Source organism: Cryptomeria japonica, chromosome 9 (assembly GCF_030272615.1).
Source record: "Cryptomeria japonica chromosome 9, Sugi_1.0, whole genome shotgun sequence".
In the NCBI taxonomy this organism is placed as follows: domain Eukaryota; kingdom Viridiplantae; phylum Streptophyta; class Pinopsida; order Cupressales; family Cupressaceae; genus Cryptomeria; species Cryptomeria japonica.
Window position 1 is genome coordinate 447213286 of NC_081413.1, and position 72089 is coordinate 447285374.

The following is a 72089-nucleotide window of genomic DNA, read 5'->3' on the forward strand; positions in this document are numbered from 1 at the left end:
AAGAAAAGTGAACACATATTCATTCCATCCTACTTAGCAATCATACTAGGTGCCTAATTATGAATCACAAACACAAAGTTCAGTTGGAATACAAGGCAACCTGCAAAATCACTAAGTTAGAAGTTTGATTTGTTTGGTCTTTGACTAGTGAACCTGCATAAGATTCATTAGTAGTTTCATTTTTGTCTTCGCCATGCATAATGCCAAGGTGCTACACAGAGAATCAGTACCAAAGAAAACCAGAATACCAGAACAAAATGCAAAACAAAGGAATTTGCAAGTAAAAACACTGATTTTTACCTCTATTTTTGGCTTTACACAGTCGCAGAATGTATTGACACAAGCGCAAAATGCATTGACATAGGCACAAAATGCATTGACACAGGCACAAATCCCTTTGACACAGGTGCAAAATGCCTTGACATAGGCACAGTTCCCTTGACACAGGCGCAGATCCCTTTGACATAGGCACAGAAGTGCCCAGAAAGCCCTGAGTTGCCCTATTTCTTGGGTTTTTCACCAATGTCTCTTTCAATTGACCTCCATTGTCCTTCTCTAATGCCATTGTACTCTGATGCCATGGTCTCCTAAAAAATGTAACTAGGAAAAATGGAATGCATCAAAGCAATAAATATTAGCTAACCACAAAGCTAAATTGCAATGAAATAAAATCATATTACAATCAATAGAAGAATTGAAAATAAGACCTTCAAAATAAATCAAAAATCATCACCAATGTCTCTTTCAATTGACCTCCATTGTCCTTCTTTCTCCTCCAAATAGCGGATTTGTGTGGATCTCACCTACAAGTGCAAAAACGTGAAGCAAGATTGATTTTGATAGTGCGAGGATACCAGAAGTGTGGTTGATTGATCGGGCGGGGGCCATGATTGAAGAAATTCATCCAATTTATAGACCAATTGGAGAAATGACAAGATTAGCATGAAGAGATTTGAAAGGAAAATTCAAATCAAGAATGACAAATATGACAAATTATGACAAATTGACACTTTCTATGCGAAATTGATTGATTGATAATTATGAAAAATTATGACAAAGTTGCTATGCAAAATTGATTGATTGACAAATTATGACAAATTATGACAAATTTTCTATGTCATTCCCATGAAATTAGGAGAAATAGGAGAAATTGGAAAATTAAGAATTAGGAGAAATTAGGTAAATTGGAAAATTAGGTAAATTAATTAATAATTTTTCATTCATTAATTAATTCACAAAAAGAGGAAAGAATTAATTAGCCAATTAAATAACTATTTAATTGTGACAAGAAGACTTAGGATAAATAAATAAATTATTTAACCTAGAGGGAGAATTAGAAATGCAAGGATGACAATTAGGTCTTGAAAAAAGATAATTGATGTCGATTCGATCATGATTCTGATTACCATCTTGTAAATGTAGTGGGGGGTTGATATTGAATGACTTATTTAGGTTCTTTTTGCAACAAATGTGGTTTGCCATGTGATTTTGGAGATATTGGTAAATTCCCAATGAGGAATGTTTGAGACATTGAATACTCTCCACATCCTTGGTCCTATATCTTCAATTTCCCTTTGATAGCTTCTAACAATTCATTAGGATCCACATAACTATGTGAGTGGGCCTCTCGATTAACTGGGACTTGCTGCTGCGGGGAATCCTTTAGAGTAGCACAAAATTGAAATGGATTAGGATCTCCTAGAATTGTTATCTTAGTTCCATTGTAAGGATATTTCAAACATTGATGATAATTGGATGGAACTACTTTCATTGTGTGGATCCATAGATGGCCAAGAATCATATTGTAAGGGAGATCGAGGTCTAGGACCTGCAGGAAAGTGTTTTCTGTCACTAGACCGACTCTGATAATCAATGTAATTATCCCTTTAGATGGGCGCTCAACATCATCATATGCTTTGATTGTTATTCTTCTAGAAGAATCAATGTCATTTTCTGTATAACCAAGGCCAATGACCACTCTCAGGGTACAATTATTAAGACCTGCTCCGCCATCTATCAAGACTCATCAGATTTTGCAATTATGGACAAAGACTTCAAGATGTAAAGGATCATTATGAGGGAGCTTATCAGGTGAAATATCGTTATCAGAAAATGCAATGTGTTGGGAAATAGCTAGATGTCCAATTCGGGCTTGAAACAGGTCAACATCAATGTCTATCGGTACAGTGGACTCAATTAAAGCTTTATCTAGGACTGCATGATGCATGGGGGACATTTTCAACAATTCAAGGATTGATATTTGAGCAGATGTCTTTCCTAGATGATCTAGGAGATTATACTGACTCGCAGGAGTTGATTTGGGAGGAACTACAGGAGCTCCTTTCAGGACTATTTTAGATCGACAAGTGGTGACCACGCAAGAAGGATCTTGTCCCTTTATTCTTATGGTGGAAACATACTCATCTGATGCTCGAAAATAATTGATGACATTGTTATAACCAGTATTTGCATAATTTTCTATTTGGGTAGAGTTTGAAGAAGATGCTTTACCCTTGTCATGATCAAGCAAAGGATTTTTTAAAATTGTATGATCAGTGTTAGAGGTCGCGTTGGGTGGGTCTACCTCAATTACTCCTTGATCTAACAAATCTTGAATCATATGTTTCAATTGAAAACATGATGCAATTTTATGTCCTTTTGACCGATGGTACTCATAATATGCATTATCATTCCACCAATGCGGCTTTACCAATGGTTCTGCCTTGATATCTGGTAACTTGATAAACTTTCCTTGTATTAATTTTTTTATTACTGACTCAATAGGCTTTCCCAATGGTGTAAACTATCAAGGAGGCCCATCCCTTGATCAAAAAGGTTTGCGTTGCTGGTTTTTTTGCTGACCTTGTTGTTGATTATATTGTTGAGTGTATTGTTGATATGGCGGTTGTTGAGTAACATTGCTTGCTGGTGTTTGATTTTGTTCCATAGTTGACATATTAGGAGCACTCAATTTCTTTATTGTGAACGGGGGTTGATTTGCATTCACCGCTCTTGTGTCAACAACTCCATCATTAGTGATATTCTTATTTTTGTACCAAAATCTATTTTTGTCCCCTGAATTGTTTGTGTTGTCACTATCTTTGTTAAGCTTAATGATTCCCTTAGCTACAAGAGCAGTGTCAATGTTCATCCCTTTCTTAATGAGTTTCTCAATGGTACTGGGACTTTTCAATTTGAGTTCATACATCATTTCTGGGACCATATTTTCAATAAATAAGTTCACTTGTTGTTCTTCAGGTATATCTAGGGAAGAACAACTATACAAGTTTTTCCATCGTTGCAAGAACGTCACTAATGGTTCGCCTTGCTTTTTCTTGGTGTTGCATAAATCTAACATGGTCATGTCACTGTCGATGTTGAATGTGAAGTGAGATATAAACTTTTGAGCCAATTCAGACCAAGTCTTTATATTCCCTGGCAAATGCGAATACCAATCCATGGCTTGTCCTGTGAGACTTCGTGCAAATAAGCATATTAAATATGTTTCCTCATAACTCACTTCAGTACATGCTGCGAAAAATGCTTGAATGTGGTCTTTTGGATTGCCATTCCCTTTATATTTCTCAAAATTAGGTGCCTCAAAATTCTTAGGGAAGGGAGGCATGTATAAGCTCTTGTCAAATGGATTAGAACATAAATCTTGATCTGTGTACAACTTCTTTGTTCCTTTGGTTTCCAATGCGTCGACTTGTCATTGCAACTTCTCAAGCTATTGCACAAATGTGTAAGGTAGTGAAGATTTTGGAAGCTCATCATTTACTCTAGGGTGTATGATTTGTCGATACATCCTGTTTCCCATCAGTTGTTGATGCTCTGAAATTGCCGTCTTTGGTGTCTCCAGCATATAATGTTCTTGGTACACCTCTTGTTGTTGTGGTTGTGTCATGCCTTGATATTGACCTTGTTGTTGTGCTTCTTGTGGTGGAACCATTGTTTGTAACCTAGGTTGATATTGCAATTGAAGGTGTTGTTGATATTGCATAGAGGTCAATTGCGGTTGTGAAGTATGATAACTTGTTTGTCTTGGCACATATTGAGGCATATGTTGTTGTTGATGCTGACTTTGTGCCAATTGTTGTTGTCTCGGCGTAAATCCCATCATTTGCAAAAAACTTTGTTTGGGAGGTTTTTGTTGTTTCTCCTTAAGATGGGGTATGGCCCTTTCATTGACTTGCTGTGTTGTTTGTCCAATCCATTGTGATGGTTGCAAGTTTGCATTAACTTTTAATGGTGCAAAAGGCACTATAACTTGTTGTCAAATGTGATATTGTTGTTGTTGTGCATTGTTTATTTGTGCATTCAATTGTGCCTTTTGTGTATTAGTCAATCGTTGCAACATTTGTTGTTGGTGCAAAACACTATATGTAAGTCTTTGTGTCGCCATTATCAAAGGATCTATCACAATAGTTTTCATAATAGGTACTTGAGTATTTGGCAAATATATTGAACTTAATGGGACATACGAACTTTGTTGCATGGTGGAATTGTTTTGGACATTGGTAAGATCGAGCATTCCAGTCATGAAGCTTTCTTGTATCTTAGACTTTGATCCAATTTTATGCATGGGAGGAACAACTTCCTGTTGAGGGACAGCTGTCAATATTTGTGTGGCCCTCATTTGATCTTGTGTTATAGGTGTTGTATTAAATAATGGATTATTTATTGTTTCAAATGGTGACTTTTGAGGAATAGTCACTGTTAATGCTTTTGAAGCATATTTACTCATCAAGGTATGTTGAGTTTCTTGTTGCACATCTTCTTCATTTGGATGTGGAGAGAAACTTAACAACTCACTGCCTTGTTGTTTTTGCACATTGATTTGCTCACTTGAAGAGGTCACATTACTCATCATGTCAAGATATTTTTGTGGGAACATCTTAAAGACCTTGTTCAAGAATTTATCCATCTTTTTCATCAACTTTGGATCTTTAAGGAACATATCAACATCATCAGAAGCATCAGAATCTGATGAAGAATCTGGTAAAATATTTGGATTTGTTTCTTGTTGAATGCCTTGATCTGAACCAAATCCTTGTGAAAGAGTTTGTTCTTCATATATTGTTTGAGTTTGAATGTCATGTTGCAGGTTCGGTTGATTCCAATCAAAAGGTGCATTTCCCCTTGGTGTTGGTGGAACACTCCCATGTCCTAGTTTCATGGGTACAAACACTGGTTCATATAATGGAGGTGGTCCAAGTTGAACCATTCCATATGGTGGTAATGATGTGCTCGACGAACCTTCAATTTGTACTATTTGACTAGTTTGAAACTGTGAGTTTGATATGTTGTCAATAGGTTGATACATTGGTTCGCCCATCTTCTTAGATTTTGATCTCATTTCAATAGGCATGTCACTTATGCAAATGCAATATTTTTGGAATTTTTCAAGGATAATATATGATAGGCAAATAATGCAAACTAAATAGATGAAAATGCAATCTATGGCAAGAATGCAACCTATTGTTTTTGGTTGTTTTTCAAGATTTTGACAACCTCATGAATGCAATTATAAAAATGAGACCCTTAGGAAATTGAAATGATGTCTAGACCTCAAAGGACAAAAGGACCAAGTGACAAAAGGACAAAATGACAATGTCTCCCCTATATGCTTGGATACTAAGCTAGGTTTGACCAAAATGACAGTGATGACAAAAAGACAAAGGTTTGATAAGGTCTAGACTTCCTAACAATAACTTAGGGTTTTATCAAAGATTTGCATTACTCAAGTATGACAAAACCTAGTTTTGACACCATATGCAAAGGGACAATTACTATGCAAATGACCCTAATATGATATGATAATGACCTAAGCTTAATGAAGAGACCTAGGGTATGCAAATGTGACCTAATGTTATGAGGACAAAGATGCAAATGGATGACCTTTATTGATATGCAAAGGAGTATGACCTAAGTGAAACTTAACCTTGGTAGTTGACAATGAATTTGAAAAATGCAAACCTAGGATGAACCTAAATCTAAGTGACATGAATGTTGAGACAAGATTTTGAAAAATGTTTGACAGCAATGTTTGAAGGTGTTTTTGAACTTTGTTAAATGAAGTTCTCTTGTGTTTAACCTTGTTTTGAATCAATTTGTGTTGTTTTTGAAATGAGACACAACTCAACTTTTGACAAGCAAAGAAGACAAGATATTTTAACTTAGACTCAAGACAATCACGCTCATTCACACATTTCTTATGGTAGGTAAGGACAATAGGTACTTGAGAGGTAGACTCGTTATGAGATTCAAGGAGAATACATAGATGCTTGACCCCACGGGCTCCCCTCCACGACACTCACTTCTCAAGGCAGCCAAGCATCAGTCCCCATGGAAATCTCCCCATGGCAAACTTAGTATCTCTTCCAAGTATCCGAACTCCTCCTTCTCAAGCAACTAGAAGGATTTTGGCCTCTAAATACAAGGTGTTTAATAAGGATTTCTGTTAAGCGTTACTCCTTGCTGTCACGCAAGCGTGTGAGACCCTACTTAGACGCTGATATGAGAAAGAGTCCAAGGGTCATCACTTTCCTAAGTAACTACAATTCCCATGTAACCCTTCCTTCAAAGCTTTCGCCCATCAAGTATTTATTTATAGTGAGTTAGAATGCCAAGGTACTCTGGTTGTGCTCACTTTGGGTTGTTCCCTTCTCACGATTGTCACTTGCTTGCAAAAGAAAGTAAATGGTCAGGAAGACAGGCCCTCTAAAGGAAACAAACAGTCCAAAACATGAGAATGGTATCGAAGATCTGGATTTCTGATCACCCTAAGAAGAATGAGAGCATACTCTCCTACTCCAATGTCAAACTCGACAAGAAAAGTGAACACATATTCATTCCATCCTACTTAGCAATCATACTAGGTGCCTAATTATGAATCACAAACATAAAGTTCGGTTGGAATACAAGGCAACCTACAAAATCACTAAGTTAGAAGTTTGATTTGTTTTGTCTTTGACTAGTGAACCTGCATAAGATTTGTTAGTAGTTTCATTTTTGTCTTCGCCATGCGTAATGCCAAGGTGCTGCAGAGAGAATCAATACCAAAGAAAACCAGAATACTAGAACAGAATGCAAAACAAAGTAATTTGCAAGTAAAACACTGGTTTTTACCCCTATTTCTAGCCTTACACAGGTGCAAGATGTCTTGACACAGGCGCAGAATGCATTGACACAGGCACATAATGCATTGACATAGGCACTGATCCCTTTGATATAGGCGAATAATGCCTTGACACAAGCACAAATCCCTTGACACAGGCGCAGATCCCTTTGACACAGGTGCAGAAGTGCCCAGAAAGCCCTGAGTTACCCTGTTTCTTATGTTTTTCACCTCCAAATTAGCTCAAAAGGCACTCAAAACATGGTTAAATGGTTAGTTCACGCCGGGTTCACCAAGATAATGTAACTAGGAAAAATGGAATGCATCAAAGCAATAAATATTAGCTAACCACAAAGCTAAATTGCAATGAAATAAAATCCTATTACAATCAATAGAAGAATTGAAAATAAGACATTCAAAATAAATGAAAAATCATCACCAATGTCTCTTGCAATTGACCTCCATTGTCCTTCTTTCTCCTCCAAATAGCAGATTTGTGTGGATCTCACCTACAACTGCAAAAACATGAAGCAAGATTGATTTTGATAGTGTGAGGATACTAGAAGCGTGGTTGATTGATCGGGCGAGGGCCATGATTGAAGAAATTCAACCAATTTATAGACCAATTGGAGAAATGACAAGATTAGCATGAAGAGATTTGAAAGGAAAATTCAAATCAAGAATGACAAATATGACAAATTATGACAAATTGACACTTTCTATGCAAGATTGATTGATTGGTAAATTATGACAAAATTGACAAAGTTTCTATGAAAAATTGATTAATTGACAAATTATGACAAATTATGACAAATTTGCTATGTCATTCCCATGAAATTAGGAGAAATATTAGAGAAAATAGAAAATTAGATGAATTAGAAATTAGGAAATTAGAAAATTGATGAAAATTAGAAAATTAGGAATTAGGAGAAATTAGTAAATTGGAAAATTAGGTAAATTAATTAATAATTTTTCATTCATTAATTAATTCACAAAGAGAGGAGGAATTAGTTAGCCAATTAAATAAATATTTAATTGTGACAAGAAGACTTAGGATAAATAAATAAATTATTTAACCTAGAGGGAAAATGACGAACAAGATTGAATGAATAAATCATAAAACCTTAGAAGATGAATTAGAAATGCAAGGATGACAATTAGGTCTTGACAAAAGATAATTGATGTCGATTCGATCATGATTCTGATTAACAAAGGACCAATGCTGACAAATGATTTGATTGATAAATGCGCCAATTGATGAGGAACAATGACTAATTGATCCAAATTGACATGATTGAGAAAGACGACGATTGATGTCAAATTGATCACAAAATGACAAGATTGAAAATGACAACGATCGATGACAAATCGATCGCAAAATGACAAGATTGAAAATGACAACGATCGATGACAAATCGATCGCAAGATGACAAGATTGAAAAGGACAATGATCGATGATAAATCAATCACAAAATGATAAGATTGATAAGAGGACAAAACCCTAATTCCATCATTGATTAGGATTGACAATGTCCAAAATGAAATTGAATTGACGATGTCAAAATATGCCAAATGAGCACGCACATTGATGCGACAGGCTAAGATTGACCAAAATCATGACTGAAGATTATTATCGACAAGACCTAATTCAAAAGTGAGACAAATGAAGAATGTAGAAGAAGGACTCAATGCTCACAAATGATAAAGACCAACTGCGCAACATAGAAGAAATGTTAATGCGACGCAAGAACCCTAAAAATAAGGCAATGCACAAATGTTAAAGTATGACTCCACAAGCGTTGACCATTTTTAGATGTCTATAGTTACTTTTCTCAAAGAAAAATTAGAAGTAGTTGGAAAGTTCAAACTGTTCAAAGCAATGGTTGAAAATGAAACCGGTAAGAAAATCAAATGTTTAAGATCTGATCAAGGAGGAGAATTCACATCTAAGGACTTTAATACATTTTGTGAAGTGAATGGAATCAGAAAACAATTATCAGCACCTCGGACACCATGGCAGAATGGAGTTGTTGAAAGGAAAAAAAGAACTATCTTGGAGGTAGCAAGAAGTATGTTATCTGAAGCAAATTTACCACATGTATATTAGAGAGAAGCAGTTAGCACTGCTATCTATACATTCAACAAAGTTTACATCCAAGGTGAAACTGGTAAGACCTCTCATGAACTATGGTTTGGTAATACTCTTACCCTTAAGTATTTCAGAATTTTTGGAAGTAAATGTTATATTAGAAGAGATGAGTATATTGGCAAATTTGATCCTAGAAGTGATGAAGGAATATTTCTTGGTTATTCATCTAAGAGCAAGGCATATAGATGTTTTAATAAGAGATTGTAGAAAATTGTGAAGATAAATTTTGGATTAAAGCTATGGAAGAAGAATTAGGACAAATTGAGAAAAATAATACTTGGACATTAGTTCCCTGACCTAAAGATAAAAATGTAATTGGAACCAAATGGGTATTTAGAAACAAACTTAATGAAGATGGTAAGGTTGTCAAAAATAAAGCAAGACTAGTGTGTAAGGGATATTCTCAGAAAGAAGGAGTTGATTACAATGAAACCTTTGCACTAGTAGCTAGAATTGAGGCAGTCAGATTATTCTTGGCTTTTGCAGCTCACAAGAACTACAAAGTTTATCAAATGGATATTAAATGTGCATTTTTGAATGGAGATCTTGAAGAGGAAGTATATATTGAACAACCTAATGGATTTTCTTTGACAGATGACAATGATATGGTTTGCAGGTTAAGAAAAGCTCTGTATGGATTGAAACAAGCCCCAAGAGCTTGGTATGCAAGGTTGGATAAGTATGTTTTAAAGATTGGTTTTACTAAAGAAATTGCAGACAATAATTTATATTACAAAATAACTAATGATGACATCTTGATTATAGAAGTATTTGTTGATGATATAATCTTTGGAGGAGAAGATGGATTATGTAAAGAATTTTCTATTAAAATGCAGCAAGAATTTGAAATGTCTATGATTGGAGAAATAAAATTCTTTTTAGGATTGCAAATTTCATAGACTGATAAAGGTATATTTTTGAGTCAATCCAAGTACTTGAAAGAATTGCTATAGAAATTTGGGATGGAGAACTCTAAACCGGTAAGCACACCTATGACTACAAATGGCAAATTATCTCAAAGGGATGAATCTACACCTATTAATCCAACTAGATACAAATCTATGATAGGAGGTTTACTGTATTTGACACAAACCAAGCTTGATATTATGAATGTAGTATGTATTGTTTCTAGATTTCAAAATAATCCTAAGGAAAATCATGAATCAGCAGTAAAAAGGATTTCCGATACTTACAAGGCACTGCAAATCTTGGATTATGGTCTCCTAGAGATGAAAATTTTGATCTATGTGCATACATAGATGCAAATTGGGTAGGAGATGTGGATGATAGAAAAAGCACCACCAGTGGAGCATTCTTTCTTGGAAAGAGATTAGTTTCTTGGTTGAGTAAGAAACAAAGTTGTACATCTTTATCAATAACAAAATTAGAATATGTTGCATCAACAACTAACTGTACACAAGTACTATGGTTTAAGAAAATGTTGAAAGACATAAAGGTAAAATGCAAGGAACCTATTACTATATATTGTGATAACACTGCAGCAATTGATATATCTAAGAATTTGGTATTACATTATAAAACAAAACATGTTTCTATCAAACTGAATTTTCTAAGGGAAAATGTTGAAGAGAAAGAGATAGAACTAGTTTATGTGAATACTAAAGAATAGCTTGTAGATATTTTTGCAAAACCTTTGCCTAAGGAGACTTTTGAATATCTCAGATATTAGCTTGGAATCATACCACCATTGGTAGAGACTTAGACAGTTAATGATTGTCATCAACCGGTAGAATTGAAAGACAAATCTTTTACTCCGGTCTTTGATGAGGAAGCTACTTCTTAGGGGGAGTAGTTGGTATATTGAATTGATTGGTATTTTGTATATGAACTTTCGCATTTGATGTCAAAGGGGGAGAGATATCTATGGAAAAACACATTATGTTTTGAGGAGGGATTGATAGAGAGATTGGTATTGAAAATAAATCTTTGGATAAACACATGTTGCTCCTAGGGGGAGAGATTGCTGTTTAGGAGAGATTGTTTGTTGTTGGTATTTGGTATTTCTGTTTTGGCACTTTGATGGTTTTTCCATCTTGTCTTGCCATCAATGACAAAGGGGGAGATTGTTGGTATTTTGGTATGGTTTTGTCATTGATGTCAACACCTACTGAAACACTAGCACTTTGGAGATCCAGCAACATTCACTGACAAGCAAGTAACTATTGCACAGTTATTGGTATATGGTTCACCGATAGGATATAATGTTCACCGACACTTGGAATGATATGGAAGACACTTGGTAATGTCAAAGATATCATGTGGACACTTTGTTTTGAAGAATTAATAATTGGTATATTCATATTTGCATATTTGCTTTTACCGGCAATAAGGTCCAGGGTTACCTAGGGTTACACCGATAGGTTTATCTTTTCTAGATCAGTATGGCACACTATGGAGATGATTTATTATCATTGTAAATGCATTAAGCTGACATGTTCAATCACTTATTGTATCGGATATTATATTATTTGTAAAATGTTTTTATTGTAATATCTTGTAGAGCCAACCTACTAAAATTGTTCTTAGGTTATTATATAAATGTAAGATCTTATTTGTAAGATTGAATGTGGAATGCAAAGAAGAATTGTGAGAAGGTATATGCGAGATTAAGCAGAGGTATACATGAAGACATCATTTGAAGGTGAAGCTAGGTTTTTGTAAAAGTATATTAGCATTACACCGATACTGACATATGAAGATGCTATTTTGTGTAGTACATTCTTATTGGATTCAACCATCCAACTGTAGTTAGTGTGACTCCCATTTTGTGATTGAGCAGTGAGCTCTAGGCTGTTGGCCTTTCTGCATGTGCAAACCCCATTTATGTACACTTACTATCTGTAGTAGTATCATCTGATTGTGGGTAAGGTTTCCCACCATGGTTTTTCCCCTTACAAGGTTTCCACGTACAAATATTGGTGTTATGTGTTGTGGATGACTTTATGTTTATGGTTCATGCATTAATCTTTACCAGTATAGCAATTTATCGTTAACACTATCTATCAGCATGCTTAACTGGTTTACCAGTATTAAGCATTAAGTTGGTTAAATGGTTTTGGTTTAAATTTATTAGACAACTGATTCACCCCCCCTCTCTCAGTTGTCTCCGGGACCTAATAGTAGATGATTTGCCTAATGAATTGTAAAAAAGGTTAGATGCAAAGAGGATTGTAGTTATGGAGCTAGATAAGAAACTCAAGATTGAAAAACTTCTAGCAGTACATCCAGTTAACTCTGTAGAGGAGATTGATGAACTTATTAGTGAACCTAACATATCAATTTTTGCAAGTGGACACCAACATGTAAGCCTAATGGTTGGTAGAGTCAATAAAATTAAAGAGGAAACAATAGACAAATGGGATACATTTTTTGTAGAGAAGGAAAAATAGGAATAGTTGAATAGACCTAAGAAAACTTTCAAGGTTTATCAAAAGGACAGAGACAAAGGATAAGGTAAAGTTGGTGGATTACCAAACATAAAAGTAACTGACAACCTACCACCACCTTTGGTTACTACACTAGTACATACTAAGTACATACCAACTACTGAAAATGTTGACACAACACATGAGGACACTAACCCTGAGTTAGAAATTTTATTCACCATGAACATTGATACTTAGGAAGTCAACATAGTAGTGGACAAGGATAGCACTAAGGTGAAAAATAATATTGCTAACACTGAAAATATTGAGCAACTGACAGAAAATATTGAGGTTGCAATACAAGAAGAGCAAACAAAGAAAACAATGCATACAGAGAAACCTTTGGACAGTAAAACAAATACTGGTAGTGTAGATGCTGGCACAGTAAAACTGATAGAGACAAAGAAACCGATAGTAGATAACATTGAAAAACCAACAGAGAAACCAGTAGTAGATAACACTAAGAAACCAACAGAGAAACCGACAGATACATAGGTACATGTTGAGATAGCAAAATCGGTAATCACTGAGAAGCCCAAACCATTGCTAGTTGAAATGCAAACTCAGAATGATCCACCAGAGGTTGAGACAAGCAAATTGATTACTTGTACTACAAGTACTGAGATAGTAAAGGTATTTGGTTAGACATCTGGTACTTCACTGAGTGAATTCAGACCTACAAATGTGACATAGGTACTTCTAGACTCAATAAAGAAGATAACGGATTGCAATGCATTGGCCTATAAGGCAATTGATGACACTATTCCTATTCTTAAGATGATTGCACCAAAATACAATTTAGATCAAGTAAAGGATTCTTTAAGTCAATTAGACACATTGTCTAAATTCATTGTTGGAAATATTTTAACAATTGATCAAATAAATGAGGAAACATTCAAAGAAAAAATAGAAAAGGAAAAAGGAAAATTCTTTGAGGAAAAAATAAAGAAGTGCACGGAACACATTAACACACTTTTACCGGCACTGAATAAAACAACTTTGGAGTACAAGGAGCTGTACAGGGACACATGCAAGCCACATTTGTTAACAGAGGATATTGAAAAGAAAATAAGCACAATACAAAAAGAGATAGATGATATAGCTGATAATATCATTGGTTCATCTGAACCTATATCAGTTATTGAGCAAGAGATAGTAGGATTTGAGGAGAAGATGGAGAAATTAGAGAAAGAGAAAGAAAGGATCAAGGTAAATGCTAGAGAGCTTAGGCACAAACTTAGTCCTAAATTAGACAACCTTATCTCTCTGAGGAAAGATATCTCTAAGGCATTAATTCAAGGGAAAAAGTCATCGGAGGAGCATATGCATCATCTCACTAGTACAATCCAAACAATCAAGTCAACCATGAAGAACAACAACAGATTCATTTAGAGTTTAAACTTGGTTCTGGTTGACATATTTCAGATTGTAACCAACCGATTACAAACGTCAAGGTGAAATTATGCACTCATTTGACAATTTTTGATAACCTTTGTCATTGATGTCAAAGGGGCAGTAGTGGACAGAGAAAAATTGGCTAATTAGAGGAGATCATCTGCTTAGGGGGAGCACACATTTTTGGTAACTTTTTGGACTTCATTTTTGGAAACAGATTTTTGGATTTTTCTCATGAGTGTTGCCATCAATGCCAAAGGGGGAGATTGTTGAAATTCTACACTCTAGTGAGAAATGATGGTGTTTTCATTGATGGCAACCTACCGGCAACCTTGTGGCATTCATCTGGTAAACCACCAACAAGCATTGACATCGGCACTAGCAGGCATCAGCACCAGCAGACAATTCATCGATAGCGACAACAATGTATACTGGCACCCCAGCCGACATGAACAATCTTTTGTTTATTGTATTTAATTGTAAATATATTTTTGTAAAGCCAACATGGCATATTGTAATAGACTCATATATGTATCAGATCTTGTAAATCATTTTGTAAGGATGGACATATGATGGATATGGTAGAACTAATGAGTGAATATTAAGGTAGATTTTGTATAGGGTTTATGGTTATAGTATGAGCTTAAACTGATACTGAACCTAGCATAGCAGATGCGGAATTATAGCAGTACATTATATTGGATTTTCATAATCCATTTTGTAAGTCAATGAGACTTCCATCTTGTGATTGAGTAGTGAGCTCTAGGTAGTTGGCCTTCTTGCATGCATAGGTCCCTCATTGTAAGTAATATTTATTCATTGACCAGTGAGTGAATATTGTGGGTCACAAATCCCATCAAGGTTTTTCCCACATCGGGTTTTGTCGTTAAACATCTTGTGTTATGGTGTGTTTTCTATGTTGTCTTTACTATTCCTATTTACTGCATTAATTCTTGTTTACCGGTACATTGTTTTGGAATGCAAAATACTTAATAAGGTCAAATATTATGTTAACCGGTTAGATACTGATTCACCCCCCCTCTCAGTATCTTTTGGACTATCATTAATCCTAACATTATAACGAAAAATTTCTCAACCGCTTTAAATGCTTGCAGATTAAGTGAAATCTTAACATATCTACCGGTAAAGAAGAAATATAATTTCTCACCATCAATCAAGGGTAGAATGCATGATTTTCAATTTTCTACCATACCCTCTAAGGATTATTCTTTAGTTAGATGAAGAATCTCCTACCGATGGAGGGTTACTCTATTCTATTGGTGCAAAGATAGATTCACCAACTTTGTGATCTCTCTTCTTATCCATTGTTTTGAAAATTCTTTCTTTATTTCATTTACTTTTTCCTTTCCTTTCTCATTAGATCTTTTATTATTCTCCGGTATAGTCTTGCTTCTACAAAATTTTGCAATATGTCCAATCTTTTTACATGCACAACAAGTCACAATATTCCTCTAAATAGATTTTCCATATCCTTGACCGATTTGTGTTCTGTATTGATTAGATAAATGTCCAAATCTACCACAAATATAGCATTTCACATTCATTCTACAATTTTATGAGTTATGACCAACTTTATTGCATTTGGAACATTGACCGGTGGGTAAATTTGTATTCTGATTATTTCTAAATCTGCACTGATATTTTGTATGACCAATTTTGTTGCAATTAAAACATCTCCCATTAAATTTATAAGCATTAGGTTGTCTTACCAGTTTACTATGATCTTGATTATTTGCAGTCCCAGAAATTTCCCCATGTTCAAATCCAAGTCCAATTGTATCTCCATCAGGTTTTTGTCTTCTCAACATGTCATCAAGTCTTTCTGAACTTTTCTTTAATTTCTCTTTGTTTTCATTTGCAGTGATCAACTCATTTTCTAGAATGCCAATTTGTCTCCTAAGCTCCTCTTTATCATATTGCATGTGAATCACATATGGCTTTAGCATATCATGTTCATGAAAAAGTCTCATATTTTCATTTGTTCCATCATTAAGTCTCCTAGTCAAGTCTTCTTCATTCTTCTTCCTATCTTCAATATCCTTACATAGTCTCATGGTTAAATCTTGCATTTCATTCCTCATGTTGCTATTCTCTTGTCTCAACTTCTCTACAATATCACTAAGAGTTTCCTTTTCATCATCATGTTTCCGCATTTTCTCATGAAGTTCCTTCCTCTTGTTTTGTGCTATAACTAGGTTCTCCTGAAGTCCTTTAATGAATTCCTGGGTAGTCCTCAGATCATCTTCAAGTTTGATATTCTTCAATTTATTTGCATCAAAATCTTCAAGAGCTCCTTCCAACTATTTTCTCAAACTCTCCATCAGTACCAGTTTCAGAATCTTCCTCAAGCTGTTAGGATTTTGCAAATAGAGGACCAAGCTTTGATACCAATTTTTAGATGCAATGACAGTCCCAAAGACACTAAGAGGGGGGATGAATCAGTGTCTAACTAGTTAACAAAATATTTAAACTTATTTATAAATTTGCAACCCAAATTAAAGTACCGGTAAACAAGTAATAATGCAGCAAAGAGAAATAACAAAGACAACATAAATGCACACCATAACACAAGATATTTTGGTGAGGAAACTCGGTAAGGGAAAAACCTCAGTGGGATTTGTGACCCACAATATTTACTCACTGGCTAATATGAATAAATATTACTTACAATAGGGGTCTGTACATGCAGGAAGGCCAACAACCTAGAGCGCACTGCTCGATGAAAGAGTCTCACTGACTACAAAATGAATAATTAAATCCAAGACAATGTACTGCTCAAAGTAGCATCTGCAATGATTGATTCAGTAGTAGTTTAAGCTCTGTCAGAAACCATAACCAAAAACCTGCTGGTAAATGATATTCACTCACATAACCTATCAACGTTATTACAAAATCTTTTCACTATCTTCTATACCATACCATTCTATGCTATATCAAAAATGACCTATAAGATCTCATACATATATGAGTCTTTACAATATGTCATGTCGTCTTACAAATAATTAATTACATTTACAATACAATTCACATAAAAAAAACTTTGTCTCATGTTGGCATGGGTTTTGGTATGCTTCGTTGCTGGTGTAAACAAGATTTGGATGAATGAACTTTGTTGTCCTTGCTGGTGCCGGTTGATGATGTCTATGTTGCCAATAAACCTGTAGAATCTTGTTATCGATTGGTTGCCATCAATGATAACATCAACCATTCTCATGTGAGTGTAGAATGCCAACAGATTGAACCTACACAACTAGCAACCATTGGAACAGAGGAAATTCAACATATAATACATGTGGCTCAATCCCTATCAACAGAATAATTGAAAGAGTTTACCGATTTCTTCATAAAGAAAAAGATCAACTTTGCATGGACATATTTTGATATGCTAGGTCTGGATCCTGACCTTATAATGCACCATCTTTCTATTTATCCTGGAGTCAAACCTATCAAACAAAAACTCTGAAAAATGCATCCTCATGTTGCATTGCTTGTTAAAGCTAAGCTAGAGAAATTACTCAAAGTGGGATTCATCAAAGCAATTGATTATGATGAGTGGATATCCAACATTGTCCCTATTTTAAAACCTAATAAATCAATCCGCATCTATACAGACTTTAAAGACTTAAACAAGGAATGTCCAAAAGATGATTTTCTACTTCCTAACATTGACATGATAGTGGACATGACTATTGGTTATGAAATGTACTCTCTAATGGATGGATTTTTTGGCTACAACCAAATCAAAATCACACCTAAAGATAAAGAGAAAACAAGATTCACATGTGCCTGGGGAACTTTCTGCTGGAATGTCATGCCCTTTGGCTTAAAGAATGCAGGTGCTACCTATCAAAGAGTTGTAACTACAATGTTTCATGGCATGATGCACAAAAAGATGAAAGATTATGTAGATGATACCCTAGACAAATTTATGAAAATATTGACACATCTCCTAGAATTAGGTCTAATCTTGGATAGATAGAAAAGTTTAAACTCAGACTAAATCCTAAGAAATGTGCATTCAGAGCTACATTTGGAAAACTACTAGAATACATTCTTTCAACAAAAGGGATTGAAGTTGATCTAGAAAAAGTTAAAGCTATAATGGAAATGCCACCTCCAAAGAATGTAAGTCAAATGAGAACTCTATAAGTGTGTCTCCAATCAATGAGACACTTCATTTATCAGCTAGCAAATAAGGCTCAACAATTCACAAAAGCATTATGAAAAGGAGTTACATACAAATAGGATGTAGAATATAAACAACACCTGAAATAGATCAAGGAATATCTTTCCAATCCACCTATTTTGATGCCACCAATTCAAGGCAAACCTTTGATTCTCTATGTATCAGCTACTAACACATCACTAGGAGTATGTTTGGCTCAACAAGATGAGAACAACAAGGAATGAGCTATATACTATATCAACAAGATGTTGGTGTCCAATGAGATGAATTAGACTATCATTAAGAAACTTTTTTGGCAATGATCTTCACTTTAGAGAAATTGAGACTTTACATGGTGGCACATTCTATCAAACTAGTTGCTAAGATTGATCCTCTGAAATATCTTCTAAACAAACCAACACTCATAGGGAGATTGGATAAATGGGCTATGATAATCACAAAATTTGACATTGAGTATGTAGAACGCAAATCTATTAAAGGACAAGTCATTGTAGATCAACTTGTTGGCGCTCCGCTTGAAGATAATCAACCTCTAAACATAGAATTTCTAGATGAATCCATAATGCATTTTACTCAATGATCCTGAAAAATGTTCTTTGATAGATCTTTTACTTAACAAGGTTCTGGTGTTGGGATCCTTTTTATCATTGCTAAAAGATACTCAATTCCAAAGGCATACAAGATCCTTTTTCCTTGTACCAACAATATTGCATAATATGAAGCCTTGGTGAATGGAATCAAACTAGCTATTGAATGGAAAGTTGTTGAGTTATATATCTATGGTGACTCTCAGCTGATAATCAACTAGATCAATGACGTGTATCGAACTCGAGATGAAAAAATGATGCCCTATAAAAGAATGGTTGGTGACATTAAGAAATAATTTGTCTTTGTTTCATTTCAGCAGATTCCTAGATCAACAAACAAAACAACAGATATTATGGCTACATTAGCATCAATACCATAACTACAAGAAACACAGTTCCACTATGAGTTCTTAGTGGAAGAGCTTCTCTATCCTACTTATGATTGCCCTGATTCCTAGATGGTTTGTTCTAACATTGGGCATGACACATCTCACTATAACCATATCTATTCTTACTTACGTGACCAAGTCATCCCTGATAAGCTTACTCACAATGAGAAAAGAAACATGATCCGTAATGCTTCACCATATGTCATCATCGCTAATGATCTATATAGGTGAGGTTTAGATGGTACTTTGCTTAGGTGTCTAGAACTTGAAGAGTCTCAACATGTGTTATCTGAAGTCCATGAAGGTATTTGTGGATCTCACTCAAATGGTCTAACTCTAGCTTGAAAACTTCTAAGGGTTGGTTACTATTGGCCAGATATAGAAAAAGATGCTATAAAATTTGCTAAAACTTGTCAAAAATACCAACTACATGGAAATCTCATACATGCTCCAGCAAGGGAGTTCATACCTTTTATCATACATTGTCCTTTTCAATAATGGGCATTTGACCTCATTGGCCAAATCTATCCTTCATCATCCAATGGAAATAAGTTTATCATAACTACCACTGAATACTTCACTAAGTGGGTTGAAGCAGTTCCACTAATCAAAGCAACCAACAAACAAGTGTCTATGTTCATTCTTAACTACATCATCTACAGGTATGGAATCCCCTCCTCAATTGTAATTGATAATGGGGGGGTAGTTAAAAAATAAGGATATAGATGAGCTCTATGACAAGTTCAAAATCATACAACATTTGTCTTCCATATACTACCCTCAAGGTAATGGACAGGCTAAAGTGTCTAACAAAACTCTGCTAACCATCTTGCATAGCACGATCAACAAATCTAGAAAGGATTGGCATCTACAGTTGAATCTGGTGCTATGGGCTTATAGAACAAGCATTAGAACACCTACTAGGGCTACACCTTTTTCTTTGGTGTATGGGGCCAAAGTAGTCTTGCCTATTGAGGTTGAAATTCCTTCTTTGATATTTTGTTTGCAAGGTCTTATCACTAATGAAGATCACAAAATATCTAGATTGCAAGAACTTGAGTTGCTAGATGAACATTGATAAGTGGAATTCAATCATCTAAGAGCTTACCAAAATATAATGTCTAGAGGCTATAACAAGAAGGTTCGACACAAAGAATTCTAGGTTTGTGATCTTGTTTTAAGAGAGAATCCTAAAAATCAACAGTATCGGGAATAAAATGGCTAGTTTGAACCCAAATGGTTGGGTCCCTACATTGTTACTGCAGTCTTTGGCTCTGGTGCTTACCAACTCTTAACATAGAAAGGAGAACAGCTCTGTGAATTGATCAACACCATCCACTTGAAGAAATTCTACACTTAGAATTCTCTCCTCCAACAACCTATATAGCTAAAATTTCCTAAAAAAAATAGTATCCTTGCCAGGAAGGTGAAAACTTGGTAAACATGCACCTCTTTTACTAAAGTGCTCCATCTATGAATGAAAATTTGGCATTTCTTGCTTTATTTCCTACTTTCTTGCATTTTTTTCTTTCGTTTGTACATATCCTTCAATCACTTTTGTGACACCTTGGTTCTTCTTGGAATCCTCATGGCTAAAAATTGATCAATGCCATAGTCTTAGGGAAATCGACTTATCAATCTAAATGTCCTGAGTAGTTTAACAAGGTCATCTTCATGTCAGTAGTATCGGGTCATCCAATCCGAGTTAGTTACTTGTCTCCTAACCACTGTAAGGTTTTGCCACTGACATCTCATCAAACACACAAAACACGAACACCAAAAATAATCACTAAAATTATTTGAGCTATGATTGAAATTTTCTTTGTATGTTGTCTTTTAAATTGGTTTTCTCTTATTATTCCCTTTGAGTAACTCAAGGAAGTCTATCTTGACTAAGAGGAGCAAGAACTAGGAGCATAATACTTTTCTTTGTTTTCTTCTTGAAGGAATGATTTTGCTGATCTACAAACATCTGATAAACTAGGTGTCTGTGATAAGTGCCTTCACATCAAGGTGAAATTGTCACACATACCTCGACTTTGTTTATTTGTATTCTACAGGGAGGTTGGAACTATTTCCCTGTCTGTTTTGAGTAACTTTGTTTATTATACAATCTAAATTCATGCTTAATCTATCCTAGGATATGAATGATAAAAGGGTCATTGCAGACAAGATAATCACTATTGTGTAGTAAAAAAAAAAGGGAACTCTTCTTTTTCTGGTGTGTTTGCACGTAAGCAACATTTAGGCCATCCTAGCTCTTTATGCCTTGGTGTCTATCTTCACTTGCTAAATCAAAAGAACATGACATTTAGGTCATCTTGGCTCTTTGTTCCTTGGTGCTTATGTCTATCTCTGACATTTTAAAATGCTTAGTGATGATAAAAAGAATAACAAATCTAGTGAGTAAAGTCTTAGGTTGCATTCATACTAAGCTTTGTGCATTTCAAGAAATTTCTGCATGATAACTTTACTTTCTTTCCTTTGAATGAAGCTTGAATCTAAAACAATCATCATTTCTCTGCCAAAGTGGTCAAGTGCATATCATTATCTTTGACAGGATTGAGTACCTGTGTATTGACAGCACAATTCCTACATGAGATGTTAGTCGCATACATGAGCATATCATTTACATCCATGAATCCATTGCATATTCATTTGCACCCTTTTTATCACATTGAAAAAAAAAGCACGACCTTCACATTTGCATCAAAATAATTATATTTATCCATTAATTCCTTCATTTGCATATGAAAACGAAAAAAAACATTCATGATCATCAACATTACATACATCTAAATTGTAAAGGAAATGCATACATATAAGACATCATATATAATAACGCATATAAAAACCATATCATGATTCATCTTATATCATTCAACATAGAACATTGAAGTCGAATAATGTGTCTCATATATATATCATCAAAATTTCAATGTCAATGGGGTACAAATTATCTCAAAATGTCATATATAATATCATGGGAGCAAGAAGTCCAAAATGGGATACAAAATCTTAAAAAATTAAATTTTGATGTTTAGACCCTCAAAAATCTTGAGTCCATTTTCGAGATCGAAATTGAAATCTGACATCACTTTTCTAGTCAAATTCTTACAATGTTGACCACTTGGCACATTCATCTTCAGGTCAATCTTTGCATCACTCTACACTCAAATCTTTTCCAATCAACTCAGCATTCCTTCAATTTATCTCAAATCAATTCTTAAACCATTCTATGTGCTCAAATTATCATCGCTAAATATTTTTATCACTTGAATTGCCCAAAATCATTGTGGTATCTCATCATCTTTTGATTTCACTCCTGAGGGGGCATACTTATTACATCATCAAAAGTCAAGAATTTTTTTTTTCAAATCTTCACCAAAAGCTAAGCAGCAAATCTTTTCAATCAAAGATTAATCGAACATCATTCAAATCTTATCAAACAAGACCTCATTGATAGGGTCATCTCAACTTCATCGCAATCCAAATCAAATCAAATCTCTAGGGGCATAATCAATTTCATCACACCAAATGAAGTTGATATTGTTTTCATCTGAATCAGTCTCTCAATGGTAATCAGTTTCATCACACCTCATCAAGCTGGTTATTCATTTAAACCTAATCAAGGGTTTAAAGAGTCTTTTTGACAATGATCACATGCTCAATCCAAAAAGGCATTTATTTTCATCACATCAAATGAAGTTGGACATTCTGTTTTGCTCAACCGATTCTATTTCAATCAAGTTCTAGATCAGTACCTACTTCTTGATCCATCAAGTTCAAGATCGGTATCTTCGCTCTTCATCAGTCCTAGTTCAATCAAGTTTGGGATTGGTATTTCTTTGATCAATATTTTCAGTTTCATCGCTTCAAATCAGTCTAAATATCTCTTTTTTCATTTGTTTATGATCCATCAAGTTCAAAACTAGTATATCTTTGACATCAACTGTTCTTTGAATAAATGCGCTCCTCGCACGTCAATTCAAATAGGGGAAACTATAATACCTTAAAAATGGTCATGTAAACCATGGGCCCCTATTCTTGACTACATCACCAAGGTCCTAACCAAAGGAATTTAAATCAAACTTGATAACCTAATTAATTAATTCCTAAATCATCAATGTCACATGGAAAATTAGTCTTTTTAATTAAATAAATCATCAAATCTCTTTAATAATTTTTTTGGTTCCCAAATCAATAGTTTGTTGGCATTGAGTTGTCATTGATGTCAATTAGTATTCTAGGCCACTGGTAGAGGTATATCAACCTAGTATGAATAAGATTGATTTGGCATAAGGAAGATTAACATGAAGACTTGTCAACCGATATGGTGGAAGACAAGTAGGTATTGAGACTGTTAGTGACATCATTGGTAAGAGGTGAAATGAAGTTGTGCGTTGGCATGGCAAGTTGTAACCGGTATAAAGGCTAGTTGTTTTCTTGTGATAATGTTTTTGATAAAGAGGAACAATGACAAAAATATCACAAACCACCAGAGGTAAAGTTGTGCTACCCGTGTAGTGAACACTACCGGTTAGTAGTAGGAGAAGGTCTCATCGGTAAGGGCTTGTGCTCATATGAGTTTTTTGAATGTTCAAGTTTAAACCGGCCTTTTGTTAGTGAGTTGAGTGTATGCTGATGTGATGCCACATGGAGCCGAGGTGGTGATCATGCAGAGGTCGGTGAAGTTTCCTTCGACATGGTTGCTGGAGCAGTTAGTCGATATTAAATGAAATAGTCACAAATCATGGGTCGATAACAAATTGATGCAGCTTGAGGAAGAATGAATGATAGAGAAAGATCAAGGAGTTGTTGGTGCCTAGATCAAAGAAAGGAAATCAAATTGCAAGAGGAACTCGAGAAGGAAACAACTAGGTCATAAATGAGTCGACGGATTTCAAGACCGAAAATCATGGTCGGGTTTTCTATTTTTGGTAAACATATTTTGGACAAATGGAAAACACATGATGGCTTATTCCTCCAATGCAGGTGTGCAATCCAAGGCATATTTGATCAGATTGTATGCAGATTTGGTCAGAAGAAGGAAATTCTAGCCACCCTCTATTTGAATTTTTTTTGGCAAGAAAGCTTCAGTTTAAATATGACAAGCTAACATAGATAGTTGTGTTGCTACAAAAAGGGAAAAGAAGAGAGTGAAATTGTTGTCTGAGAGCCAAAGAGAAAAACACTTGAAGTGTTTGTGAGTGAAGATTGTACTAGTAAGAAGAAGTAGGGTAAACTGATGTAAGGAACAAATTGTTAGGCACAATGCACCACTGAGAGGGGGAGGGGGTGAATCAGTGGTTCTCAAATCTTTTCTCATTAGCAATCCTATGTGAGCATACTAATTGATAGGTCTAAATCAATGCAGACTTACCCATTAGTTAGGAAACTAACACAAATGCAATCACAAAAGGGACATCTCATAACACTAGCATATACGAGGAAAACCCAAGATGGGAAAAACCTCACTAAGAAGTACTACTGGAGTCTACTGCTCCAATCCAGCCTCACAATGAAAACACTATTACAAGGTTTAGGGAACCAACCCAATGAGCACCAACCCCCAACTTTAGGGCACCAACCGAAGGAGCTACAACCCCTAACTTTAGGGAACCAACCCAACGAGCACCAAGCTACAACTCAGTGAACATAAAGATATCTTTAATTGCAAAAGTATTTGTCTTGTTACAAGTGAATCTTGCAACCTTATCAAATATCTTACTCTGTCGATGAGACACATTCTCTTCCACACTGACTCACTTCTCTTGTTTCTCTTCACCTCCTTCCTCTCTGTCGATAAGCCTTACTAGTTCATCTCTCTTTTGTTCTAATCTCACTGAATCTCCTCCTTACTGCTCTGCTCTTTACCGATACTAACACTCTATCGGTTCTTTGTCTACCTTCTTTGCAACCTTGTTCACTTCTGCTCGACCGGTATGAACACTGTAGATGCTTCTCTCTAGCCAATTGAACACTTCAACTAGTTTCTTCCTCTTTCTCTCTCACTTCTCTTAGATTCTCATTGAGCACTTGGCAGACTTGGTCTTACTTGTAGAAGTATCCCACTTTGTAGCAGTAAAATAATCTTCTATTCAGCAGCCCTGCTTCTCTTTGGTCTTCATACTTATAGCCCAGACTTCCCACCAAAAACCAATTCAAAATCTAGATGGTTAGAGTGTCCTCACCATCCTCGAGGCAAACCAAATCCAATTAGATCTTTCTTGATCTGATCTTCCTGACATCGAACTGCACAAGTCTGCTATCAACGCACCTTCCAAAACATGCCTTCAATCTTTAGTAACCTACAAACAATCTGTCAGCATACATCTTGGTCAATCACCATTAATGCCTCTACTATTTCCTTCTTGAGGTCTTCTATAGTCTGATCTTTTTTCTTTGATTCAGGCATCAACAACTCCCTAATTCTTCTAAGTTGTTCATTCTTCCTCAAGCCACATGCTTCTGACTCGATCTAAAAATCATGGGATTCACTTTCAGTTCACACCTGTCAAGATACCTAACTCCACATGGCACTTCACCAACCTCTATGAGCTTGCCACCTTGATCCCATGTGGCATCCACATCAGCCATTTGTTAACTTGACTTTTTCAGTCGGTCCAGATAGGATCATTGATCAACCACACTACCAGTTCCTCTTGTCTTCCGGTTTGCTAACCCAGTCAATCTTACTTACTATACCAGTTACCTCATCATATCTGCCCTTATCTTGAACTATCGATGGAACTCTCAAACCGGTCTCTAGATAGGTAAATCCAAAATATTCTCATTCCCACAAGTGGGAAGTCTTCTACATCTGCACCTTGCTTATATAACTAGTGGACTTACATATCGGTTACAACTCTTGATGACATGATGTCATCAACCTTCACAAGACTCCATCTTCAATCAAGTCTTTCTACTTTAGCCTGCATCTTCTTGGCCTTGCCTTTCTTTCTGATCAATCTTGTTCATTCCTCTACCAGTTTGTCAAGGTGACAAACACTTCACACTTCCCTTGTACTGGTATCTCAACATGTCTTCTCTTTTGGTCTAGTGCATAACCTCGATCTCATGTTCCTAAAGGAATTCCCTCAATTCACCAGTAGATCCAGTGTGATCCTTCAAGTGCTTGCCTTTACCTCTTCACTCTTATCTCACCAAATCATAATGCACTCAATACATAATAGGTTATAAGTTCCACTTAATTGGTGGAGTAACACCTTGGCTTTTGCATCCTGCAATGCTCTTTAAGTGGATTCCTTATTTGTGCAGTATCTCTTCAACTAGGAACATGTGATCTAATGTGAGCATATTCACTGTTAGTCATTGATTCTCATGATGATTGCATCTTCATCTAGTGGGAGTCCTCTTGTTCTAGAACCTTACAGACCTATTCATTCTTTTCCTCCAGTGTTGATGTGTTTCAGGTAACATTCTGCCTCTTCATCACAAACAAACACTCAACCATCTCCCTATCTCATCACACAAGTTAGGCACTGACTCATGTATTGATGACTCCTGAGGTCATCTTCCTTACCTTACTGGTGTTCTACAACACAATGTGATATCCAAGATATCACATCCTATACTGCTTCATAGCAATGTTGCACATACATCTCTACTACCAGTTGTCATCCCATACCGGTTCACATCAATGACAATACAATGCCAACAATCTCCCCCTTTGGCATTGATGTCAACTCATGTAGTATCGGATATACTATAGTAACTTTCTCCCCCTTTGACAACAATGGCAAAGAGCACTGTCAGGATAATATTTCTCCTTGTATCTACTAAGCACTGACATGAATCTTTCTCCCCTTAATACTGGGTGTATCTTCCTCTTTGAAGATTATGCACAACATCATCTCAAGCAAAAACACTTGAGATAGAAAACTCATGTAACAAAATACCCTTCATAATAGACACTAGTCTCTCTCCTTCTTTTAGCATCTACTTGATTTGCTTCCATGTTTAGTCTATCTGATATCAATCTGAGGATATAGCTCTAAACTCCCCCTAAATCATAGATCTTTGGTCTTCATTTCTCATCTACCAGATCCTAAGTAGGTCACATATTCAACTTGTGACTCATAAAGATGCATGCACATAGGATCAGCTACTAGGCCACCATATTTCATTCAGGTCCTTTTCAATGATACCTTAGACAACCGCATCCATCCAAGCTACCAGAGTTGCTTCAATGACCCCTCAACTCATAAACTTGCATAACTTAGCAATACTAATCAACATCCATGTCGGTACCATGCTTCACATATAGGTCTCTTGTCTCTACTTGGTCACTTTCCTCTTTACCTTCATTTCCCAGTTCCAATTTCCTCTGCTACAATTCATTTTACCTATAGCAGTAAACTATCTTCCATGTGTAGTCAAGGTGGTACCTACACACACACTACCATCTTATTTTATTCCTCTTACTGGTAGCAGCTTGTTCATCTCCTTGACCACTTTTAACTAAGGGGTGAATGATCTAATCAAAAAGTGACTCCCCCTAAGTCCTACATCTCTTTTAAACTGTAGGAGATACCACTTGTACATTAAATGTACAATACTGGTCCATGGTCCTCTTTTTCTACTTCTTTTGCCATGCCTATTTGGTCTGACTCTTCTTCCCCTTTTCAACCCGAGGAGCAAGTTTCATCTTCTCTCGATGATCAACACTTACACTTCCGGATTCAGTAGCAAGACAAGAGGTAGTTCTGTAGAAGCACACATCATCCATGCTAACCTCATAACATGGGAACCTTTTGTTGTACCAGTTCACTCTTCTTCTTCTTATCATGTTATTGTGGCCATTTGTCGATCTCCCTAGATACCCTTCTTGAGTAGGAACACCACTCACCTTGTTCCAAGATAGTCTATGTTGCTCATATCCCCTATAACTGCTCTTATACTGAGCATGATTGATTTTCTGGTTGCCATATGACTACAAGTCTTTTCTCCTACAAACACAACTTCTGTAGCTAGATTTATTGCCATTATAACATACAACATTAGCAATATTGGGAGAGGAGGTTGCATTATGCTCATAAGCATGAAATCTATAGCCATCTGATTTATTATACCTAGGAATCACACTTTGTCTATTCCTAGACCACATTTTATAGTCTTCTGCCCTATGGCCATAATATTTACATCCAAAACAATAATCGGAGAGAGGAGGCTTATTACTTAAGAATTGATTTTGCCAAACATGAGGTGATCTTACCAGTTTGGCATCTATATTTTTACTTCTCCAGGAATGGATCCAGGGTTGTCCAATTTCTATAGATCTTCCATCTGATCTCTTCTTCTACCATGCTTGTCTTGACTTGGTGGCAACACCATTTCTTTGTCTTCTACTGGTAAAAGGTCTTCTCCTATTCTTCCCTTTTCCTTTTAGATATTGATTGTTTCTACATGCAACACCAATTTTCCTCTTCATGTCTTCATCGGTTGAAGTCAGGTCAACCTTCATTCTTGGAATATTTTTGACTGTGAAGGTTTGGATTTTACCATTTTTATTTGAGGAGACAAATTGAATATCTTTATGAGAGGTCTTCTTGCTTGTGGAGCATTCACCGACAACACATCCTGATCCTCCAGTATCCTTGGAATGTTTTTGCTTGTTTAACATTTTGTCCAAGGCCTCAGAAATGCCATCATACCAAATCCTTATCTTGAGCTCATTTTGTTATCTCTCAAGGTCTTTCTTGAGATTCTCCATCTCTTCCTTCAGCTTCAGACACTCTTTGTCCTTTGTTTCCACTTCTAGTTGGAGATCCTCACATCTTCTCTCCTTATCATCGAAGACTAATTTCAACTTACTAGTCAATCCTTTTGCCTCTTCAAGTTGAGATGTCAATATGCAGATATTTTTATTTGATTCTTCAAGGCATATTCTCAACTAGTTGCATTCATTATGAACTGAATCTTTGTAATTTTTAAAATTCTTTCTAACACTTTTTCAGCTCATCTAGTGCACTTACCAGTTCACATTCAAGATCTACTTCGGCTTCATATTCATCATCATTCCCAAACACATCTTGCCAGTGGGATCTATCAGTGTGTTCATCACTTTATGTCTCTTGTGCCATGAAGAGATGAGTTTCCTCTTCATCAAAACTACAACAACTAACGGATATGCTGTCAACACTTCCACATGTGTCAACATTGTTATCCTTCATGCTTCCACAGTCTGATTCAGCAGTGCATGGCTCATTTCCATAAAGAATCTTCAGTCTATCCCATAGACTCTTTGTTGTTTTGCATTTGTCTACCTATGAGGAGACATTACCAATGAGCCCACTCAGTATAGCCTTCATGGCTTCTTCATTACATAAGTGTTTTCTTTCTTCTTCAATGCCAGGGGGGACATACATTCCTAGGGAGACCATTTACAACTGCCATCCACACATCATAACCTAGGATGAACAGGATGACTTCCATTCTACAACTCCAAATAGCATAGTTTGAACCATAAAAAATTGGAGTAGGGATTGACACTAAATAGACCACTGTGTCCTTAGGCCAAAATCCACCCAAGCTAGAGAAAAATTGTCTAGCTGGGAACCTAGGCTCTGATACCAATTGTTAGACACAATGCACCACTAAGAGGGGAAGGGGGTGAGTTAGTGGTTCTCAAATATTTTCTCTTTAACAATCCTATGTGAGAATAGCGGTTGACGATAACTCAATGATGAACGAATAGTACCAAAACGGTACTGAGAGGGGGGGGTGAATCAGTACAAACAAAAACACACTCTTGAACCGGTTTGCCAGTAGACACTATGCATTGACAGACAAACAGTAACACTGGTCCTAAAATAGAGTACAACCAACAAAGCCCAAAATAACTGAGACAAGCATAAATCGGTTGACACTTATCTTCTCATACAATCTAACACTTCACTTCCATTTCACCCTAATGCATGAATACGTAATCTACCATCAAAGATATACATGTAAGCAACTAGATCAACATGATTCACCACTTGATAGAAAACAACATAACATCACATGAAGAAGACATCACACATGACACACTTATTTTTCATGTGGAAACCCAATTCAGAAAAACCATGGTGGGGATGAATACCCACAAGCTTGTTTTTGAACTCTTTAGAAGTCTGCTCTATTAGGAGCCTTGTCCAGTTAAAGACTAATACAATAGGTTCTGTTAGGAACTGATACTGTTAGGGATCACCCGGCTAAGGGATGGCTAGAATACCCAGTTAAGGGTTAAACCCTGTTAAAGGTTACCTTGTTAGAGGATTTCAAGAACTCAATGGTTTTGAGTTACCTTGTTAAAGGATTTAAAGCAAGCCGATTAAGGCTGCCCTATTAAGGGATTTCTCAACTATTGAAGTGGTTAGAGATCAACAGGTATTACAATGATTTGATAACAACACTCAATGCCAATGCAAATCTGCTTAAGCTCCTCTTCACCTTCTGCACTTACACTCTACAGGTATCACTTCTCTCCTCTGGTCTGGCAAGAATCATGTATCTCTTCTCTTGGATACACACACACAACTTTTTGCCAACAACCTCAAAAAGAGACACAACATTGACCTTATAGTAAAATAGATAGGTCGGTAGCATAAACCCTAAACCCTAAACCTGTCAGGTTAAGGAATTCAAACGTTTCAATCCTGAGCATTGAGCACACTACATTAAATGCAACAGTTCTTGATCCAATCTCAAGACATTCTCCATCATTTGTTTTCCACCGATTTCATAGCGGTTGATAACCCATCACATGTTATCACCATTTACAGACTTCACACATTCCTGTGGTAGATAGGAACAATCTCCTTTTGCAAGATCCTTCATGTGCTCAAGGCTGACATGGCTACATGATCTGTTCTTCATTACAATGCTAACTCATCACACAAAGTCACCGGTTGAGCCACACAGGATTGAAGCACTTCAACTGGAAACCCTGAAGTTGAGACTACCAACTAGTAGTCATACAACGCTTCACTTTGGCACAAATTTTGATTCACAGTGTTATAACGATTCTCACATATGTCGGTTCTCACCTCTTCAACATATTGACATCAATGACAACATGCAATGTCATTATGTCCTCATAATGGTACACATAATGCCAAAAATCTCCCCCTTTCGTATTGATGGCAATATACAAAGATATCTCTTCGCTTCACATCTTCTCCCCCAATTTTTCTAGATATCTTCTCCTTTTCACATCTACTCCCCCTTTGAGAACAATGCGAAAGTGGAGGCACAAGCTTCCTTGATCCATTAGCCTGCTCCCCCTGAGGAGTAGCATCCTTCAACACATCAATCCTAAAGAAAAATTTGACTATGCAATACTTGACTGATGTGGATTATATACCTTTAGTTTACCTCCTAAAGGGGCAACACCCCTAATTCACCTCTTAAGTACATAAATGTAGCCTTTGGGAGAGGCTTGGTGAATATGTCTACTAATTTCTCCTTACTGGAAACATGTTCCAGTGCAATCTCTTTGTTCTGAACCTTTTCCCTCAAGAAATGATACTTAAGCTCAAAGTGCTTGGTTCTAGAATGTAAAACCGGATTCTTGGAGATATTAATTGCACTAGTATTGTCACAAAATATACTTATCGGTTTAGATATAGGAACTTTGAAGCCATTTAATACATGCTTCATCCAAATTGTCTGAGTGCAGTTCATGAAAGATGCAACATACTCTGCTTCCACTATAGACTGAGAGATGCAACTCTACTTCTTACTCATCCATGAGACCAGTCTACCACCGAGAAAGAATGCACCACCAGTTGTGCTTTTCCGGTCATCTACATTACCTACCGAATCAGCATCTGTGTACACTTTCAAGTTGAAGTCCTTGCTATATGGATACCACAATCCATAGTCAACAGTTCCCTTTAGATACCTAAGAATCTGCTTGACTACAACCAAGTGGGATTCTCTTGGGCTTTTCTAGAACCTTGCAGTAATGCCAACTGCATGTGCAATATCTGGTCTGTTGTGCACTACATAATGCAACTTACCAATAATTGATCGGTATTCCTTCTCATCAACCAATGCTGAGTCATCTTCTTTGGATAGTTTACAACCGGTCACCATTGGTGTACCAACCAGTTTTCTATCTTCCATGCCAAAGGTTTTCAACACCTCTTTGACATATTTGGATTGAGTGATAAAGATTCCACCTTTCATCTACTGGATCTACAGTTCAATGAAGAACTTAATGTCCCCTATGAGTGACATCTCAAACTCTTTCTTCATCTCATCTGCAAACTCATGACTCATCTTGTCATCTCCACCAAAGATAATGTCATCAACAAATACCTCATAGATTAGGATCTGATCTCCTTCAGACTTCAAGTAAATATTGCTATCTTCACTTGTTCTCTCAAATCCAATCTTCACAAGATGGGAATGCAGATATTCATACCATGCTCTAGGTGCTTGCTTTAGACCATATAAGGCTTTGTGTAGCCTACATACCATGTCAATGTCTTCAGATAGGGAAAACCCATCTGGTTGCTAAATATACACCTCCTCTTCAAGTACACCATTTAGGAATGCAGATTTTACATCCATTTGATATACTTTGAAACCTTTCAAAGTTGCATATGCAAGAAGCATACGAAATCCTTCCAATCTAGCTATAGGAGCAAAGGTTTCTCCATAGTCTTCTCCTTCTTCTTGGGCATATCCTTTGCACACCAATCTAGCTTTATTCCTAATCACCGTGCCATCCTCATTCAGCTTATTTCTAAAAACCCATTTAGTACCAATGACTTTTTTATGCTTCGGTCTAGGTACCAAAGACCTTGTACCATTTTTCTCTATTCGGTGAAGTTCCTCTTCCATTGCCTTGATCTAGTCTTCATCTTTATGTGCCTCTTTGAATGATTTAGGCTCAAATTCAGAGATCATACATGAGTTTTCTCTGACCTTTCTTCTTGTAAGGATTCCTGCATCCTTATCTCCTATGATCTGCTTAGGATCATGATTCAGCTTGACATACTGAGGAATGGTCTTGATAGATTCCTCTTGCTTTTCTTCTTCATCCTCATCTCCATCAGTATCAGCATCTACATTTGCCGGTGTAGGAACACTGTTACTGGTACTTGGTTGGCTGACAACCAGTTCATTTACCATTTGCTCACTGCCAGTTTCCTCCATTTTCTCAGAGGTTTCATCAACTCTTACATTGATACTTTCCATAATTCTCTGAGTATTGTTATTGAAACACTTGAGAGCTTTGCTCTTGGTGGAATACCCTAGGAATATTCCCTCATCACATTTCACATCAAATTTTCTCTAGTGTTCACTACTCTTGATGTAACATTTTCTACCAAACACTTTAAAGTAGCTAACCACAAGTGTCTTACCAGTCCAATACTCATAAGGAGTTTTATCCTTACCTTTCTTGATGAGTACCTGGTTCATTTTATAGACTATAGTGCTCACCGCTTCTCTCCAAAAGGTGTGAGCTAACTTTCCTTGAATCAACATGGTTTTATTTGCTTAAACCATAGTCTGGTTATTCCTCTCTACTAGACCATTTTGTTGTGGAGTCCGGGGGGTAGATAGTTGCCTCTTGATGCCATGTTCTTTACAGTACTTGTTGAATTCACCGAAAGTGAATTCCCCTCCTTGATCAGTTTTCAGGCACTTGATCCTTTTACCGCTTTCCTTCTCCACTAATGCTCTGAAAGCTTTGAAATTTACAAAAGCTTTAGACTTATCTTTCAAGAATGTGACTGACATTATTCTTGAGCAGTCATCAATGATAATCATGAAGTACCTATCACCTTGCAGACTCCTAGTTTTCATAGGACCACACAAATCAGTTTGCACAAGATCAAGCAAATTGTCAATAGTGAAAGATTTACCTTTAAAGGTTGAGGAAGACATTTTCCCCAATTGACACTCTTTGCACAAGGTGTTATCCAGTTTGCTTAGCACCAGAAACCCTCTAACTACCTCGATCTTACTAGCCTTCACAATGTTATCAAAGTTTACATGGTAGAGTCTCCTATGCCATATCCAGCTATCATCATTTTTAGCCATAAGACATGTACTTAGATTTGCATTTAGTTGAAATAGGTTACCTTTGGTTTGCATGCCGGTGGCCACCAATTCACCATTCTTTCCTTTGATTCTGCACACTTCATTCTTGAATTCCTGAATGAGACCACTATCATTCAGCTAAGCAACACTCAGAAGGTTGTGTCTGAGACCATTAACCCAATACACATTGTCAGCACTACTCTTTCCATTCAGAGAGATGGACCCTTTGCCTTTGACAATATATGGTACATCATTACCAAAGTTAACCACACCACCATCATACTCTTCCAAGGACAGAAACTTGCTCCGGTCACTAGTCATATGGTGAGAACAACCACTGTCAATGATCCACTCATTGGAATTATCAAACTGGGAGACAAGAGCCTTCTTGTCTGACACATCTTCCTTGACAGCAACAAACACAATATCTTCATTTTCTTCATCCTCTGATTCCTCATCTGTGACACCTTCATCAACTACCACAAAATAGTTTCTCTGGTTTCCTCCTTTGAATTTCTTGAACCTTTCCGGTTTGTCCTTGTTGTCTCTATTAGGACAGTTTAGAGCAATATGTCATATCCGGTTACAAGAAAAGCATTTCAAAGGTAGCTTACCTCTGTATTTGTCTGTTCCTTTAGGAAGTTTCCTGGCAAGGAGAGCTTCAAATGCCATCAGAATCTCCTCATCATCCATTTCTCTGCTCTGTCTTGGTTCACCACTAGTGCTAGCTTCTTTTCCTTTTCTGGATGGTACAACAGAATCTTTAAAAGTTGATTCAATCTTTTGAACACTGCCATCAAAACTATTTAGCTGATAGGCTATCAACTTTGCAATGATGGAGTCTAGGGATACCTTAGTCTTGTCTATTGATCTCAGCTCCTGAATAGCAGTAACCCTTATTGCATAGACCAGCAATAGGGATCTTGAGACTTTTCTTACCACAGTGGAATCTTCCATTTTACCACCCGCACTCTTGATATCACCAACAATGGTTTTGACTCTTATTCCACACTATTGAATGGTCTCACCTTCAACCATCAACATGTCTTCAAACTTCCCTCTAAGGCTTTCTTCCTTGGCCTGTTTTACATGCTCATCACTACCATAGATATTTTTAAGAGTATCCCATAGCTCTTTGGGATTTACCTTATCCTAGACATCAATAAACACAATGTCAGATAAACTACTAATTAGGGCTTCCATGACTTGCCCATTCTCCTGCATCTCTCTCTTTTGGTCATCGGTGAGAGTACCATTAGGGGCAACATAGACATTCTCAACATAGCTCCAGTGTTGAGAACCCATGCTTCTGATGTATATCTTCATTCTATCTTTCCATATACTGAAATTTTCTCTGTTAAACCTTGGACCTTCCCTCTTCATCATTAGATTGGGATCTTTATCTCAAGCGGTTAAGCTTATAACATAGAGGACCTGGAGGACGCTCTGATACCAATTGATAACTCAATGATGAATGAATAGTACCAAACCGGTACTGAGAGGGGGTTGAATCAGTACAAACAAAAACACACTCTTGAACCGGTTTACCAGTAGACACTATGCATTGATAGACAAATAGTAACACAGGTCCTAAAACAGAGTACAACTGGCAAAGCCTAGAATAATTGAGACAAGCATAAACCAGTTGACACGTATCTTCTCATACAATCTAACACTTCACTTTTATTTCACCCTAATGCATGAACAAGTAATCTACCATCAAAGATATACATGTAAGCAACTAGATCAGCATGATTCACCGCTTGACAGAAAACAACATAACATCACATGAAGAAGACATCACACATTACACACTTATTTTTCACATGGAAACCCAACTGGGAAAAACCATCATGGGGATGAATACCCACAAGCTTGTTTTTGAACTCTTTAGAAGTCCGCTCTATTATGAGTCTTGTCTGGTTAAAGACTAATACAATAGGTTTTGTTAGGAACTGATCCTATTAGGTATCACCCAGTTAAGGGATGGCTAGAATACCTAGTTAAGGGTTAAATCTTGTTAAAGGTTACCTTGTTAGAGGATTTCAAGAACTCAATGGTTTTGAGTCACCCTATTAAAGGATTTACAGTAAGCCAATTAAGGCTACCCTGTTAAGGGATTTCTCAACTATTGAAGTGGTTAGAGATCAACAGGTATTACAATGATCTGATAATAGTACTCAATGCCAATGCAGATCCACTTATGCTCATCTTCACCTTCTGCACTTACACTCTGCAGGTATCACTTCTCTCCTCTGGTCTAGCAAGAATCACGTATCTCTTCTCTTGGATACACACACACAACTTTTGCCAACAACCTCAGAAAGAGACACAACATTGACCTTATAGGAAAATAGATAGGTTGGGATCATAAACCCTAAACCCTAAACCTGTTAGGTTAAGGAATTCAAATGGTTCAATCTTGACCATTGAGCACACTGCATTAAATGCAATAGTTCTTGATCCAATCTCAATACATTCTCCATTGTTCATTTTCCACTGATTTCATAGCGGTTGATAACCCATCACACGTTATCACCATTTATAGACTTATCACCGATTGAGCCACATAGGCTTGAAGCACTTCAACTGGAAACCCTAAAGTTGAGACTACCAACCGATAGTCATACAACACTTCCATGTGCTGGTTCCCATAACCATATGTTGGTTCACCTTGAACAAACACACTACTTCACTTTGGCACAAATGTCGGTTCATAGTGTTATACCAGTTCTCACATATGCTAGTTCTCACCTCTTCAGCATATTGACATCAATGACAACATACAATGTCATTATATCCTCATACCGGTTCACATAATGCCAATAGTTGATAGGTCTAAATCAATGCAGACTTACCAGTTAGTGGGGAGACTAACAAAAATGCAATCAAACAAGGGACATCTCATAACACTAGCATATATGAGGAAAACCCAAGATGGGAAAACCCTTGGTGAGCAGTGCTACTGGAGTCTACTACTCCAATCCAGCCTCACAATGAAAACACTATTACAAATTTTAGGGCACCAACCCAAGGAGCACCAACCCCTAACTTTTGGGCACCAACCCAAGGAGCTACAACCCCTAACTTTAGGGCACCAACCCAAGGAGCACCAAGCTACAACTCAGTGAACACAAAGATATCTTTAATTGCAAAAGAGTTTGACTTGTTACAAGTGAATCTTGCAACCTTGTCATATATCTTACTCTGTCGATGAGATACTTTCTCTTCTACACTGACTCACTTCTCTTGCTTCTCTTTACCTGCTACTTCGCTGCTAGTAAGCCTTACCATTTCATCTCTCTTTTGTTCTGCTCTCACTAAATCTCCTCCTTACCACTCTACTCTTTATCGGTACTAACACTTTGTTGGTTCTCTCTCTACCTTCTCTGTAGCCTCCTTCACTTCTTCTCGACTGGTATGAACACTACCAATTCTTCTCTCTAGGCAGTTGAATACTTCAACTAGGTTCTCCCTCTTTCTCACTCACTTCTCTCAAATGGTCGTTGAGCACTTGGCTGACTTTATCTTACTTGCAAAAGTATCCCACTTCATAGTAGCACAATAATCTTCTATCCATTAGCCCTTCTTTTCTTTGGTCTTCATACTTATTGCCTAGACTTCCCGCCAAAAACCAATTCAAAATCTGGATAGTTAGGGTTTCCATACCATCATCGAGGCAAACCAAATCCAATTAGATCTTTCTCAATCTGATCTTCTTGATATCCAACTACACAAGTCCGCTACCAATGCACCTTCTAGAACAAACCTTCCATCTTCAGTAACCTGCAAACAATCTATCAGCATACATCTTGGTCAATCTCCATTAATGCCTCTACTGTTTCCTTCTCGAGGTCTTCTAATAGTCTGATCTTTTTTCTTTGATTTAGGCACCAAAAACTGCCCGATTCTTCTCTATTGTTGATTCTTCCTCAAGCCACATGCTTCTGACCCAATCCACAAATCATGGGATCCACTTTTAGTGCACACCTATCGAGACACCTAACTCCACATGACACTTCACCAACCTCTAGGAGCTTGCCACTTTGATCCCATGTGGTATCCACATCAACCATCTCTTAACTTGATGTTTTCATTCAGTCTAGATAGGATCATCGATCAACCACCCTACCAGTTCCTCTTCTCTTCCAATTTCCTAACCCAACTGGTCTTACTTACTGTACCAATTACCTCATCATATATGACCTTATCTTGAACTATCGATGGAACTCTCAAACCAGTCAATAGACAGGTAAATCCAAAATATTCTCATTCCCACAAGTGGTAAGTCTCTAGCATCTGCACCTTGCTTATATAACCAGTGGAATTACATATCAGTTACCACTCTTGATGACACCATGTCATCAACCTTCACAAGACTCCATCTTCAATTAGGTCTTTCTACTTCAGATTGCATCTTCTTGGCCTTTCCTTTCTTCCTGATCAATCTTGTTCATTCCTCTATCAGTTTGTCAAGGTGAAAAACACTTCACACTTCCATTGTACGAGCATCTCACCATGTCTTCTCTTTCAGTCTAGTGCAAAACCCTGATCTCATGCTCCTAAAGGCATTCCCTCAATTCACCGGTAGATCTGGTGTGATACTTCAAGTGCTTTCCTTTACATCTTCACTCTTATCTCACCAAAAAATACTGAACTCAATGCATAATAGGAGATAACATCCACTTACTTGGTGGAGTAACACCTTGTCTTCTGCATCCTGTAATGCTCTTCAAGTGGCTTCCTTGTTTGTGTTGTTTGTGCAGTTTCTCTTCAACCAAACACATGTGAACTAATGTGAGCATATTTACTGTTAGTCATTTCTTCTCATAATGACCGCATCTTCATCTAGTGGGAGTCCCATTGTTCTACAACCTTACAGACCCATTCATTCTTTTCTTCCAGTGTTTATGTGATTCAGGTAACATTTTGCCTATTCATCAAAAACAACTGCTCAACCATATCTCTATCTCATCACACAAGTCAGGCACTGACTCATGTACTGGTGACTCTTGAGGTTATCTTCCTTACCTTACTAGTGTTTTGCAACACAATGTGATATCCAAGATATCACATCTTGTACTCCTTCATAGATGTGTTGCACATACATCTCTACTATCGGTGGTCATCCCATACCTGTTGGCATCAATGACAATACAATGCCAACACAAACTGATAGAGTGAGCATATAATGTAGAGGTGACAATCTTGAAGAAGGAGTACCTTATAGAGAGTGACCAAGTGTGATTTGAATTCAAGAGAATAGAGGGAGAGAATATTAAGGAGAGTTAGAACCAGCAGGAAGGCTAAGTTGCAGCATATGTTGAGTTGATATAGACCAGTGATATAGAAACCGATAGTGCAAACCTTTAAATGGTTGCAAAACTTCATTTGTATTAAGGATCTCATTTGTACAACTGAGTTTTTAATATTATTTACACTGAGTAGGTGCTTAGTGCAGGGTTTGTAGCCTATAAATTATGTAGGGGTTGGTGCTCCTTTGAGCTGATGCTCATAAATCAGGGGTTGGTGCCCTAAAATTTGTAATTAGATCTTTTCATTGTGAGGCTTGATTGGAGTAGATCTCGAGCAACTATTCTCACCAAGGTTTTTCCCACTCTGGGTTTTCCTCATACATCTATTGTTATGTGTTGCATCTTCATGTGTGTGATGTATTAATCCTTTTGTTCTTTCTCCTACACACACTATTTGCATTCCCTTGGTAACTGGTCTGCATCTTGTGTATGTCATATTGAACTGGTATAGCTCTAATTAAGTAAAACTATTCAAATAATTAATTCACCCCCCTCTTAGTGATTCATTGTGCCCAACAATTGGTATCAAAGCCTAGGTACCCTATTTTGTCAAAGAATTCTCTAGCTAGGGTAGACCCTGTCAAGTGTTCATAATGATAAGAAATGAATCAGCCTCCTCAAAAGCCCCTATGTTTGATGGTGTCAACTATTCCTTTTGGAGTAGAATAATGGAGACCTATTTGTCCTCTCTAGGTTGTGATGTATGGATATTGGTTGTGAATGGGTATACCATCCCTAATAATCCTCCTACTGATCCACATGCTATGAAGGAATATGAGAACAATGCTAAGGAAAAGAATGCTATTTTGAGTGGACTATCTGATAATGAGCTTGTTAAGGTCATGCACTGCTCATCTGCCAAAGCAACTTGGGATAAATTGCATAAAGTATTTGAAGGCGATGCTAAATTCAAGGAAGCCAAGTTACAGACATTGAGAGAACAACTTGAGGGTTTGAAGATGAGAGATGAAGAGAAGATTGTTGATTATCTCCAAAGGATTGATGAAACAACAAACACTATTAGAGGGCTTGGAGAATAAATAAAAGATGAGGTGGTAGTGAAGAAAGTACTTAGATCCCTTACACCTAAGTATGATACAAAGGTTTTTGCAATAGAAGAAGAAAAATATTTGAAAGTCTTTACAATGGATGAGTTGTATGGTTCTCTAACTGCATATGAAATGAGGACTGTCGGTATTGAGGCCATGAAGAAAGAAGTGACATTCAAAACATCAAAAAAAGGAAAAGAAGAGTCTACTCATGATGAAACTGGTCAAGACTCTGATGATAACATGGAAAATTTTGTCAGAAGACTCGAGACGGGTTCAGGAAAATACAAAGGCAAGCTACCCCTAAAATGTTTCAACTATGGAAAGATTGGACATTTCCTACCAATTGTCCCTATGGTGATAGGAATGAAGATGATAAATTGAGTGGTAGAAGATCATATGGTAAAGATAGGAAGAAGAATGTCTACTAGTATGGTAGAAGAGGAAACCAGAAGCAGACTAACATCTACACACATGAAAATGATACCATAGATGAGGAGAGTGTCTCAGATGACTATTGTAGTGAAAATGATGTCAATGAAACCCTTTTCATGGCCCAAGAGTTTCCAGTACCTTAAGAAGGAGAAGAGGAAGAGAAAGAGGGAGAAGTAGATCTTGAAGCAGAGCTTATCAGTGCCTTGGAAGAGATGAAGAAAACAAGAAGAAATCTGAAGAAGGTGAAAAAGGTTGCAGCTGAAGAATAAGAGATGTTGGAGAAATCTCTTGAAGAGTCTAAGAAAACAATTGCAAATCTAAAACTTCAATTGGAAGAATCCAAGAGGATCTATGAAGTTACTATCACTGCTTTGAGTTAAAAGGAGAAGGAGCATCAAAACCTAGAAGAAGAAATTGTCAATCTCCGAAAGGAATTAGATAAAAGGAAGGAAGAAATGAAAGTGAGAAGCAAATATGAAGGCAACACTGAAGCCTTAGACAAGATGTTGAGCTAAAAAAAACAATCTAAAGATACCAGTGGCTTAGGATTTGAAGAGGGTTAAAGTTAAAATAGAAAAGACACATCCAATAAGGAGATACTATTTACTTCTTCAAATGAAAGCAAAGAGAAGAAGACATTAATGGTAAGCAAAGATACTGGTAAGAAGACATATGAAGATATTGTCAAGAATCGTCACACAAATCGGTATGCACAATCAATGAACCAAAAACCATACTTAATGCACCGACATGTAGATACAAGGAGAAATGGAAGAGATAATCATGAAGGATTCACCAGAGTTAGAAGCATGAAAGGAATACCCCCAGTGAGGCAGTCATTTGCAGGACCAAGACAATCTAACTAGTATGTTCCAAACTTTCATGGTTATTGTCACTGGTGTAATAAGTTCGGTCATAGAATGGTAGACTATAGGAAAACGATTGTAAATCCTAGTTATTAGAGTAGAAACTCATTTGTTGCATTACAAGATACAAATGTCACTTGCTACAATTGCAATGAGTTTGGTCATAAGAGTTATGAGTGTAGGAGAAGTGTGCAGATGTCCTACAAGAATGCTTTGGATACATCTTTCAATACTAATGTAAAATGTTATAAGTGTCAAAATTTTGGTCACATAGCAAGGAATTGTGAGATTAGAATTGGTAAGAAAAAGAAAACTGTACCGGATCAGAAGATGGAGAGTAAACTGGAACACAAGATGACATAAGAGGAGAAGACATAAGAGAAATAGGTTTGGATAGAGAAGGAGAAGAGAAAGATAGTGTCAAGCTTAATTGTGCAGACTGCTCTACATGTTTAAAGGAAGAATTTATGGGTAGTTGATAGTGGTTGCTCAAATCACATGACTAGAGACAAGAAATTTTTTATCAAGCTTCATGATTGGAATGGTGGTTCTGTTTGTTTTGGTGACAACTCCTCCATCAAGATTAAAGGTCGTGGTACATTGAATATTGATGACAAGCTTAAGGCTCATGATGTGTACTACATGGAAGGATTGAAGTATAATCTATTGAGTGTAAGTCAGATGTGTGACAAAGGGTACAAGCTCACATTTGATGCTACTGGTTGTCAAATAAGAAAGTAGATTACCAGTCAAGTTGTGGCAGAAGGAAAGAGAACAAATCGTAATGTCTACAATCTGAGGGAATGCTATGAGTCCTAATGTATGATGGGATAGGTTGATGAAAGCTGGTTGTGGCACCAGAGATTAGGCCATGTGGGCTTTGACAATCTCGTGAAGATAAGCAATAGCCAGTATGTAAGAAATATTCCACAAATAACTAAACCAACAAGTACCTTTTGTGATGAATGCATCAGAGGCAAGCAAATTAGAGAGCTGCAAAATAAAAGAGTATAATACCTCAAGACCTCTAGAGTTAGTACATATAGATTTTTGTGGACCATCAAGGACAAGGGATATGACCGGTGAGAGATACTTCAAGCTATTCATTAATGACTACTCAAGGATGACTTGGGTGACATTTTTGCATGAAAAACCACAAACATTTGATAGATTCAAGATTTTTAGAAGGATGGTTGAAAATGACAGTGGGCATCGCTTAAAGTATTTAAGATCAGATCGGGGTGGAGAATATTCTTCAAGTGAGTTTATTTACTACTATGAGAAACATGGAATCCAGAGACAATATTCAGTAGCAAGAACACTATAGCAGAATGGTGTGGTAGAAAGGAAGAATATGACAGTAAAGGAAATGGCTAGAACAATGTTAAATGAGGCTAGCATACCAGATACATACTGGAAAGAAGAAATTTATACTGTTGTCTATACATTAAACTGAGTATAGCTAAGAGTAAATAGTAGAAATACTCCCTATAAGTTATGGTACAACTGAAAACCATCACTCAAGCATTTTAGAGTGTTTGCAATTGAGTGCTTCATCAAGAGAGATGTAGATGGATTAGGAAGTTTTGATTCCAAAAGTGACGAAGGAATCTTCTTGGGTTACTCAACCAAGAGAAAAGCCTACAAATACTACAACAAGAATTTGAGAAAAATGGTTGATAGTATAAATGTGAGAATAAATGAATACCTACGTAAGAAAGAATCTACACTGACACCCTATATTGATGTTTCAGACAATGAGCATGAAGATCAATCTAAAAATGGACTAGTAGAGGAAGCACCAAGCAAGAACTCCAACCGGTATGTGCAGAAGAACCATCCGGAAGAACATATCATAGGAGATAAAAATGAAGGTGTACAAAATAGAAGAAGACGAGCCCATAATGATGAGTAGGTAAATTACTACCTCATGACAGAACTTGAACCCAAAACTTTTGATGAAGCTAGAAAAAGTGAGAAATGGGTATATGCCATGGATGAAGAGTTGACACAAATTGAGAAGAATTAAACATGGGAACTTATTCCTAGACCGGCAGACAAGAATGTCATAGGTACCAAGTGGGTCTACCAGGATAAGATGAATGAAGAAGGAAAGATAATCTGACATAAAGCAAGGTTAGTTTGCAAAGGGTATGCTCAAGTGGAAGGTATTGACTTCGAAGAAACCTTTGCACCAGTTGCTAGGTTAGAGGCAATAAGAACATTTTTAGCTTTCTCTACCTATAAAGGTTACAAATTCTACCAAATGGACGTCAAATATGTCTTTTTGAATGGTAACCTTGAAGAAGAGGTATATATGGAACAACCAAAGGGTTATGTTTTACATGATGATGAGAGTTTTGTATGTCGATTGAAGAAAGTCTTTTATGGTTTGAAGAAGGCTCCTAGAGTATGGTATTCTTGATTGGATAAATATTTGAACGAGAAAGGATTCCACAAAGGGAATGCAGACAATAACTTGTATGTCAAGGTAAATGGAGATCACATGATTATAGTGGTTGTATATGTGGATGATATTATCTTTAGTGGAGACAAGGACATCATGTGCAAATAATTTGCAGATTAGATGAAGATAGAATTTGAGATGTCTATGCTGGGCGAGTTGTTCTATTTTCTTGGTTTGCAGATCTCACAATAAGAGAAAGGAATTTTCATCTCCCAAACCAGGTATGCGAATGACATGTTGAAGAAATTTCAAATGGAGGACAAAAAACCGATAAGTACTCCCATGGTTCCTGCTTGTAAGTTGAGCAAACTAGATGAGTCACCAGAAGTTGAGAAAACATTGTATAGGTACATGATTAGTAGTCTAGACTAGATATTGTACAAGTTGTTTTCATGGCAGCAAGATTCCAAGTTGCTCCTAAGAAGTCTCACCTAAATGCAGTGAGAAGAATCTTTAGGTATCTGCAAGGAACTATCAACTATGGCCTATGGTATCCAAAGAAAGGAGACTTCTCTTTGTAGGCTTATACTGATGCAGATTGGGCAAGAAGTATTGATGACCAGAAAAGTACAAGTGGATGTTCTTTCTACTTAGGAGACTGGTTAGTATCATGGCACACCAAGAAGCAAGACTCGGTTTTATTATCCACTATTGAGGTTGAATATATAGTTGCTGCTACATGTTGCTCACAAGTGTTATGAATGAAGTAGGCATTAGAGGACATACAGGTGGAGATATTGGATCCTATACTGATTCAGTGTGATAACTTAAGTGCAATCAACATCTCCAAGAATCCAGTCATGCACTCAAGAACAAAACACATTGCAATCAAGTATCACTTTTTGAGGGAGAAGGTATCAGGCAAGTAGGTCATAGTTGAATATGTTTCAACTGGTGAGCAGAATGCTGACATATTTACCAAGACACTTCCTTTAGGTCCATTCGAGTACTTAAGAGAAAATAGGGGAGTTGTCCCACCATCTAAAAACACTTAAATGCATAGGAGAATGTATGATTTAGGGAGAGTCAATCTTTATTACTCTCTTATGACTCTTGAATCATGAATCATGGACATAGGGGGAGATTGTGTCCTAACTGAGTGTAGCCAAGGAAGAGAGTATTGGTGTCAGACTAAGGTTCCCTTTGCCATTGTTGTCAAATGGGGGGAGAAACTAGAATAGATAATGTTGACATCAATGCCAAAGGGGGAGATTGTTGGTATTGAGTTGTCATTGATGTCAACTGATATTGCAAGCCATCAGTAGAGGTATATGAACCTTGTATGAAGAAGATTCATCCAACATAAGGAAGATTAACATGAAGACTTGTCAACCAGTATGGTGGAAGACAAGTAGGTATTAAGACTCTTAGTGACATCATTGGTAAGAGGTGAAATAAAGTTGTGTGTTGACATGAAAAGTTGTAACTGGTATAAAAGATGGTTGTTTGCTTGTGATAATGTTTGTGATAAAGAGGCAGAGTGACAAAGAGATCACCAACCACTAGAGGTAAAGTTGTGCTACTAGTGTAGTGAACACTGCTAGTTAGCAGCAGGAGAAGCTCTCACTAGTAAGGGCTTGTGTCGATATGATTTTGTTGAATGTTCAAGTTTAAACTGACCTTTATCAATGAGTTGAGTGTATGGTGATGTGATGCTACATGGAGCTGAGGTGGGGAGCATGAAGAGGTTGGTGAAGTTTCCTTCGACATGGTTGTTGGAGCAATTAGTTGATATTAAATAAAACAACCATAAATCATGGGTCGATAACAAATTGATGTGGCTCAAGGAAGAATGAATGACAAACAAAGATTAGGAAGTTGTTGGTGCCTAGATTGAAACAAGGAAATCAGATTGCAAGAGGACCATGAAAAGGAAATAGTTGGGTCATAAATGAGTCGATGGGTTTCAAGGCTAGAAATCATGGTCAGGTTTACTATTTTTGGTAAACATATTTTGGAGAGATGAAAAATGCATGATGGCTTATTCCTCCAATGGAGGTGTTTGATCCAAGGCAAATCTAATCAGATTGGATGTAGATTTGGTCAGAAGAAGGAAACCCTAGCCACCCTTTGTTTGAATTGGTTTTTGGCATGAAAACTTCAGTTTAAATATGATGACCTAGGATAGATAGTTGTGTTGTTGTAAAAAGGGAAAAGAAGAGAGTGAAATTATTATCTGAGAGCTGAAGAGAAAAACACTTGAAGTGTTTGTGAGTGAAGATTGTATCAGTAAGAAGAAGCAGGGTAAACTGGTGTAAGGAACAAACTGACGGAGTGAGCATAGAATGGAGAGGTGACAAATTGGAAGAAGAAACACCTGATAAAGAGTGACCAAGTGCAATTTGAATTTAGCATAATAGAGGGAGAGAAGATTAAGAAGAGTTATAATCAACAGGAAGGCTAAGTTGCAGGGTATGTTGAGTTGATATAGATCGGTACGATAGAAACCAATAGTCCAAAGCCTTAAAAGGTTGTAAAACTTTATTAGCAGCAAGGACCTCATTTGTATATATGAGTTTTTCATATTCTTTACACTGAGTAGGTGCTTAGTGTAAGGGTTGTAGCTCCTTTAGGTTGAGTAGGTGCTTAGTGCAGGGGCTGTATCTCCTTTAGGTTGTAGCCTATAAATTGTGTAGGGGTTGGTGCTCCTTTGATTTTATGCTCATAAATCAGGGATTGGTGCTTCTTGGGTTGCTACCCTAAAATTTTTAATTAGATCTTTCCATTGTGAGGCTGAATTGGAGCAGAAGATCTCCAACAACTATTCTCATCGAGGTTTTTCCCACATTGGGTTTTCCTCATACATCTGGTGTTATGTGTTGCATCTTCATGTGTGTGATGTATTAATCCTTTAGTTATTTCTCCTACACACATTGTTTGCATTGCCTTAGCAACCGGTCTACATCTTGTGTATCTCATATTGACCTATTATAGCTCCGATTAAGTAAAAACTATTAAAATCACTGATTCACCCCCCTCTCAATGATCCATTATGTCCAACACAGTCCCTAAGTCCTAGAGGAATTGCCACTAACTCATCAATAAACTCAGGGAGGAATTTGGCCAATGAATGAGATTCAGTCACAAGACTGAGATCTTCTACACTTTTGGCTCCGTGAGACCAAGGTGGGTGAACCTATGCAATGTCTTATAACGTTTAGCTTCAAAACAATCTTGACATTACATGTTACAATAGATCCTCTCAATGAAAGATACTAAGGAAGATGGATAAACTCTTGGCTATGGATTTAACCTTAGTTTGTAAACATTGAAGCACTCATTGAGGAAGGGGGGGTTTCTACACTAATCCTACTCCTAAAATAGAAAGGAAATGTGGAAATGAAAGAGATTTTGATTATGAAATGATTTTCAAAACTAAAAACAACAACCATGACCAGTGCCTTGAAAGGGTAACATAGTTTATTCTCACTTTGCATCCATACACTTTAGTAGCTTGAACTGTAACCATATAAATATTAGCATCAATGCTTGACATCAAAACCCATTAACCTAGTTATTCTTGCAACCATACTTAAAGATACTACATACGAGAGACATTATCCATCATCCTATTCAATCATTTTAATCTCTATTTTAAAGAGAAGAAAAAAATAGAATAAACACTAGGCTTGTTGGGACAAAACACACAATCCTTGATTGTCTATTTCATGAATAACATTGTTACATGTGGGAGATAGAAACAAGAGAAACCAATATTTTTTTTTACATATGTAATTACGACTACTAAAAATGCAAAGCATATACAAACTAAAAATATCATTGACTATCATTAGAAACTTTCACCCTACACATGGAAGCCTTGATCCCAGAAAAACTTGCCTTCAAAATCCTCTCAAACTGAGAAGAAGAGAAAAGATATACTTTCAAAACAAGAAGACCTAAAGAAAAACCCTAAAGGCATCTTTAGAATTGACATGTCTTCCTCTTAAGATCCATAACTTTGAAATGTTCTCTTCTTCCTTCAAAATTTGCCAAAAATGAACACTTGCACCTGTTATATTTAATGATAGTCCCAAAGACACTGAGAGGAGGGGGGGGGGGGGTGAATCAGTGTCTAACTAGTTTACAAAATAATGTAACTTATTTGAAACTTTAAAACTTAAAACATTGTACCGGCAAATAAGAATTATTGCAATAAATAGAAATAATAGAGACACCATAGAAAACACACCATAACACAAGATATTTAACAAAGAAACCTGGTGTGGGAAAAACCTTGGTGGGATTTGTGACCCACAATATTTACTCATTGGCCAATGAATAAATACTACTTACAATAGGGGCCTGCACATGTAGGGGGCCAACAGCCTAGAGCTCACTGCCAATAAAGAGTCATATTGACTAGAAAATGGATTATCAAAATCCAATACAATGTACTACTTCAAAACAACATCTCTCATGCTAGGTTCAGTATCAGTTTAAGCTCAGTCAATAACCAAAACCGGTACTAAACCTAGCATGAGAGATGTTGTTTTGAAGCAGTACATTAAAATACATCATACAAAATTATACATCATATCTCGCTCTTCTCTATCTATCATATGCCATATTTAAAATGACCTATAAGATCTCATAAATATATGAGTCTATTACAATATACCATGTCGGCTTACAAAAGATATTTACATTAAAATACAATAAAAAAAGTTTATTCCATGTCAACCTGAGTGTCAGTATGCATTGTTGCCGATGTCGGTGTCTATCGGTGTATGTAGAAATCTATTTCCAATGCCGGTATCTACCAGTTGGTTGCTAGATGGTTTCCAGATGGTTTCTAGTTGGTTGTTAGTTGATTTCCATCAATGACAACATCAACTATTCTCATAAGAGTGTAGAATGCCAACAATCTCCCCCTTTGGCATCGATGGCAACACTCGTGAGAAAAATCCAAAAACTATTTCCGAAAAATAAATTCCAAAAAGATGTGCTCCCCCTGAGCAAGTGATCTCCTTTGTACAAGCATTTTTCTCTCCACTACTCCCCCTTTGACATCAATGACAAAGGTTGTACAAAATGATCAAAAAGTGCAAAAATTTCACCTCAAAGTCTGTAACCGGTTGGTTACAATCTGAAAAATATCTCCCAAAACTAAATTTAGACTCTGCATAAACCTTTTTCTATCATTCAAAGTTTCCTCAGTTTGTTGGATCATGTTGGTGAGATAATGCATGTGTTCTTTCGGTGATCGCTCTCCTTGAACTAAGGCCTTAGATATTTCAATTCTTTGAGTGATAAGATTGTCCAACTTAAGACCAATTTTATTTTTAAGTTCCCGGGCATTTGACCTTATCCTTGCCTTCTCTTTCTCAAGTTTCTCTAACTTCTCCTCAAAAACTGCCATTTCCTACTCAAAAACTGATATATGTCTGTATGAACCAATTATATTATCTTCTATATCAGCAATTTCTTTCTGTGTTTTTCTGATCTACTCATCTATGTCCTCTGTCAAAAGGTGAGGCTTGCATGTTTCCCTATATAGCTTCTTGTACTCCAAAATTGTAGAGTTAAGTATCGGTACTAATGTATTTAAGTGTTCTGTACACTTCTTTATATTGTCTTCAAAGAACGTGTTTTTCTCTTTTTCAACTCTCTCCTTAATTGTGTCCTCATTCACCTTATCAATAGTTATAACATTATCAACAATAAATCTGGACAATGTGTCCAATTTACCCAAAGAATCATTAATGTGATCTATTTTACAATTTGGGGCAATCAACTTAAGAATAGGTAATGTGTTGGCAATTTCCTTGTAGGCCAATGCATTGCAATCCATTATCTTCTTAATTGAATCCAAAAGTACCTCTGTAACATTGGTAGGTCTGAATTCACTTGTAGATGTACTGGATGTCTGACCAATCATTTTTATTACCTCTTTGCTTCCATGAGATGTGTCCATTTTGCTTGCATTTTCTTCTGGTGTATCAGTCTGTGTTTGCATGTCAACTTTAAAGGTTTCTCACACTGTTTCAATGTTTATGAGATTGTTGGTTTCTCTGTCTCTATGTGCACCTCTGCCTGAGTTTATTTCTCTGTTGGTTGCTTTGTTTGTATTGATGTCTTAGTTTCAACAATTTGTACCAGTTTCTCTACTATGTTGCTATTGTCAATATTGTCTGACTTGACTTCAGGGGCTTCCTTATCCACAAAAATGTTTACCTCTTGAGTATCCACATTCATTGTAAAAAGTATCTCCGACTTAGGATTAGTATCATCATGTCTTATTCCTTTAGTTTCAATAACTGATGGATCTTCTGAGTGTACCAGTGCAGTATCCAAAGGTGGCGGTGGAAGATTGTCAAAAATCTTAATATTTGGAACTCCACCAATTTTTCCTTTAACCTTGTCCATTTGGTAAACCTTAAATGTCTTCTTAGGTTTGTTCATTTCCTCTTGTCTTTCTTTCTCCACAAATAATATATCCCAATTATCTGTTGTTTCATTTGCAATTTCCTTCACTCTTCTAGCCATTAGCCTCACTTGTCGGTGTCCACTAGCAAATACTGATCGGTTAGCCTCAGAAATAAGTTCATCTATTTCTTCTTTGGAGTTAACTGGATGAACAACCAATAGTGCTTCAACTTTCAATTTCTTATCCAATTCCATCACAGATAGCCTTTTAGCTTCTAGTCTCATGTAGAGATCATTTGGTAGCTCATCAATAACTTCAATCAAAACTTTCTTATAAATGTCTAAATGAAGAATAATGCTTTCTTCAATAGTTTCCCTATCAGTGTTATTGAAAGAATGATATAACTTGTTCACATTTGATATATTTTCCTCATGTGCAACCTCATTAAGTAGATCATTCAGTGAAGGGGTAACCGGTGTTTGTTTTCTCTTTGGAGTAAGCTTCTTCTTTGGTTCCCTAACCGCCTACTTTTTCTTCCTTAATGTTCTTGTTTTCTTCAGGGTAGGAGAAGGTATCGATGAGAATTTCCTTTTCCTTTCCACTCTTTTCAACTTAGCAACCTTCCCACTGTCACTATCAGAAGATGTGTCAACCGGTGAAATATGTGCCTCTGGTTGAAGTCCTTCAAGCTCACTAGCTGATATGCCACTAAGGTTCATTACATTTTCTTTGATTTCTTATGCTTTCTTGGATGCATCCCTAATGAATTTGTCTCTTTTCTTTGTATTTTTCTCCATTGATACTTTACTAGCTATGGTTTGAGCACTTCCAAATATTTCCTCAAATGGTTCTCTTGGTGCTTCAAGCAATGATTTTGCATACGTTTCCAGAACATGTAGATCAACCTCATAACCCATTTCAGTAACCCAAATAGTTCTAGGTTTTATTGCTTCCATCCAAGTTTCATTTCTTTTAATGACAAAATAGATTTGCTTGTCATATTTCTCAACTGTATTCTGAGGAATCCTTTCCCTATCTGTCATCTTAGATTGGAAAGTTTTAAAGTAATATGTTATATTATTATCTCTATCAGTTCTCATGCTAATAAAAGCTTCCTGTAGTTGTTTTCCTACCGATATTTCATAACCAGAGTCTTTGGGTCCTGTACCAAGGATCTCTTTGGTGAAATATAACATCAAACATACCAAAAGGTTTCCAAGCGAAAAGTAACTTTCTTGTCTCCCTTAATATTTTTCAGGTTGTCAATAAGCTCATCTTTTAACCATTCACACACATCTATCTTAGCATTGTTGTTTTTCATTTCATAAGCACTGTAAATACAAAGACTGGAAACAAAATTGAGTCTTTTAGCATGTGTGGCTTTGTATCCAAGAACCATACTTACATATCTCACATTACTATCCTTAATGTCATTTACTCTAAGTGATCCATTGTCAGATGTTGCTCCGGTTAGGCTTGTCACCATTTTGTTGGGAATCTTCTTTGTCTTATCAGGTCTACTACCGGTTGAGGGTAAACCAATAACTGCCCTAATTTCTTGTTGGGTTATCTTACAAACAAAATCCAACCATAAGAATTATCCATGTGCTCTACTCAATACAATCCTTACCACTTCCTCTGGAAATTGAGGGATATTCAATATCTCCACAAAACCTAAACTTTCCACAATTTTATGTTCGGGTTTAACAATTCCATGTTCATCACAAATGACCTTATTAAACATTTTCATTAACTCCTCAGATCCTAGGTCTTCTATATTGCAATGTATGTAAATCCTAGGGTGTTCTGTAAATGCTACACCCTTTGGTATTTTTGAAAAATCTCCTACAGAGTCATCTTGCTTCGCAATCTCAAGAATTATTTTGAATACAGGCCTAGGGAATTTCACATTCTCCACAATGGTAGGGTTCAAAATAAATTCAGGAACAGAAAATGAAGTATCCATTATGAAAAATACCTCTTATCTGGATGTTTTTTGAATGCTTGAAAAACACTTCTCAGATTCGCCTTGAATGCCTTTTCTTGATTTAATTCTCACAAAAATTTTGAATGCTTGATGAGTTTGAAATGAGGGTTTCTGGTGCTTTATAGCCAAAAAGTTCTTTAAAACATCATTCTATAATTTTCTGAATTATGACCAACTTTATTGCATTTGGAACATTGACCGGTGGGTAGTTCATTCTGATAATTCCTAGATCTACACTGATTTGTTTTATGACCAAAGTTATTGCAATTAAAACATTTCCCATTAAATTTGTAAGTATTTGGTTTTCTTACCGGTTTGTTCTAATCTTGATTATTTGCAGTGCCAAAACTTTCTCTAACTTCAAATCCAAGTCCATTTGTATCTCCATTAAGCTTCTGACTTTTTAGCACGTCATCAAGCTTTTCTGAACTTTTCTTGAATTTGTCTTTGTTCTCATTTGTAGTGATCAACTTATTTTCCAGAATTCCAACTTGTCTTGCAAGTTCATTTTGCTTAGGCTCTTTAGGGTGAATAGGAGAAAAAACAACATGTTGACCTTCATAATAAGCTCTGAGCTCCTTCCCATGGTTTTCATCCACCTTCACACTTGCACTCTCAACTATCTTTCTCAGTCTCTTTTTATAACACTGATAGGCCTTTCTATTTGTAGATTATCCCAAGAAGATACCTTCATCACTTCTAGCATCAAACTTTCCAATATCTTCATCTCTCTTAATATAATATTTTCTAGCAAATGTGTGTGTGAAAAAGTGAAAAGAGGGTCTGATAGCTGCAGGCACAACACTTCAATTAAGTCATTACATGTATGGTTAGTAAATCAATAATCAATAAATAATAAACCATAACAAAGCAACTAATTGCCTTCTAAAAGATGCGAGTATAAGATTGCTCTCATATTTTTATAAGCAATACCAGTGACTAGACTACACCAAGATGAAGGATTTAATCTATATGAGCATGATATTAAGCTATATGGATGCAAGATGGATGAAAGATTCAAGCAATAGTTAATTCAACCAATATGGATTCAAGCAATCATGGAATAAAATAAATATGGAAAAAGATAAACTAAGATGCAATTAATCTCAAAAAGCAAGCACGAGATCTTCAATGACTACAGAGAAAAAGTAGCATAATAATAATCTCCAAGGTGTTTCTCAAATATCTCTAGGGTGATTTGAATGAGAGTTGAAGGCTGAATTTATAGAGAATTCACAAGAGAGATCAAGAAAATGCACAATTTAGAATTAATTGAAATAATTGAGAAATTAGGTTCAGTTAACTTTGAGATAGATTCCAATTATAGTTTAATTGAAATGCATTCAGATAAGAAGTTCAAGTTGCATTAGAAATAAGAATTAATTAATTCCACGCATTTGTGATAAAAATAGACAATTCTTTGATTTATTCAAGAAAAGAGACTTTTAATGCAACTGAACTTCTTTTTCTCAAAAGCTGTGAGTTCCAATTTTAGAGAATGATTAAATTCCTTTTAATTGTTTTTCAGATTTCAAGTTCTCAATTTAGAAGAAAGAAATAATATCTCAAGTTTTATTTCTCTTTCAATTCAATTCTTTTATTTTATTTTCAATTTAACTCTTGCTTTGTAATTAATTCCTGTTTTGTGATAAATTAATTTCTTTTTTGCTTGATTAAATGGAAAATTTATTAATTAATTAAATATGCTAGGATATTTAATAAATTAAATAGGATAATTGATCAAAATGATTTTCTTGGAATGATTCAATTAATGAAATAAATATTTAATTAATATAGAATAATTCACTTGCCATGTGACATTTGATGACTAAAGAATTAATTAATGTGCTCAAGATTGATTTAATTGCCTTTGGTTAGGACCTTGGTGATATTGTTGAGATTAGGGGCCCATGGTTTAGATGACAAATTTTAGGGTATTACATTTGCCCCTCTTTAAATTAATGTATGAGTAGCACGTTAGTTCAAAGAATATGTTGATGTGTCTAGGAGATGCCAGTTCTGAACTTGATTGATCATGAACCAGATGAAAAGTGAGGTGTTTAGCTTGATTTGAAGTGATGAAGCTGAACATAATTAATTAAAGCGAAAACTGATCCCGAACTTGATTGAACTAGGAATGATAGAGAGAAAAGATATCAAACTTGAACTTTATTAATCAAGAAGTAGATCTTAATGATCGAGAACTTGATTAAACTAGACACAGCGAGCGAAGATAAAATCAATCTTGTACTTGATGGATCAAGACACGATGAGCGAACATAAACTATCCAACTTGATTTGATGCGATGAAACTAAACACCTGCTTAGATTAAGCATGTGATCGAAGATACTCTTTAAACCCTTGATTGAGTTTAAATGAATAATCAACTTGATGAAAAATGATGAAACTGATTAACGTTAAGAGACAAATATCAGCTTGATTTGAAGTGATGAAACTGATATGCCCCTAGCGATTGATTCGATTCGGATGATCGAGAGATCTCAACTTGATGTGAAGCGATGAAGCTGAGATGCCCCTTAGCAATAAGAATTTGATTTTCTTTAGTTGAAAAAGATTTTTTTTTTGCTCGACTTTGATGACGATTTGAAAATTTTCTCAACTTTGAAGATGTGAGGTCATGAGGTCATGAGTATGCCCCCTCAAGAATGGAATCGAAAGATAGAGAGGGTACATGATGATTAGGCAATTGTTTAGCAATGATAATTATTTGAGCACAAATTGATTTAGAGGAATCTTTGAAAATTTGGAATTGATTGATGAGAAAGTGAAAGCAAATTTTATGTAGAATCTAATTCAGATTCAGCGTTGATTTATTGAGAAATTGAGCGCAAATTGAAATGAGGATGAGCATCTAATGTAAAAGAGCTAAGTGGTCCAAATTGTGAAATTGAATAGGAAAATGATCTCGTATTTTGATTTTGATCCCAAAAATGGAATCAGAATGGGAAAATTAGCTAAGGGTACAATTTTCATGTCCATCAGAGCAAGTTGAAAAATTAGGGTTTTGGATATATATGGGGTAAAAGTGTCATTTTCAAATAATTTTAACCCTCCAAGTTTGAAAATTTGAAAAGCCTTTTGTGAAGAAAAATGGTGGTTCCCACTCATATGCATTGATTTGAGTGCCAGAGATGATATAATCAACCTCAAAACTATGAGCCAGCGGTAAGTGATCTATCTTAAGCCTGTTATTCATTTCAATTTTGATTTTTTTGTTGAATTTTTCAATTTTTGGCATGTTGAAGTCGGACTTTCTCATTTTTTCATGCAAAACAGGATCTCATCTTCTATGACAAACTGATTAAGTCTCTTTTTTTGTTTTAGTCCATCAGTTTTGTCATTCTAGGCCTACCCTTATATCATATGAGAATATTTAAAAGAGCCCCTTTTGTCATCCTAGGGCTAGTCTTGTGTCGTATGGGAGTCTTTCATAGTTCTAATACTTAATATAGGTATAGATCCAATAGCCAACAAGATGAGATGGGGGGGGGGCTGAATCATACAAACTTAATCTTCCATAAAAACATCAGATTCAACCTCAGTAACATATATTTCAGTAATATAACCAAAACTATCGAACATGCAAACTCAAAAGCATATAAACACAATAAACCTCATAACACCATATTTAACGTGGAAACCCAAATAGGGAAAAAGCATTGTGGGATTTTGGACCCACTAAGAAATATACTCTTCTAGAGTATACTCCGTTAAAAGCAAATCCTGTTAAAGATTACAAACACATTGCTAGATGTGACCCGGTTAAAGGATTTCTCTCAAATCTATTAGGATCTTCACCTTGTTAGAAGTGACCTTGTTAAAGAATTTCAAACACTCAATCAAAATGTCACCTTTCTAGAGGGTTTTACAAATAAGACTATTAAGTCCACTCAGTTAAGAGATTTTATATCACTTTCACAAAATAACAGTAACAAAAATCTATCTACACATAGAACTAATCTTGTATATCTATTGGGCTTCCATACTCTGTTATTCTACCAAGTCTTCAAGCTTCTGTGCTCGATAATCACTATGTAGCATCCCTGTGCATACACCTGCCTGCATACATTGTTTATCAACAGTTTCCTATTTATAAACAATTAGGTAACCACTTAATCTACTTGATCACATTTCCCATGATCAATCTGTTGTCTTCAAAATCTGATTCCCTTTAACATCCTTAAAATAATATGGTTAAACTCGGTGCAGAAGAGACATTAAAGATAAGGAAATTCTCAAGACAACATATGACAAGGTTTGATTGAACCTTCTCACTTCGGACTTACTCAAAGCCCAAGTGGGTATACCTTTGTGAATTGAATTCACACTTTCAAACATAAACCCAAAGCAAACCAGTCTAGAAAACTAGTGGATCTATTCACCTTGAAATCAACTGAAAACAAAGAATGGAAATTATACTTATATTCAGCATTTTGATCAACAAAACATGCAATAAACAACTTCAATCAATACCAGTGCCTTATCCAAGCTCACAGAGTCATCTAAACTCAAATAAAACTCCTCAAACAAAACATCTTTATGCGTCCCGTTGGCTTGGTTTCTATTAATCCTTGTATATGCCTGACACCTAAAAGAATTCATGCATTCCAAATTAAGCTATGATCACCAAAATTCAAAGTCTCTTCCAAAGAGTTTACTGGTATGAGTGATCCCCGCATCTTTAATTTCCCTCCTAAAGAGAAAAGCTAACAAACATTTCTACTAAAATTGCTTTGCAATTCCATTCAAATAGAACAACCTTGGATTATTCAGAATGAAAACAGTAAACAAATTGTAAACACACTTGAAGAAAACACAAAGCTTCACTCAAAACCGATGGTCTGTATATTGATATTAAGTTTCAAGAAATATTACAAGAAGTTTTTGAATATTCGCCATTAGACTTGGAAAAGCTCAAATAAATTTCTGCAGCGTTTTCTTACAATTCTTTTGCGATCGCTCTTTCTCTAGTCCTGGTATCCATTTATAACAACATGGATGCACAAAGCTTCGGACTTCTCGAGGAGAGTTTGTTACAATCATTTCTTTCAAAATAAAGAGGTTACAAGCTTTTCGCAAAAATAGTTACAAGCTCTTTTCGGCCTCTGCAGTTTCTTCAACAAGTTGTTCGGTTGCAACCTCTTCTACCTTTTCAGGGGCGCTCTCCAATTGTTCCAGATCATGGGTGGCATATTTAGTTGTCCACTCACCATACACCTCTTCTGTCAGCCATGAGAAACTAATCACTTTATCCTTGGTCTTGTCAACCTTTTCAAAAAATTTCTTATTTTGTTGACTTCTGAATTGAGAAAACCATAATGTGACTTAATTTTCTCTATCTCTTGTATTGTCAAAACAAAGAAAGAAGCATCATCTAGATCAATAACTCCTTTAACTCTTGCTAACAATTTAGCTTCTATCTCCTTAAGCCACATTTGTTTGTCCTTTAATTGATCCGGGCTAGCAAAAACTCCTGGGAGCAACTTAGAAACTTGATCAGTGACTCCTTTTTGCACAAATTAACCTTTCGATCAACATTATCCACCTCTGCTACTAATTTTACTAAGACTTTAGCGACATCAGAAGTGGATTTGATGATGGGATTGGCCCTTGCTTCATCGCAGGATACACACATAAACTCTAAATCTTGCTCCCTAGGCCTCCATTTGTCAAAAATAGGTGTCAAAATGGCCTTGTCTCTCCTGAGCTCATTCCATATATCCATAATTTTACCCACATTGTTTTAGAGCAATGAGGCATTTATTGTATCTGCAAAACTAAAAATTGTAGCCCTTACTCTCTCCTCATATTTCTTTGCATATAAGGCCTGAGCCTGTTTCAAGTTTTCTAATTCTTGAGGAGTAATTTCAACCATTTGAGAGCTGGAGGGTGCTGGAGATGGTGGAAACTCAATGATAGGGCTAGTAGGTGGAGGTCTTGCAGGAGAAGAGGAGATCATTAGTGTTAAAGACTCACCTTGATGGTATTGTCTAGTCAACTGGCTCTACAACTTGGCAATGATGCTATCCTTACCTCTTACCTCCTCCTTGGCATTTTTATAGGCCTTCAAAACTATTTCCAACTTGACTTGGAGGGCCTCTTTCTCTTTGGCTTCCTTCTCTGCTACTACAACACTAAATTTTGCAGTCTCTAACATAGTGCTAGCAGCCTCCACTACCCCTGTACTCTCCACTCTCTTCACCATCATCGCACCAAGGTAACTTGACCCTGTGGTGTCTTTGCTTTTCTTACTCTCATTTCTCTTGAGAGACCACATGACGAGTGTAGTATTATCCTTATTGAAAGTAATCCCCTCCATGGGTTTAGTCTCTTTTCTCACTGCATCTAGTACCAGGGCGTCTGCTATATCCCATTAAGGAAAAATAAGCACTCCAACTTGTGCTACCATATCTCTTCCCTGCTCAGGGGTGATGGTTTTGAATTCTTCCATCATCTCTTGCTTTATTTTCTCTTCTACCAGGGCTGGATCTTTATTAGGCTGCTCAGCTTTTCTCTTTTCACATCTAGCATTATATTTATCTATGTGTTGTTTCCATATAAACTGCATAAATGCTTCTGATGTGACAAAATTGTTATCAGCTAAGAAGGCATTACTTGCCTGCTTTATCTCAGGATCCTACTCCTGGCCTTTGAGTTCAGTGGTAGTGATATCCATTTCAGCAGCAATGGGTTCTTCTGGCATTCCTTCCTCCACTTCATCATAGGTGTAGGCAATTTCCCCTAGACTACCTAACTGTAGGAGTTTCTCAGCTGCTGCTTGCTCATTTCCTATATGGATAGGGGATTGGGATGGGGAATACAAAGGTGTATCTAATTGTACTTCTTTCCACACCCTTTTCTTCCTTGGGCTTTCTTGGATGTCAATGACATCTTGTATCTTCCTCTTTCCTTTGGAGGTAGAGGGCTCCCCTATTGTAGGCATCAACACACTATAACTAGATTTCTTATGCAGTGTATAATCACTAGGAGGGATTGCTTTGCTGGAAGCTGACCTACTTAGGATCATTCTTTCCTTCTCAGGGTTGCTTTTGATTACAGCTTCCCTCTTCTCCTTCAGGGTCTACATCACATCTTAAAAGCAAACAATCAAAAACTTTATTTTCTCCTCCAAAGGGAAAAAGCTAGACAATGGGTCATAGATGGCATCAAACTAATGCACAAAATCCAAGGCTTTCTTATAAGCCACCCACTTCTCTTTCCTTAGCTCGTGCTCATCTAGATCAAACTCATTTCTGATGAGGTCTTCAGAAAATTGGAATTGATGAGGCCTACCTCTGCATGCTACCTTCTTTCTAAACATACCATTGAAGAAGTCTTCTGGATCAGCACACCTAGACACTATAGTGGACAATTGATAAGGCTTGAGGAAATCCTCAAAGCAATTCCAGCCTCCCTTTGTTATTACAAATTGGTGGGCTATGGTAGCTGCAAGGAAAATAGTCCCTTTACCCCTGCCTGTCAACTCTGCCTCTTGTAAACCACCGATTTGTCTAAGGATCTCTGCAATTCCCACTTTGAGAGGGACCTGGTAAGGTAGCAAAAATGGGGTACCTCTAAAACCAAACACTCTGAAAACTATGGAGACTGGATACAAGTAAATGTCACCCCAGTTATGAACAATCTTTATGTTCTTTGCGAATTCTTTTAGTCTTATGAATTCCAGAAGAACTTTAGGGATTCTTGGGTTCTCTGAGCAGAGGAGAGTCCTGATCTTGGATGCAAAGTATTTGTCAAACTTCAAGAAATTGACATCCTCTCTATCCCGTGATAACACAATACTCCATAATTGTACCGACATTTTTTCTCCTTCTTTCTCCTTGACAAGGTCCAGTCCACTGGCAAAGTAATCACCACCTTTGAAGAGAAAAAAATGCATTAGGAGTGAGTACCATCCGAAAGGCCTATCCACCTTTCCATTCTTGATTCCTATTAACCCTCCATGGATAGCATCAGCAATAAAAGAGGCATAATCAAATGTAATTGCAATAGAAGGATTCAAAATCTGAGCAATCATTAACAAGTAATGATTTGGCATATTTGCTTCAGCATCTTCTCCCAAAACTTGGCAAAGTGCCCAATACATTCCTTTAGCCCTCAGGGTGAACATACTTAATGAAAAGGGCTCTTGTGTGTTGGGTCCTACAACTATTAACCCTCCTATCTTCACAAAAAACTCCTTGAGAGGCCTTTTCCTGAGATGACTCCTTTGTGCACCGTAAATTTGGGCTAATGATGTGAAATTTATAGGTTCTAGAAAATTGGTGAACTCATTAAGCCCAAAAGCTTTATTGAATTCTTCAGCATTAATCTCAACAAGGGTTTTCCCATTTATATCTTGAATGCTTCTTGTGACTGGATCATAGTTGAGCGCAATTTGGGTCAACAAATCTATGTCCATAAATAACCTTGGGACTACTAATTTCCCAACATCTCATTCCCAAATACTGTTTTGCGGGGCAGGAGAATTTCTCATTTCGAATCCAATTTTAAATAACCCCAACCTAGACAACCCAACCTATGGGTCTCTCAATCAGTTACCCTTGTCATATAGTCCTTCTCCTATCTTTAAACGGGGAGCCTTGGGCACTAATTCTTTTGCCTTTGATTCCTGATTAGTTGACAACGTCAACTGTTCTAAAAAATCATCATAGACATTCCTTTCTAAATAGTTAACTTTGCCAGAAAATTCTCTTTTAGGAGCCATTTTTAAAATGTAAGAAATGAATACCACTCTTAAACAATTCTGTGACGAATCATTTATCTTATCTAAAACACTACACAGGAATTGCTACAAAAGAATACGAGAGAACCTATTCTTCACTTGAAGGAATTTTCTCTCCAATTGAATAGACTTGCTCTATACCTGAAGAAAATAACTCTGCATCCGCTCTTCTGCAAAATTCTTTAAAAGATATCTTCACCCGGTTGATAGGAAATCGAATATTATACTCAGGGTCTTAACTACAACATTGATTCCACATGCTTCGGTCATCCCTTCAAAATTGAATTCATATGAGAATTCGTATTTTTCGCTCCAATGGGTCACAACGTTCCTGCAAGTGTTTCATTTTGCTGTTTCCTAACTTCGCAAAACATAACTATCTGGTAGCTTGATCCTACGAAATAGCGCCGACCGTATCATCAAAAGAAACTTGATCGAGCGTTAGATTAACTAACAGCTTTGGCTCTGTGCTGGGTCCCACTTCTCTATTGGCTACATGATACCATGTGGCACCCAACCATTGGCCTTGAAATTTCCTTCGCATTCCACTTGATACTGGCCGCGTGTCTTTCTTTTATACCGCTGGTTCCACCTTGGCGGGCCCACAACTTTCTTCTAAGACCACGTGTCGCTGAACAGGTGGATGACTCTCATTCACTCTCGCTATTTCATGGGGTATAAAGAATGAGCATCTTACCCTTGTGAAATAGCGCGGGCTATCAGATCATCTTTTAAGTGATTGGCATTTAACCATCTGAAAAGGCTTTTGGGAAGGGTGGGCCAGCTGACTCACTATGAACACCTAGCGTCTAGTCATCTGCAGTGCTCACATGTCACTTTTTTATATGCCGAAAGAAAACCACAGGGCCCCAACAAACTCTTGATAGTTGTATCCTCCAAGTCCTCCATCATGACACATGGACGGCTCTCATTCACTCTAGCTATTTCATAGGGTATAAAGAACGAGCACCTTACCCTTGCGAAATAGCGTGGGCTGTTAGATCATCTTTTAAGTGATCGACATTTAACCATCTGAAAAGGATTTCGGGAGGGGTGGGCCTGCTGATTCACCATGAATACCTGGCGTCAAGTCACCTTCATAGCTGACTTATCATTTTTTCATTTGCCGAAAGAAAACCACTGGGCTCCAGTAAATTATTGATAGTTGTATCCTCTAGGTCATCTCCTAACTGCGACCTGACTCACCTCTAGGGCCCACCTTTTAGCCTTTAATCCTGACCCACTGACTATTGTGACTTGTGTCATGTGTCACCATTTTACTTGCTCTCATCAACCAGCTGGACTGTCAATGTGGCATGCCATGTCATTTTCGCAACTTCGCTGATTTTAAACTACACACAACTTTGCCTAGCGAAATAGCATGAGCCGTAGATCCATTCACGAGATGCGCACTAGTTACTGGGCCCGACAACTTTAAGAGAAAAACATATAAGGCATAATTTTTTTGATTAATTAACATAACCACCTAGGCAAACAACAAGGGGGGACACTTCCTACGACCCCATGACCCATTACTTAAGTGAATAAAGTAACAAAATATTAGAAACCAGAGGGTTTAAAACAAACACAAGAGGATCTAAAATCAAAAACCCTTAAACCCTTGAGGTCTAAAACAAAGCTGAAGCATTTGTAACTGCATCCTATTCAAAAATTCAACAAACCATAGCCAATCATGGGAAAAGAAAAACCCATTTTTAATCAGTGATAATAGCGGCTTTGACTGGGGATGGTTGATCACAAGGTCAACAGAAGAAAACTCAGAAACTTTGGAGAAACAGACCAAAATACAAACCAAAACAGAAAAGAAGGAAAGGAACAAAATATGTACAAACAAAGGACCTACCGTGCATGGACATTAAGAGAAATAATGCTTTAGAAATTGTCCATGCATTGGAAATTCCTGCATTTCATCATCCATATTCTTCAAGAAATATGAATCCTTACCATTTAAGTCACAAACCACAAAAGGGCCAATCCATAGTGATTCAAATTTCTTATGCTTTCCCTTATCCTGTCCTTTTGCATTCCACTGAAGAACCATGTCATCAATTTGAAACTTCCTTAGTGATGTCCTCTTATCAAAAAGAGACTTTGACTGCAACTAGATCTTCTGATTTCTCTTATGGGTAGAAGTCCTAAGCTCCTCCATTTCTACAATTTGGATCATTCTGTTTTCCATTGGTTCAGATACCTCCATGTCCTCATTTGCAAAAACTTATACACTAGAAGAAGGTTATTTATCGGCAACCTGGCTTGGGCACCATAGACTAATTCAAAAGGTGACATTCCAATGGATTTCTTAACTATTATTCTATCTGCCCACAGATCTAACTTCAGTTTTTGATCCCAAGATCTTTTATTCTCTTCTAGGATTTTCTTGATGATATTCAACAAGTTTTTATTGTTGGATTGTACTTGTCCATTCCCCTGAGAGTGATAAGGTGAAGAGTATGACATGAGTATAACGTGACTAGTACAAAAGCCTACAAATTCTTTTGATCTAAAACACATGGCATTATCCATCACCAATTTTGCAGGTGTTCCAAATCTAGTTACAATATTATCCATCAGGAAATCAATGACAACTTTACTAGTAGCTCTTCTTGTAGGGATGGCTTCTATCCATTTGGTGAAATGGTCAGTGGCCACTATGATCCATCCATGACCTCTCCCTGACCTCTCAATAATCTCTCCAATAAAATCAATGCTCCACTAGACAAAAGGAGCTTCTACAGAGACTGGATTTAGGGGTAAGGCTCCTTCATACTTGAGCTTGGATGAGAATCTCTGACATGGGTCACATCTCCGAACATATGCATGAGTATCTTTAAATAAGGTGGGTCAATAGTACCCAGCCCAGATTATCTTACCAGCAGTAGTCTTAGCAGAATAGTGACCTCCACATACTCCATAATGCATTTCAGTCAACACCTATTTAGCTTGAAATTCATCCAAACACATTAGTAACTCTCCATCTCTTTTCCTCCAGAAAAGATCACCCTGAATGAGCACATATTTTTGGGACTTGAGTTTCAAAGTTCTTTTTTGATTGTATGTCATTTCTTCTGGGAGTGTATCACCTCTCAAAATTTGGATTATCTCCATGTACCAGGGTTGCCTCTCAATACTAGTGACCAAAGCATCTCTAACCTCAACATTGTGTATTTCTACATTCATGAGATTCGACTCAGTCATGAGCTTAGCCAAACCTAAACCTCTCACCAATTTGGTGATCTTTATCTCCAAGTTGAATTCCTAAATTCTATTAATCCATCTGCATCTCTTCCCAGTAACCTCAGACTGAGACAAAATATCTTTAACTGCAGCATGTGGGACATAGGCAATGATATTTGCATTCACTAAATATGGCCTAAAAGCCTTAACAAATTTAACTAGGGCATAAGCTTGTTTCTCCATGGTTTCATATTTTAGTTCTACCACCTGCAAAGACTTACTGTAGAAGGCTATGGGATGTTCATATCCTTCATTATCATTTTGTAGTAATACTACAGTCACCGTATGATATGAAGCAAAAGAAAACAGAGAAAAAGGCTTACTATAATCAGGGGATTTCAACACTGGTGCCTCCTGGATTGCCTTCTTAATCTCAGCAAAAGCTTTTGAAGCTTCTTGATCCAAATAAAATTTTGTATCCTTCTTAAGCAATTTGATGATAGGCTTCACTATCTCTGCGAAGTTTGCAATGAATCTCCTGACAAAATTCACTTTACCTAAAAAATATTGGATACCTTTCACATTTTTAGGTTCAGACACCTTATTGATTGCTTCAATTCTCTCAGGGTCTATTCTTACCCCGTCCTTGGAAACTATGTGTCCCAGTAGCTTTCCCTCAATGACCCCAAAATGACATTTCTTGGGATTTAGTGATACACCAAATTCCAAGGCTTTATTGAACACCTTCTCTAGATGTCCACAATGATCATCAGCTTTCTTAGAGAAACAAGTTAGATCATCTTGATAAACCACCATGATGATGTTTATGAATTCTTTGAAAGCTACATCCATAGGTCTCTGAAATGTAGCTCCTGCATTTTTTAATCCAAATGGCATTCTCACATATACATAAGTTCCCCATGGAGTAGTGAAAGTTGTCTTAAACTATTCTGACTCCTTTACCAACACTTGATTATATCCTGAGAAACCATCCATCATGGATAAAAGATCACATCCTGTCACTCTCTATAGCATGGCTTCCATATTTGGGGATGAGTAGTTATCTTTCAAGGAAGCAACATTTAAATTCCTAAAATCTACACACAATCTAATGTCTCCATTCTTCTTCCTCACTGGGACCAAATTGGAGACCCATGAAGAATGTCTTATTGGTTTGATAATCCCCCCTTCTCTCAATTTGGTCAACTCTTGTTGCATTTTAGTTTCTAACAAGGGATTGATAGGCCTCTGTTTCTGTCTGAAAGGCTTAGCATCTGGAAGTAAAAGAACTTAATGCTGAAAAAGATCTTGTCTATATGCCTTTAGGTCTTCATAAGACCAAGCAAAGACATGCTTATACCTTTTCAATAAATTAATAAGGTTAGTCCTGACATAAGGGGGTAGTTTCTTTCCAATATATACCAACTTAGGGGATGATTTTGTCCCTAGGTTTACCTCCTCTAACTCTTCCAACTTGGTGGTAGACTACTGATGTAAATGACTATCATTATAACTAAATATGCTCTCCAGCTCCACTAGCCCTTTAGGTATTTCATTGGTTTCCAACTGGACCACATCATTTCCAAACATTGTCTCTCTGTTGTCTACCACTTCCACCAATGCATTACAATCAATCTTTTGTCCATCATAATCATCAACACATTGGATAAACCTAAGAATGTCTTCATCATCAGCAAAAACTTGCCAATTGTACACATTATCAGGAATAGCAGGCCTAGATTTTATTTCCACAGTGGAAATACCGGTTAGCGTTGCATCATCATTTTTCAAAGAAACATTAGCTAGGAAATCTGCCATAATATTTTTTGCTCGCTCTATCCAATTAATAGAAAATGCATCAAAATGCTCAATAACATCCCAAACAGCATGCTTATATTGCTTTAATCTATCATTCTTGGATGCATATTTAGATCTCACCTAAGAAACAACCAATTCTGAATCCCCCATTACTTTCAACAGTTGGATTCCATGCCTTTTTGCAACCTCAAGTCCTAGTAACAGGGCTTCATACTCTGCAGTATTATTTGTGCACTGGAATGCCAATAAAAATGAGTACTTAAAAGTTATACCTAATGGGGACACAAAAAGAACCCCTGCTCCAAATCCTTCTTTAGAGCAAGCTCCATCAAAATACATCTGCCTCAATCCGTATTGCTGTTCTTGTAGCTCAATCACAATAGGGTCAGTATTCTTCAATTGAGGTGAAATTGGTTGAAGTCTAAAGCTATCTAAATCTACATTGATCATACAATTAAGCATACTAGGGTCTACATTTTCAATTACCCTAGGAGCTCGTGGCTCTCTGTATAATTTGACCTAATTACCACTAATAGGAATGGTAGCATAAGATAAGTCTAGTTGAACATTTCCCCCTACTGCTGCTGCCCACTGCCTAGAAAGTAACATACCATAATGGGGTTTAGTGTCAGTAACAATAACATCCATTTTGTAAGTGGCTTCAAGGAATGCTACTATTTTTACTTCTACATCTTTCATTGTACCTATCACAGGTACTTCTCTGTTATCCATGGCATAGCATTTCCCATACACAGTGGTTACTGATAACCCTAATTCTTTCATAACACCATAGGGCATTACATTAGCAGCAGCTCCTGAATCTATCATGCAGTTTTTAATCAACCGATTATTGACTAACAAGGTAAAATAGAAGGGATCTACCTGAGAAGGCTCCTAAGTGATAGTGGTTCCAACATAAACCTCTTGGGTTTGGAACTCTTGATCCTTTCCAACTTTAGCTAAACCGGTGGGTAATACTGTGTCACTATCAGATATACTAGAGAATAAAGAAAAAGCTGCATCCTTATGTTCTTTAATCTTTAGCAATTCTACTAATGGAACAGTGACCTTCATTTGAGTTAAATCTTGGGCTCTATCAAATGTAGAACTATTGCATTTTTTAGTATTAACCTTACCTTTTTCTGTTTTGAATTGACTTGCCCTTTTCACTGTCTCTACTCCTTGTACATCACCAACATTTTTATCATCTTTGCCTTTATGTACATCCTTAACTTGTTGCCCCTTTTCTTGATCGACCTTAGGAATAGTAGTAGCACTACTTGATGCCCCCTTTTTGTAACTTCCTTTACAAACATAGAACCCGGCTCACCCTGATCAGTGTCTCTCTTAGTGCTTCTCAGATTATAGTTATGTTTTGCTTTGGCAATTGCAACCTTAGTGAGATTTCTTACTTCTTCCTCACTAGGCCTCCTAAGATGAACCTCTTCATCTTCAATTGTTACCACATTCAATGTAGGATGCCAACCTAGGGCTAACTGTCCTTGCACTAGCTTTTCATTATCTAGCAAATCACTGTATTCACTTTGCACGGATTCCTCATCACTTTCTACGATGGTTTCAAACATATTAATGTCAAGCTCTACTTCTAGTCTCATAGATTCTTCAAGAGCTTCAGCCACTGCACACTGATGAGGAGAATGTGGTCCATCACAAGCAATACACCAAGGAGTATTTTCTATATTGTGAACAGTTTTCCCTTTCAAAGGATCTGGTGTGTCTTGACTTTGGGTAATTTTGGGCTTCTCAATTTGGGGTTTACCATCCTTTCAATTGGTATTATATGGCATATCATGTAATCTAGGGGGTCTATCTTGCCAGTTATAATGAAGTTTATCATTTTTGTTAATCTTGGCAGTCAAATCTTTCATAGTAGTAACCAATTTCTCTATTTTATCATCCTCTTTAGCTTTATTAGGTTGCTGTTTGGTTTCTTGCCATAATCTACCACCTGTCATTCTTCCTAATTTTTCAGATGCTTTTCTATTACTTTCTACATTTATGGCAATTCTAAAAGCATCTCTCAAGTTATGGGGATTTTTATCTCTCAAGATATAGGCCATTTTGGATTCAAATGCATTATAATATGTATTAAGACACATGTTATCATCTAGCCTCATCACTTGATACAATTTGTGCATGGCCTTCTGGAATCTGGCATTAAAATCAGTGACCATTTCATTTTCAGATTTTCTAATATTATTGAACTCATTTAGCATGAAACTCACATTAGTCTTGTCACCATACTACTCTTGAAAGCAATTTTTAAAATCTTCCCATGAACCTATGCTATTGACTGGAAGACCTCTATACCAATCTCTTGCATCATCAACCAGGGATTGAACAAACAGTTCATAATAACATCTTCATCTACTATCTCATAATCATTTATTAGATCCCCAAAAGATTTCAGATGTTCCTTAGCACTAATTGCATTGTTCCCAACAAATTTATGGAGTCTGTCTCTTAACTCAGTGGGAACATGATTTGAATATCTCAGGATCCCATCAAAGAACAATTGTCTATATTGTTCTAGATTAATTGGTCTTCTTTGAAAAGGGGTAATAGCACTATTATTTCCCATGGTCATTTTAGCTTTTGGGATTGGAGATTGAGGTGCTTGGGTGTACTGTTTATTCACAGGGATTTGACTTGCTAAGGCAAAATTAGCTTGTACTGTAGGTTGAGTATTAGCCTGCAGAAGGGAAATATGTTGGGGATTAGGCTTGCTAAGATCTTCTGATGGGAGTGTAATAGGGGGAGCCTTTAAGTAGTTAATCTTTCTTTTTACTTCCTGATTCGCTGCTTCTAACTCAGCCTTTTCTAATTCCATTTGGAGATCTTCTTTTTCCTTCCTCATCCTTTCCATTTCTCTCTCATGTGCTAAAAGCCTATGAGAGATTTCTTGTGCAGTTTTAGATTCTATTCCATCATCTACCCATTTATGTTTTCCTTTATCTATATTGGCTTTAAGAAGCTGGGAGTCATTAAATACTTCCCTAGTTGGCTGGGCTACTGACTTACAAGCTTGTTTAGTTTTGGGGATTAGAATTTCTCTAATCACAGGGCCTTCCTCATCACTTTTTTCTTTCTCCTTAGCAAGCATTTCAAGATCAGCTATCTATCTAAGAAGCCTATCTCTTTCCATTAATTTGGCTTTAACTTCCTTCTCCTTATTTGCCTCCTTTTGGGCTCTTAGGGAGATTAGATGATGGACTCTTCTATTTAAATCTTCAATCTCTTGAGACACTTTATCCTCATCAGGGAAGTTTTCTTCAAAGTCTGATGCATTAACTTGATCTATGTCAATCAGACTAATGTTCCCATCAATTGTCCTAGGAATGGAGTGCCTAATTGCATTTGAATTGGTTCTATCTTTTGTAGAAACACTAACATGAGATAGATCTTGATTTAAAATAGGTGCATCATCAATATTTCCAAACAATCCCAAATGGAAACCTAAGATATCATGCTTTGAATCTTTGGAAGATGAATTAGGCTTTGGATAAACAGGTCGATCAGGCATCTTACCAGTATTATTATTTTTCTGCACCCAAGTAGCATTTGATGGCTCATGCAGCACAGATCTTTTCTAGCCTCTCTGTGACTATTCTAGCAGACCTTCTTGCAAGGTTTCACGAGGGTGTTTCTTCATGAATGATCTTGTGTTTTTTGCTCCTTGCATCTCGCTTGTCTTCCTTTTAGAAATATTTGTATCTCACAAGGACTGGTTCAAAACTAACAGAGTCATCACCCACAAAACTATGGGAATATGAAAACAAGCAGTCTTATCCACAAATACACAACAATTTTCTCTATAAACCTCAACACAGATCTGCATTTATATCTTTATTGTAACTCTCCCCAATAGAGTCGCCACTTTTGTTGTCTTCAAAATCTGATTCCCTTTAACATCCTTAAAATAATATGGTTAAACTCAGTGTAGAAGAGACATTAAAGATAAGGAAATTCTCAAGACAACATATGACAAGGTTTGATTGAACCTTCTACACTTCGGACTTACTCAAAGTCTAGGTGGGTATACCTTTGTGAATTGAATTCACATTTTCAAACATAAACCCACAGCAAACCAGTCTAGAAAACCAGTGGATCTATTCACCTTGAAATCAACTGAAAACAAAGAATGGAAATTATACTTAAATTCAACATTTCGATCAACAAAACATGCAATAAACAACTTCAATCAATACCAGTGCCTTATCCAAGGTCACAAAATCATCTAAACTCAAATAAGACTCCTTAAACAAAACATCTTTATGCGTCCCGTTGGCTTGGTTTCTATTAATCCTTGTATATGCCTGACACCTACAAGAATTCATGCATTCCAAATTAAGCTATGATCATCAAAATTCAAAGTCTCTTCCAAAGAGTTTACTGGTATGAGTGATCTCTGCATCTTTAATTTCCCTCCTAAAGAGAAAGCTAACGAACACTTCTACTAAAATTGCTTTGCAATTCCATTCAAACAAACAACCCTGGATTATTCAGAATGAAAACAGTAAACAAATTGTAAACACACTTGAAGACAACACAAAGCTTCACTCAAAACCGATGGCCTGTATATTGCTATTAAGTTTCAAGAAATATTACAAGAAGTTTTTGAATATTCTCCATTAGACTTGGAAAAGCTCAGATAAATTTCTGCAAAATTTTTTTACAATTCTTTTGCGATCCCTCTTCCTCTAGTCCTGGTATCCATTTATAACAACATGGATGCACAAAGCTTCGGACTTCTCGATGAGAGTTTGTTACAATCATTTCTTTCAAAATAAAGAGGTTACAAGCTTTTCGCAAAAATAGTTACAAGCTCTTTTTGGCCTCTACAGATTCTTCAACAAGCTGTTCAGTTGCAACCTCTTCTACCTTTTCAGGGGCGCTCTCCAACTATTCTGGATCATGGGTGGCATATTTAGTTGTCCACTCACCATACACCTCTTCTGTCATCCATGAGAAACTAATCACTTTATCCTTGGTCTTAGTCAACCTTTTCAAAAAATTTCTTATTTTGTTGACTTCTGAATTGAGAAAACCATAATGTGACTTAATTTTCTCTATCTCTTGTATTGTCAAAACAAAGAAAGAAGCATCATCTAGATCAATAACTCCTTTAACTCTTGCTAACAATTTAGCTTCTATCTCCTTAAGCCACATTTGATTGTCCTTTAATTGATCCGGGCTAGCAAAAACTCCTGGGAGCAACTCAAAAACTTGATCAGTGTACTCCTTTTTGCACAAATTAACCTTCCTATCAACATTATCCACCTCTGCTGCTAATTGTACTAAAACTTTAGCGACATCAGAAGTGGATTTGATAATGGGATTGGCCCTTGCTTCATCACAGGATACACACATAAACTCTAAATCTTGCTCCCTAGGCCTCCATTTGTCAAAAATAGGTGTCAAAATGGCCTTGTCTCTCCTGAGCTC